The 72,089-nt window shown below is 39.3% G+C and overlaps 4 protein-coding genes across 7 annotated transcripts in view; 1 reads left to right on the forward strand and 3 right to left on the reverse strand.

The window, feature by feature from the left end:
- The window catches only part of LOC135471073 (pleckstrin homology domain-containing family G member 7-like), a 19,976-nt gene extending 15,959 nt beyond the window's left edge, over positions 1-4,017 (reverse strand). The window contains exons 1-2 of the mRNA XM_064750120.1: positions 3,880-4,017; positions 3,447-3,560 (exon numbers count right to left, since the gene is read on the reverse strand). Coding sequence (XP_064606190.1) covers positions 3,447-3,560; positions 3,880-4,017 — 252 coding nt within the window. The remainder of the gene's footprint in view (positions 1-3,446; positions 3,561-3,879) is intronic.
- Positions 4,018-14,226: 10,209 nt separating this feature from the next.
- LOC135469630 (inosine-5'-monophosphate dehydrogenase 1b-like) lies at positions 14,227-32,946 on the reverse strand. Of its 3 annotated transcripts, none has more exons than XM_064748148.1 (17): positions 32,821-32,946; positions 31,741-31,926; positions 29,995-30,093; positions 26,983-27,031; positions 25,735-25,836; positions 24,998-25,072; positions 24,102-24,308; positions 20,994-21,081; positions 20,682-20,784; positions 20,349-20,463; positions 19,852-19,942; positions 19,433-19,528; positions 18,607-18,750; positions 17,960-18,104; positions 17,104-17,247; positions 16,733-16,816; positions 14,227-16,488 (listed from the first exon to the last, which is right to left on the reverse strand). In XM_064748148.1, the coding sequence occupies exons 2-17, from the start codon at positions 31,836-31,838 to the stop codon at positions 16,467-16,469; spliced, it is 1,662 nt and encodes a 553-aa protein (XP_064604218.1). In that variant the 5' UTR covers positions 31,839-31,926; positions 32,821-32,946; the 3' UTR covers positions 14,227-16,466. The 3 variants fall into 3 exon arrangements, with proteins under 3 accessions (XP_064604218.1, XP_064604217.1, XP_064604219.1); XM_064748147.1 differs by lacking the exon at positions 32,821-32,946 and adding an exon at positions 32,210-32,300; XM_064748149.1 differs by lacking the exon at positions 32,821-32,946 and adding an exon at positions 32,210-32,300 and having other exon boundaries at positions 14,228-16,488; positions 20,367-20,463.
- A 3,166-nt stretch (positions 32,947-36,112) lies between these two features.
- Positions 36,113-37,424, reverse strand: LOC135471074 (KRAB-A domain-containing protein 2-like). Its single transcript, XM_064750121.1, has 3 exons — positions 37,255-37,424; positions 36,922-37,027; positions 36,113-36,520 (listed from the first exon to the last, which is right to left on the reverse strand). The coding sequence occupies exons 1-3, from the start codon at positions 37,422-37,424 to the stop codon at positions 36,113-36,115; spliced, it is 684 nt and encodes a 227-aa protein (XP_064606191.1).
- A 21,187-nt stretch (positions 37,425-58,611) lies between these two features.
- LOC135471784 (uncharacterized) overlaps positions 58,612-72,089 on the forward strand; it is a 23,454-nt gene continuing 9,976 nt past the window's right edge. Inside the window, exons 1-2 of one of the 2 annotated variants that reach the window (XM_064751122.1) lie at positions 58,612-58,700; positions 70,921-71,038. In XM_064751122.1, the coding sequence (XP_064607192.1) occupies positions 70,975-71,038 (64 nt within the window). In that variant the 5' untranslated portion in view covers positions 58,612-58,700; positions 70,921-70,974. Of the gene's footprint in view, positions 58,701-69,214; positions 69,268-70,920; positions 71,039-72,089 lie in introns of those variants that run through there. The other variant, XM_064751121.1, reaches the window with a different exon arrangement.

A 72,089-nucleotide genomic window follows, 5' to 3' on the forward strand; every position in this document is an offset into this window, starting at 1 on the left:
ATAAGACAACCTTAACCAACATTTTAGTAGAATCGACTGCGCATGTAGGGACCACAACTGCTAGTAATTCTCGTAAGCATCTCTATCCCTGGAAATCGTTGTCTATACCGAATACATGTAGTTCAGATGAAATGAAGGTACAGCTTCAAAGCACTCTTACAAAAACAGTCAAGAGCTATGAATATTATATTAATAAATTTAAAAGAAGTTCTACGCAGTGATACATAAATTTCCTATTAGTTACTTGGTGATGTTGAACTTATTCCTTGTAGCCACAAAAAGAACACAAACTGTAAGAAGCTGACGTCTCGGGCAGCTTATGCAGTGCTACCTTTTGAGCACTCTCCAAACAAGTACCTATTTATCACGGTGGCATCGGTCGCGATGAATAATGTAAGGTTGATGGAGAGTCATGCAAATTCAGCTGATAAACGAGTTATCATTCTTGTCCTTTGGATTATTGATAAAAATATTTATGACGTTTTATTGTAAATGAATTCGATTCTCCTTCTAAAACTTATTTACGACGCAAGGCAATCATTTCGTCGTCAGCGCGGTAGAATAAGGCTAACAAAATTTCCAAGTCCGAAAGGAGCAATCAGTCACCAGAGCGTCTAAGAATCCTGTGTACTTTTTCTCCAAACACAAATCCAGCACAGCCATATTGATCATTTATGAAGTGACGTTTGTAACGATCAAAGCAGGTGTGTGTCAGTCAAACCTGGCGAGATTAAAACCTACGCTCATATTTATCTGTCGCTGACCATATGAAGGACAAGAGCACGGTTGTCCGAAGAAACCACGCCATAAATATCACACGGTTGACTTGGTCCTCTAACGATCCATCAGGAACTAAGAACAAACACAACAAACTACTGCCTAAAAGACAGCCATGACACGCAAGATCAACTGCTTTTTTTAACACTTTTAAAACAGGATTTTTTTTATTATATATAGATATTGAGGTATAGTGAATGCGACGTCTTTGCTTTTATTAATGTAAACTAAGGGCTTAACTACGAGCTCTAATATGGGGTGGAAAATATAATCAAGGAAACTAATTGAACAGAGTTAAACTAAATCTTCTGAATTATGTTTGCTAGTGGGATTAGGTTGCCAATATTGCAAAAATGTAGTTTTATGTAAGCACGAATACCGCCATGTTAAAAAGTGTAGGCCATAATTATAACCAGCGGTAAAGGGCAATTCACACTGCATGGGATGTCAATATATTGTCTTAATGACGTAACTAAACCAAATTATTGTAGTACAGTGGTAAAAATACATTATATATATAATTATTTCCTTATGAGGAGGGAAGGAGTTATAGGGGGAAGGCGATACATGCAGATTTTAGTTGTTAGCTTCACATATCCACACGATTCCTAGATGCAAAATCCTAGATTTTCGACACTTTCTAGTCCACATCCGATCTGTTATCATGTGTAACCATCTTAAACCGTTTGTGATGGACGAAGTTCGACAGCTAGCACGATCAGCACACGGTATATGGTAAGCCCTACTCAACTAAAATAACAAAATATCGTCAGAGTTGAAGAGACTCCTACTGAAGGCTCACCGAGGTGGCTGCCCCGGTGTCAATTTGTACAGAAGTGTGACTGTTACGTGAGGTTATTTTTTCCGTTCCCGATGAAATGTTATCTGTTCGACGATATCAGGCTAGCCGTGTGGTATTTTTGTTAAAATCGATATTTGTGCCAATTAGTTAGAGAAAATGATATGATCAATTTTCTTCTAAGTAATGCTTTCTTTCTTAACTTGAGTTGCACTTCCTCGCCGTTTCTAGAGATATCCCTGAGCTTGACCATTTCTTTATCTGCTGGGGAATATTTACGGATACATGTTTGTTGTATGACGAAGGAACTGCTCCAACTTTAGATAGAAAAACAAATATCTCCATCGAACCCCAGATCATTTTCCAAACAACGTTCCAACAAGTGCCAGAATTAAAATGTACTTCAATTAGATTTTCAATAACACATATATGTACGAATTCAAGGATTGTTATTCTTCTTATTTCCATTGAAGATAACATTCTTCAAAACAAAAAAAAGCTTCAAAACATTACTCTTATAGCTATTAAACTAACGTTAAGTAAACGGCTTATGTTTGTTCTTTACATTCAATCCATTATATCTTTCTTTGCCATCTATATTTATGGTGAACGAATCGGTATTATTCCGTTTGTTCATGAAATGGAATGTGAATATCCAGTTGCATGGATTGAAACGTGCTAACAGTTATGGCTATATCTTATTGCTGCAAACTAATTGCCACACCATTGTTTGAATAAAAACATCTGAAGATTATGGGACATCGAAATCAGGCTAAACTGATTCTTGTAAGATACCACAAATTTAAAATACACACTAAACAGTTGACAGTTAGGTATGTGGTTAAGTTTTATTAAGCGAATGGCAGTTAGTAATATCCCATCGATTTGCGTAAAGCGCTCTTATCGTGACCAGTATGGTCACATTTCCATTCCTTCCGCAAATGGATTTATCTATATGTGTACAGCACATGTATATGTGGGACAGCATGTAGGCCTATAAATGATTTGACGAAATCATGGACATATTAATGTCGTGGGGATGTTGGCTTTCCTGCAAGAACGATCAACACATGGCAAAAAAGACAAACAGACCGCCTTCAACAGGCCATCAGGCTATACACCATATAAGTGCCAAATGTCTTCCAGGCCCGCTTTCTATCTGGGATTTTATTACGTTTAGTCTTTATTGTATTCTCGTCATTATGGCATACAGACGGTCTGACTCTCCTGCCACTAAATATTCCTAGAGATCTGCCACTGGGAGATTTCTGTCTGGGATATCTGAGATTTCCATTCAAACCCGCTGTAGTAATCCCTTTTCACCAAGCGTCTCAACAAAAAAGCAGTACATTGAAACAAACATATTTCAACGAAAGATCTCCGACCGCTTTGTACCTTTAACTACACTCCCCAATTTACAAAACTGATAATGTATTTAATTTGCATTTAGATAATGGCGTTACTTAACTGGAGCCACCCCGTCTCACATATGCAAAGTTCCGTATGAAACCTTACAAGGAATGGGTATACACTTTGCCATTCGCTGACGAATGTGTAAATACTTATATCCATGGCAGTGCTTTACAATGAGTCTCATAATCTAATACTGTAATTTAGTTGGAGACCCAGGAGATTGTTGGATGTGACGATATGAGCAGAGTGGCAAAAGCACGAAGAACCTTAGGGAATACGGCAGTCATAACACCAGTTACTTTCCCCGATATCGCAATTAAACAGTGTCAGTCTGAACTTCAGAACTGAATACACTTGACCGGTTCGTTAGCCTCAGTGCGCCTATTGTGTTACCCTGCTACCGAGTCAGTTCAAATCAAAGACTGTGTTTATTCCGTACAGCTCATTACTCACCAACCTTTGTCTCATCAATGGCGTATCGCCGTCCTCTTCTTGGAAACGGAGGCGATGGTTCAAACTCACTGTCATCAGATACACTGCTCAAACTCCCCAAGCTCGTTCTTTTGACAGGCTAACAAAAAATATGCCAAGGTTTGAACAAGAATGTGGAAATTACACATTAACGTAAATGAAATATATTCTGTGTATTAGAACGAAATCTAACGTTGATAAAAAAACCAACACTTCAGGAAAACAGCATGAAAAGTGTGAGGTAACATAAACAGTTATTTAACATGAAGTAATAAAGTCACAGTAAAATAATTTAGAGCCAGATTATTACTACAAGTCAAATAATGATGGCTTTCAGAAATGAATTTCAAATGTCAAATTGGCATGAAATAAAAAAATTACACCGCTGAAATGACAGATCCGCCCAAGTAAGACCTTACCTTGAGTAATGGCTGAAGGGAGATTGAGTCCAAAGAAAATCCCCGTGACAGAACTCGCTTCTTGCACAAGCCACGTGGCGATTCCGAGTACATTTGTATCGGTAATCTAACGTCTTGTTGAAGGTGGTCAGACACCATTAAGGCGATTTGGGTCGGTTCAGAACCAGAGGTTACAATCACAGTGTCGCGCTTTGAATGTGCTGCTGATGGGTCTGTTGTCTTCTGGGACACTTCGGGGTTTCACAGGCAACATTATATTGATTCAGGTAAGGATATTCCCCGGGGACAAAGCCATGTGGCTTCGCTTCCTCTAGCGCCGTTTGTTCTCTAATGATATTTCCTAAATTGTTGTTGTCTTCTTTAGAGGCCTGATAGATACCTCCAGTTACAGTGTTCCTTTAACGGAAGCACATGCTTGTGTGAAAAACGAACAAATGAAAGTAGTCCTCCTCAGTACAGTAGGAACCGCCTGATCGGCCCAGCACTCGTGTTGACGAATTTGACAGCAGGGCGTTCCTGAACAGCGCTTGTCAATCAAAAACCATTGATCCCTATGAATTTTCTGGCACCAAGAGAAACAGCGCTTGGTGGGCATGCCCGAATAACTGGTCCACACACAGTCATCTGTCCGCGTAAAACTTGTGGCGATGGAGGAGCTGAAGTGATCGGGGTAAAGGATTGCTGTACCCTTTCACTGGAACCATCGATCAAACAGGGTCGAATTATCAGTCAGACCACAGGCTGAAGCTCCCATTAAATTAGGTTGACATCATAACTTCACTGTTTAATTGATCGGCTCTCGCGATGCCTCAGTCACGTGGTACAGATACAATTACAGAAATTACACACGATTTGGATCCATTGTATCAAAAAATGAACAATTGGCACACAATAAGCGCTGGCATGCGATTATTCCAGAACCGACGAATAATCTGACGTTTATTCAGACTGATATTTCCTGGTGTAGATATGTCTATATCACAGCGGCACAAATTTATCACTTAACGCATGGAGATAACGAAGTTATATCCTTACTCCAATCTTTTAAGAGTAATATCCTCGCGCCATGTACTTACTGCATAGTGCTGGCAACGGTAGGCTCACATTGTAAACTTAGCAGTGTTGATAAGAACCATGCACAATCCCTCCAATTTTGCAGCTAATTTTGACTGACTCCAAGGCATGGTAGTATCACTGACTGTAAAGGGAGAACATGTTAAAACACTTTTCCTGGGCATAAAATAGGCGATAACCGGTAATGCCATCTGTCCACGTCCTGGTTTCTCCTTGCTGGCTGGGCAGGTCACGTCCGCGTAAGAAGTCAAAGGGGTAACAGTTTATGGTCAAGTAAACAGAAAGAATGGCTTTACACAGACCATTAAGTTACTACTGACGTAACACAATGCAGCTGTGTACACTGCCTGAGATGAATAAATTCGAAATCTTCCAGAATGAAAGGCTTTTCCAGTAAGACATATCATAGTCTCACAATTAAAAATTAAAACTTTCGAATCTTGACGTAAGATAATAAATATATATACACATCTATAGATTTCATGAATGATTTCCAAGTTACACAAGCTCGGTTTAACCACAAAGCCTCCAAAGTGAAGTCAACGGGAAAATTAAACAGTTATAGATATTAGAGTTGCTTCTCTTAGGTTTTTGATTCTGCTCCCTTCTAATGAGGGCAATCATTAAGTTACTATACCCACTAACATTAGCATTATCACATACAAAGACATCCTCGAGCAAAATCAGCACGTCACATATTCGACATACACTAAGAAACGTTATCCCCATGAGAATGACGAGCTAGTGTCTTTGGGAGCAACTAATTATCTCCACGAATTCCTTTTATAAAGTTCATGTTTTCTCCTATTAAGAGCGGTGCGTTAGGTTCGCTTACAGAAGACGGTCTCCGAACAGCTTATGACGATAAACTAACGAGACAATAATGCCGTCTGGCTGAAGAGTAAAGCTGTGGCACGGCGCCGAATGCATAACGGTTACATCCAACGTGTAAACGGGTCCAAGCATCGATTTGAAATACGTACATATAACGACATCGTTGGACTAACAGCCAACATCCATCTACATTGGATCAGGGCAAAGGCATTCTCGTGTATTGGTTCCCAGCTACTCGATCGACGAGATCTCGCAGCCTTACAGGCGCTGAAGACCCACGTCCTCGCAAAAGGTTAATTGGTGAAGAGGGAGGCACAACTACCGTAGCCACATTTAGTGGGTTGGGGTATATCTCAGTGGATCACCTGTGACAAGCAATCGTGAATTGGAGGAAGTTTTACCCCAATAATACAGAATCTATAGAATTGTATGGGAAAACATATTATTCCTGTTACGGCCATAGCTTCCACTGCAAATTGCAATATACCACAACAATAACATTTCAACAGCGGACCAGTCCTCTACCTAGAGGACTAATTATTGTAATTTATGGTACGATTTGCTCCTAAGACTCGAATTCACCGGAAAACAGGAGTTTGCGATTGACTAATCTCTCTCTTCCAGAATTCCCCAAAACACAAGAGTTAGGTTCGCTCGGTTATTTTTTTTTTTCGCCTTGTTAAACCAACTTCCATGGTACATGTTGAAATATAAATATGGAACGTCAGATTGTTTAAGGGTTTAACACCTTCGTCTTGGTGTTTGTTGTGTAACCCGACACCGCTGACCCCAGTACGAAACAAGTGTCAGCGGTATCGGATAACACCAAGACGATGGTGTTGAAGTCAATTCTACCCCCAAATGAAGCAAAATGGCATGAAGCAAAATGGCATATTTCATGCTGTCATTCTCTCCCAGTCCCTCCGCAGAGGTCATGCATTTGAGGCTAATCAACGACAAGCCTAGGTTATTTGACTCGGGATTTGACTTGGTACGTAACAAGGGTATATACGGTATCAGCGGTATACGGTTAAGCCATTAACCAAACAACAAAACTTTAATTTAAATGGAAAAGGTTAATTGATGAGAAAAATTAATAATGGCCGACAAATAATTATGTGCATACTCTATAGCCATTACTTATAAAACACAACTGAGGTGCTTTCCGCTTGTATCGTTACACAGAATCGTTGTCATGCGCAAACTATAATATGACATAACTAAGTTTAGAATGGCGATCTATTCGTCATTTGTTTCAGGATTGCTCTCAGACTAGTCGAGCATCAGGTAAAAATTACATTTTGATTTGTAATTTTCCTTGGATACTATTATTTCTAATCGAAGAACACGTCAAAACTATGAATGGACAAACACTTAGCCTTTGAACCATGTTCAAAGCCTACTATTATCAGTCTGAACAGCTTTGCTTGTTACTGGGCTAAAATATGAATGTTAAGGATATTTAAAACCAAGCGAGTGACAACTGTCTCCCTTCTAGAATCCAAGACTTTGCTCTAGAATTCATGCACATGAGTTGTTAGAAAGATCTAAATCGAATGATTTTAGACTCTCTTCTAGAATTCTAAAGACGGGTTGTTCACCCTATCTGAACGAACAATCGGCAAATGTCTCTCTTCTGAATTCACCAGAAGAGTCAGCACTAATTGAACTAAGCGATCGACAACTGTCTTCCATTTAGATTACACACGATCTCTCTGACCAACGACATATCTCTTCTTTCCTAGAATTCATATGAAGACAAAAGTTGTTAGCTGTAACTGAAGAAAGCGATAGGCAACCTTTCCAGAATTCACAAGAAGACTCCACTGACCAGAAGTGTTTCGAACTTACAAGAGTGTTGTTCAGACTATCTGAACCAAACCATCGATGAAAATAATTCAAGTGGGGCCTCCGTAGCCAAATTGTTAGCCTGCTAAGGCAGCACACTGGCTCACGAGCCTCTCAACAATGCGGTTTCTGTGAGTTCAAGCCCAGTTCATGCTGACTTCTTCTCCAGTCGTACGTGGGAAGCGAAGTTATACCAGCAATCCGCGTGTAGTCGTGGGTTTACCTCAAACTCTGCCTGATTTCCACCCACTGCATAATGTAGATCGCCGTCGTATAAACGAAGTACTCTCCAGTATGTCGTAAAACACCAATAAATTCTTCTTGACTAATCCGTATTGGTTAACTCTGTACACTAATCCATGGGAATCAAACTAAGAGAAAAGCCTGCAGGTATAGTTACTTAACTGGAATATGTACATACATTATCTACTTCTTTGTTATTCCTTCTTTTTTTGAAATGTAGCGATCTGCTGCTTACATCTTTAAAACCAGGCTAATGGTCGTATTCTAGTGGGATTATGGTTATAACAGCTTCAAGGCTTTCCGCTGCGCAAAACAATGTTTAATACTTGGAAGAGATGACTAGTAGATACGTTTACCTCACATCCATTTGATTTGCTCTTCTCTTGCCATAAACTAAATTTTTACCAACCTCAAAACGATATGTGAAAAAACGATCTGTGAAACCAGGTGGAATACAAATACCGCAGGAAACGACAGCATAAAACTGGAACGGCCATCAATTATGCGGCTGTTTAAAGTGAAATTTCGCAGTTTGTGTGGGATGAATGGGTTTATTTTTGGTATCGATCTGGGTGATGTTTATTTACAGGCGCCCTTTAGATTCTACCGAGGGATGCCATCGGCCCGATTCCTATCGGGCTGGAATTATTCGATGTGTGTGTCTTTACAGAGAAATTTCACATTTTTTTCTGTGATAAATTGATCATTATGCTAACAGAATCCACATGTCGTGCTGGTGCTATTTTACATCCACTCAATTGCTAGTCACGGGCATGCATAATATATTTGAAAGATTCACCACAGATTTGTGAATGCATGAAATTGTTCTGTGTAATTACTCCGTACAAATTACATCAGCGGTGTTTCCATACTGACTGTAGTTTTTGTTAAGTATTTGTCATCGACCCTGTTTCAGGGCGCTTTAAAGATTGGAGTGCAAGTCCTCTTGAAAGAATTGGGGAAATACTGCAGAACACTTCAGTACCTTACAGAAGAAGAATACTTTAAAACATGACACTATAGGCTAAAAAGAGCACATTTTTTCTATCTGGTGGTGCATACTGGATAATTTTGCGATTTTTCCTCGCCATACACGTAAAGCCTGAAAACGTCAAAGCCGGCGTAAATGGCCATCGCGTTCTCCATCTTTAACACCCTGTAATTTATGTTGGAGGTGTATTGCCTCTCAGGCAATGCGAGTCGTTAAAACTGCCGGCTTGTTCGTGTAAACTCGGAATCTACGTCCAACATTCCGGTTTGCCGATCGTCAAGCGGAAAACGAACTGTACTGTTCGCTACCTTCTGGGAAGAAGAGTTCTACCGGAAATGTACGAACTGCACTTCGGCGGTTTCCGACGGCAATTCTCCTCCTAACACAGAAGACTTCAGGACCAGTTCTTAGGAAAAATGGAGACGCCCACAGCGGATTTTGGCGCTGATTTTATTTATAATTTATCAACTTGAGGTACATAGTAGAATTTTTTTATGGCATGCACAATGGTATTTGATTGATATCTAAATTTTCTTCTCCTTTAAACACTCCACAAGAAATCAAGACATATGCGACATTTGGAAAGAACTCGTCAACCGGAGCTAAACACTCCGATTTAACTATTTCATACAGCTCCTTGTAATCTTGTTTCATGTAAAAATATCTCAGGAAGCTGTATATGGTATAAGTGTGCTATTGTGATGATTTCTGCACTACATAAGGGTTTGAAAATGGTGCAGAATGAGGGGCTAGCCCAGTCTCCTTTCTGAGTCACTGAAGACAAGGTATTAGTATTAGAGGCCATCGACAATTGTATAATTTCTAGAAATCACATAAGGCAGTTGTTCGCTCTATCTGGAACAAGTCGTCGATAGTAGTCTCCTTCCAAGAATTCATATATGAACCAGGAGGTGTAAGTTCTATCACGAACGAGAAATCAACCGTTGTCTCCTTTCCAGAATTCAAACGAATTAGGACGTGTAAGGGCTATCGCGAACAAAACATTGACAGTTGTCTCCTTTCTAGAATTCAAATGAACCAGGAGGTGTAAGTTCTATCAGGAACGAGAAATCGACCGTTGTCTCCTTTCCAGAATTCAAACAAATTAGGACATGTAATGTCTATTACGAACAAACCCTTGACAGCTGTCTCCTTTCTAGAGTTTAAATGAACCAGGAAGTGTGCGGTCTATCACGGACAAGCCATCGACAGTTGTCTCCTTTCTAGAGATCAAAAGAATTAAGGGGTGTAAGTTCTATCAAGAACAAGCCATCGACAGCCGTCTCCTTTCTAGAGTACCTGTGGATTAGGAGTTGTAAGCTCTATCTGGAACAAGCCACTGACAAAGGTCTCCCGAGAATTACACATAAATATATCTTCACAAGACGGCCCTCGCATACACGGATTCGGTCGTACAAAGCTATGGGCTGAATGTTCTTTATTTTTAAATATATCTTAATATACACAAATTAACTGCAGTTAAAGAATTCTGTGTTACACTATTAACCACTTTGCGGGAATATATTCTATATAAGCATTGTTAAAGAGAATATTGTTTTAAACAGATCACCATGTAAAATTTCTAATTTTCTCTGCCGATAATTTCTTAGAATGTCAGTCACCAGGGGAATATTCCCCAAAACTCAACTTAGCAAAAGGACTTAATTAGGTCAATCCTGATATTGCTCAGTCAGATTTACATACATTCAAAAATACTCGTCAGAAAATATGCGTTCCATAAAAAGCAACAAGGTAACACTGATAAGAATACCTATCGCAGTACCAGAACAAGAGCAAACCATCACTAAGAATACAACATGGATTCAAACAAAAATGGCAATTTTTATGGCATATTATCGTGACAAAGATGGAAGTTGTCTTCTTTTGGGATATGTATCTCCAAAATTGGTACTAGGATCCTTTATAGTAAAAGAACTGAAAACAAAGTCAAACTTCACCCATCATATCATTTACTACACTCGAAATATCAATATCGCATTCGGGAAGAGTTTTCAAAACCATTGCGTCACTTCAATCATTCAACTTGAATTAAAAAACTTTTATATGCGTGATGTGTACTTTTAAGTAGACAAACATGGATGGAAGGCTCACTTGGTATGCTAAATATCGGTATATCAGGAAGAGCCATCAAGAATTCTCCAGTTAAAATAATATACTCCTGTTGAGGTATCGTATCAAGTTTCCATCTGGAACATCCAATACTTCCTCAATTAATAGACTTGAGAAGTCAGGAGACCTGGGTTCAAACCCGGGTCGGGTCATACCAAAGACTTTTAAAATGGTAGGCCTACTTGTTGGTGCCTCCAACGTCGCTCAACACTGAAGGTTAAAGCAAGGAAACAGGACTGGTATAATGCAACTGGTCATTGGAGGTAGGACTTTGGGGACATTTATCCAACCTGCTATAAGAAGTCACAGCGTATGAAGAGAGTACTCGTCGCCATAGGGCTGAAAATTGCGAAGCACACGACGTGAAAATCAACAAAATACATACATATGCATCATGCAAATTAATGGACTAATCTACATAGAATCTATACTCTAAATTCTAAAATATTAAAGAATTTTACTCGAGCATAATAACAACGTCCTTATTCTACTTTTATTTGCCGTGCAATATACCACGAAATTGTGTAAAATCCACTCATCTCCTAAACTGATATTGACAGAACAGATTTCGGGAAATTCATCACTCTGCTCGCAGTATTGAAACTCCAGTCATGCCAAATTGACGTCAGTGTTTAGACAGCCGTCTAACATGCATTTTCAAACACTTTGGCCTGAACAACGTACATGGATTCCAGCGCTTTCAACGTACATAAGGGTCATGGTGACAGTAGGCAGTCGATCACACGAGTGTGGCCGTTAGCAGAGTCTACCCTCATCACTGAAGGCCACTTCCGTAAGACATGCAATATGGTCTAAAAGGCTGTAGGTCACACGCGGCAAAGTGCATTTGAAACCTACCAAAGGCCGGTGGTTTACCGCGACTGCGGTTTCCTTCACCCATATAAATCACCGTCACCGTATAATTGATACATTCTTTATTTTGGTGTTAAACACCGAGGAATCAGTAATTTTTGTGAATGGCAATAACCTATATCAATATTAGTCATTCATTATTCACCTATCGGTATCCTTGCTCAAGGGCAAGATGGAATAAACAGCAGTAGATGGTGGACAGTGTATGGAAAGAGCGTTACATTGCGAACATTATGTACATGTAGATCAACTTTTATTAGACGTGATGACGGGAAATGTACTAAGCATAGATAACGTTCCAAAAGTCAACTACGCTCGCCGAATGAACATGACAGCAGGTAAGAATCTGGCTCGCGGCTTTAACGCACAGCTAGTTTAATCCGGGCTCTTCTGTTTCTTCCACCCGTAAACCGGACTCACATTTAGTGTAATTGGAAAATTAAAGTACTGCGTTAAAACACCAATAAAATAAACAATAAAGTGCCGCTGTGATTTGCAGATGGAAGTAGTTGTCGAATCTGATAATGGGAACTGGGTTTTAATCAACTCGCTTGTACTACAAGCAGGCCGCAATATGCTTCTCTTTCATAGGCGTCTCTGACAACTGTCCAGATGCGTAGAATAATCTCGCTTTATCCATTGTATTCACCGTTTTCCTTCTACATACGAATGCGAATCTAAAATGGTTCATTCGAAAAGGCTGTAACGATAATGGGCTAACAACGCGCACAAGCTGTTCAACACGCCAGATAGCATCTTAGGGGTCACACGGCGTCAGTGGTCAACAAAGTCACCCACATGGACACACCAGTAATATAAGCAATCCAGAAACATAAGATATGACATGCCATCTGCTTTCCTGATTCCTGATTACCACAAACGTCCCCATAAATCATAAAAATGGAGGGAGCAACAAATCGATTTAGCCATTACGATTACTCGATCTGCAGTGCTTAGTTATGATGGTCGGGTTAACACTCTGCATGGGCGTACCAAGAGATATTATAGCCAATTGTCGTCGAAGAACGCAGAAATTTTAACTAGAGTTCTATAATATATCGTATTTGGTAGATATGATCGGCACAGTCTTTCCTTTTTTATTTGTGGAAAAAGCGCTGTGTTGCAGGACTTCATCTAAGCTAACGTGCATAGAACATTAAAGCACGCGGAAAAAATGAACAAATTTTACAATAAGATAACACCTCTTTCTCGCCAAAGCACATCAATTATATATAAACATATATACTGACTTCCATAAATGAGATACAGTGTAGACAAGTATATACTTAATTCTCAATAGACAGTATGAGAGTGCAGACGGCGATTATCATTTTGAATAGAATACAATCCAGAATGGAACTAAATGGTGTGGAAATTCAGACGTATGGAAAGATGATGGTACAGAATACTTTGAGAAGCGTGAAAAAACTAAGACAGTGCGCAAAGTGAATGTGTAAGCTAAACCAAGTTCCATGTTAATGCGCCAAGCCGGCCAGGACGTAAAGCTCGGAATTACATTAGAGGTATGAACTTAGATTTGATATAGCAAGGCTACCAAAGAGCCCGCCTCTAGGATACATACGCATGAATGCAAAACAGCTCAATACATAAAGTACTTTTACTTCAACACTGATTCTAATCCACAATACACTACGTCGTGAATTCTGTAATTTAAGGCCATTGATATGCCACCCTTAAGGTTTTGTTTAACATTGATTCCAATAAACAATACAATAAGTCATTGGTGTTGCAATTTAGGGTATTACCACAAACAGCAAATCCCCCTCGTGTGACATTGCTCTACATGTGTATTACATGTGTGCAAACCTGAGCTCAATACATGAAGTACTTTTTCAGATACTGCCCATAACATTTTGTTTAACATCGATTCTACCATACATTGATAATATGCTAAGTTTTGAATTTTGTAATTTACGGTATTTACCACCCCTACAATAATGTTCAACACTGCCGTTACTGGACGCCGACGCTCAGTGTATGACACTGGCTAGGCAAAGTAAGTAGGAAATGGACGAACGTTTAGACAAATCTGGTGAAATAAGAGAACGAAAGAGGTTAACCCTATATGCACCAGAACCAAGGGTGGAAATGGACAAATGTGAGGAGTGACACATCTATCTTTCCACCAAAAATTAGAACTGCACATGCGAAACCTTTTCTATATAGCCTGGTCTGTTGAAGGGCGTATAGAAAGTAGACTATGGCTGTGAACAATGACCACGTATGAAGTTAAAGAAACAATTTCCAGCTTCATATGGAAACAGTTCTTGGTGCAGACAGAGTGAGACGTATGGCAACCATTTTCATATATTAGGCGGGGTAAAAAATATAAACGTGAATTATCAAATTAATGGGAACAACTGATCAGTTTGTTTTCAGTCTGAAGATTTCTCATGGCACTGGGAGAAATAATACATATGCACGTATATGCATGATCTACAGAGAAGCACTGAAAGACATGTCACAAAAGCGGTTTTTCACATGTATATGTGTAATTCTGTACCTTAACCATTTGCGTTTGTTTGGTTAATAACGATTTAATCTTACGATAAGAAACATATTACTGCTGGTAGAGGGACAGTTTTGGTACAGGGTACAGAGTGCCTGACTGTTCTCGGAAACTTCCATGTAGACTTGATAGGGAAGTGCGTGTCCATGAACCGGCTGTTATCTAAACACTAAGTACACAATATTGTGTCCATGAACCGGCTGTTATCTAAACACTAAGTACACAATATTTACTTGATCCACAGTAGAGTATAGATAATTCACGAGCGCCAACATTTAATTCGCTGCACCTTATATAAGACTTTCCTATTTTTTTTACCAATTCACCCATCACTTGCATTCACCGGTGGGTATTTACAACACTTTCTTTTCTTTAAGTATTCACAAAATGTATAATGAATGATGTAACACTTCCAATTTACTACTGAGACTTCACATAAAAACAAAAATAAAAGCATTCTTATACACAAATTTTAATTTCATTTATTGTCATACAATCATTTTAATACCCATATCAAAGGGTCATGACTCTACATTCAAGTAATACCTGTACTTGAGCAGGAAAATGCGATGTGGCATAGTTGCCATTTTTGTACATGTGGATGTGGATGTGGACTGTTTATAAATTGTGATCTCATAACAGATTAAAAGACTCCCGTCTTCTAGTTTGAACTTGAACAGCATCAATAAATTTGTACATAACAGCACAAAAACAAACCAAAAAACAACACAAGAAATGTATGATGAGTTCATCATGACATATTTTCGTTTTCATTAGTAACGAGAGCTAAACATCCACAATTTAACTGCAGGTCTGTTTCTGGTCTTAACAAAAACCTGAGAGAAATTCAATACGTGAAAAAGACCCTGCCTATATTTAACATTTACACAACAAATAACAAGAAAATAAATGAAACTGTTTCAGACTTTAAACATTGAAAAACAGGAAAATGTGTAAAGTGGTACTTAATAAAATGGTCATGTATAAGAAAGACGTACATTGTACCATTTGTTAAAAGTGTGTCGACTGGATCCATTAAAGCAATTTGCCAAAGCCAAACCTAATAATTAAGAAGCTGTTAATATGTACTCCACTACACATAGGACATGCACGGCTCATGTCCTGATGAAAAACATTCACCACATACCACCACTGTAGCGTACTGTATGTTTGAAGCTATAATCATGTAGTGTACCAAAGGCCCTAGACTGATACCCTAATGTGTTCAGTGTATATGATACAACAAAGTTCAGATAAACCCACAAGGTGTCCCCCAATGGCCACCAGGTGTAAGTTTCTATATAGACACAACAAGCACAGCCATTTTCATTATAGGTAACAGTTTTCTCACACATCAAAGAGAGGGCCCATGTTAAGTGCATCTCTTCCGACAGGAGTAAGTTTCAAGTAAATTAGTCTGCTTTCATCAAATTAACAGTGATTATTAAATAAAGACCACTGACTGCTCACCTGCCTGCTGTAAATTGCAGTCCCACATAAAGGCACTCCTTGACATCTCTACATTCCCTAATATCAAATTGATAAACAATTAAATTCAGTCAATCCCTAGTACATCTAAAACTTCCCACTTCACAACCACTGCTGACTAGAAAGCCTAGAAGGGCTACTGCCATAACCTCTAACCATACAACAGAGATATGTGGAGGCAAATAGTGTAGGTAAAAGCTTGTTTTTTTAACACACAGCACTGAAGTGAAGGAGAATTACAGCGTGAGGGGCTAGGTCAGGTGAAAATAATGTGAAATTTGCATACAAAGTAACACAGGTACACCCACGCATCACGACAGAAGCTTTCAAAAAGTCAGAAATTGTTTCTGAGCTGACCACATCTTCCAGCCTTATAATGAGTTAATATGTTCCCTAGGTATGTCCCTGATTATTCAGTATGAGCCCCATAAAGATGCCTCCCTCCATCATTCTGCTCTGCCATCCATAGCAAGTCTTTCCATGGTGTGGAATGGCTGCCTAAATAACTTAAATGGGATTGCATGTTAACAGGTTCTTCTGCTTCACATCAACCTCAAGTGTGATCTTTGTTCGTTGTTAATATAGTCTTTTCTCAAACCTAAAAAAAAAAAAAAAAAGAAAGTCGCATTAAAATATGATTACCGTTATAGCATGCTATAAGATCATAATTCAAAATCCTTTAAGTCCTAATGTATAAGCTGAGCCAAAACGACCGCAAGGTAGATATTTTCTGCTCAAGTATGTGTACAAGAATGAAGAAGGATCATGGTATTTGTCATTCCAGAAAAAAAAGAAACAGGAGCAAAGGGAGATAACTTGCATGTTCATAAGCAGGTACTTACGAATGAAGACTATGCACTCCCCCTTCCATCTGAGCCGACACTGTGCGACGTTCAAACTTCAGCTCTCCAGAGTACATCATTGATCTGTCACATGTTTAATCAGTAGAGTTATCACTGCATGCAGCCTTAATTAAGGCATTATGAGAATCTGATATCAATAGTTTTAAATGTGGATGCTAGCTAATAGTTAATATTATTCGTGAGTATATAAATATATACATATACATGTAAATACATGAGGCACTGAAAGATTTTAAGAGCAACTATAATCTAAGGTTATGAGTTGTAATTTAAGCCTCCCTAATGTTAGAGCGAGGGAAGAAACTAAATGTTAAGGTATGTTAACAAAACGTCAAGAAAGAATGGTTTACCTGAGAATTGACAGGCTCTTTGCACCGATATCTTGGCAGCCATGTTGAATTCCAGCTATCAGGTAGGGAACAAACTTATGTATGGAGCCTTTATCAACAATAGACCCGGACACCCCCTGAGCAACTTTTATCTTGTCACTTTCTCTGTGAATAGAAAACAAGAGTTTTGTAGAGTCAGGTTAACAATGACACAGGTACAAGCAGTAAGGATCTTACAAATAACAATAAAAAATACAGATGATTTTATTTGATTAGTGTTTTCGGTGTACTCAAGACATATATGACTTATACTACGGCAGCCAGCATTATGGTGGGACAAAAACACAGATGAAAATTTGACATCAACTTCGTGTAGCTTATTGTCAATTAATTATTTCCTTGATTTTATTTCTAAGTAATCAATGCATTGTCTGTCAACTGGAAATGTGATTTTATAGAAAGAAAAATAACAAATTTTGAATATTATTAAAAAAGACATGAATTTCAAAGGGGCTAAATTCTAAATTTTCAATCATTTAAAAGAAATGCCCATAATGCATTACAACCTGATAAAATCTAACCATTTTATCATATTACGCTGACCAACAATAAGTGAAAAAATTGAAAAGTGCCCAATAGCTGAGGAAATACGGCTGTTGACTTATTTTCTGATGCAGTAGTATTACCGATGTTATTAAAATCGCCCATATGTATATATGCACAAGAATCACCTTTATACGTTGTGCATCAAACACTTGAATCGCCACAGGACTGATTGGGCAAGTTGTGACTTCCTTTATCCTACTTCCATGTCTAAACTAAACTCAAGCACAAAAGCCTGAAAAATGCAGACGGTAGACATGTAGCTGCTACTCACGTAAAATACCGACTTTGACTGCCTTTGTGTGCTTCCATAGCATCCAGTGATCCCATACCCCTGTACTTTTTCAATCTCACTCCATCAGCAAAGAAATACTCGCCTGGGGCCTCTGTCGTACCTGCCAGCAACGAACCCATCATCACTGAAACACAGCAAACAGGTAGCATTAGACACAGATGTTCCCCTTATACAAACATTTCATTTACACAGGTAACTTTAGTAGAATATGTCACTTTATACAATAATATAAAATGTGCAACTCCAAAATGGTCATTAACTGCCACAAGCGATTTGTCAAGCCTTGTCTCCTGCTGTACTACACCGAAATAACAAAGCCCATATCTGAATTTACAAAGTATATGTACATGTAGGTTCCCAGGTAATTGTATTTCACACTTTCGCAATAATTTACATGAAACTTCAATATGTCCCATTATTCTGAGGCCCGTTTCACAAAAATCATCTACAGCTACATACTGGTTACTCCCATGGCAACGTAATGCCTACAGTACAAAACCTGTGCCTAACCTGTGCTAGTATCACAGAGCCTGCATAGAACCGCAGGACACGACTTTTATCACACTATGCATTAACATGGCCATCCAAAGCAGTAGCATTAATCTGCAAACTACAGAAGGGCTTACCAGTTGAGGCACCAAGGGACAAGGCTTTAATTGTATGCCCCACAGAAGAGATTCCCCCATCTGCTATCACAGGAACACCAAATCTTCGAGCATATTCGGCCACTTTGTACACAGCCGTCCCCTGCGGCCGACCCACGGCCATCACTGCAACAACAGCATGAGCAAGTTAAAGCAAGTTGCAATGCTATCTACTCTCCAAAAAGAGAGCTGTATATTGAGGGCCACATTTCAGCTGATATCTAATTTTGAGTCAAATTTCCCGGATTCCTATCCTTCTGTAAGATAGAGCTAAGTCCCTTCCTTTGAGTACGTCAGTCTAGCCCACTAGATTTTCTCACAGGATGATAAAGTAGAGGCAATTCCCACAATGGCTTCTCCTATAATTTTCCAAGGATTAGAATTATTCCATGCTTATTTGGATCAAGATATGAATATACTTGGGGCTGTAAATGTATTTTATGTCATTTCTTTAAAACACAGCTTCTTTAAAATAAGATTTCAAGCTGTCCCAAAAACATTTTTTTCACTCCTTTTTAATAAAGAAAAAACACTTGTCCCATTATCAGAAATATAGAACTAAACTTTACGAAAGCACCTTTCCCAGGACAGCAATTTACAGTGGCTGTGGCTGTCAGAGTCAAGCAAAGTGTTACTGTCTGGGTCAGGTGGACAGGTGTAAATTTCAAACCCTGTTATTAAAAAGGAAAACATCAATTCACAGAAGTCTGCTCCTCCAATGTTGATATAAAGGTCATAACCACTGAAGCTACAAGGATTAACATAAATTTACGACAGCTTTGCGTCCTGGGTCAGAGGGATGACTCACCTTCCTGTGTGATACAAATAGAGCCCGAGCCCATCCCTACCCTCAGTGCATCAGCTCCAGCATCAATGAGATTCTTGGCTTGAGCGGCTGTAACAACTGCAATGACACAGGGAAATTCAAGACTCCATGTTCTGTCCAACTACACCCTAGTACCTAAACATCAGCATATCGTGTATCAATAATCAGTCAAGGTAAATGTTTACATACTACACTACACATCACAGCCAACCTCCCACAAGAAGGCTGAAAGCATCACCCCAACTTTCCATCATATTATGGTTATGAATTACATGTCTGAATTTACCAAGCAAAATAGTTTGAGGCTGACATAAGTGTTTTAGTTTAAATTTATAGTTTATGTAAGTTCACTATAGTTTATGTAAGTTTATATATGTATGCAATCTGGTCTTCAGGCTTACCATTGCCTCCTACAACTTGAAGATCTGGATATTTTTGGCGAATATAGCGGATTAAATCTATCTGAAACACTGAATTGCCTTGGGATGAGTCCTGAAAGAGTCAAAGTGTAAGACATGTGAATACTAACACTTGATTTATCAGTATCCAGCTAACATTACAATTTAATGGCAAAAATAGTGTGCTTCTGCACTCAAAACTTTACCCTTCGTATTTAGAGGCCGAGAACTCGACTGTTTCAGATTTAGGGATCAACAGCGTCTATCGAAATAAAATCAGATTAGTTAATATTAAGAATCAACCACTGTTTTGCCAGACCTGTAAAATATCCACATGAAAATTTAATAAAGTCTTTATCGATAATGATTACACCATAAAATAATAAGTTTACTGGCAAATTCCAATAATAAGTAGTGATTTAAAACCTTTCAACCAAGGTTCACTGACAATTATTTTCTTACTTAACCATATATAATGAATTTTGTTTGTGATAACGCACTGCAAAGTTTTCACGAACCAGAACAACAACATCAACCCCAGCACTGTACAGCAAATCTAATCTCCTTTTGTCTTCCTCGTGTGTTCCAATGGCTGCACCCACTAGCAGCTGCTTCCTACAATGGAGACATCACTGTCAGTATCATCTCCCATAATTTTACAACAATAATAGCATACATAACCACATATGTGCATGTGCAATGTTCTAGGTAAACACAAGTACTGCCTAATATATTAAAATCATGTCCCTTAAGACTTGTTGGAATAACAGTTTTTGACTGAAAGCCAAGTATCAAAATTTAATAAATTTGCTGTAATGATCCCATTTGAATACCTTTCATCTTTTGATGCCAATGGAAATTCTCTGCCCTTCTTGATATCAGTCCTGGCTATCAATGCTTCTAGCTCTCCATTGTCATTAATTATAGGTAGTTTACCTGCAACAGACAAGCATACATTATAAACGAGGCATTCAGGCCAACACAATGTTCAACAGCTGTGATAATCAGATACATTTTATAGCTGTAAAAAAAATGTTACGATAATAAGGACACATTTAGACTGCACCATGTTGGGAAAACTGCTTCAAGAAGTACTATATGTACCTCATGGATTAGCCATTGAAGAATTAAAATGTACACCTTACCCTTTTTACTTTTCTGTAGGATTTGTTGAGCTTCTTTTAAATCTACTTTATGGTGAGCCACAACCAGATCTTCTCTCTTCGTCATTACCTGTAGATTTAATCATACACTGAGCTTTAAACAGCTATTCTATGAACATGTCTCGTATCATTTAAAAGTGACACATACAGGGGAATCATATAAGAATACTATATCTCAATGTCACATATACAATACCCAAGCCATGTTAGTTTAGTGAACCAAAATTGCAGCTAAATTTTGGTTTCTGAAATAAATTGTATATAATCTCGTAATCATGTATTATATTGATGGCAATGACTATTCTGATGAACACTGCTTTCACACATTCCCTATTCAAAATAAAAAGATGCAATGTGTAAGCATACACCAGAGGAAAATCTGTCGCCCCTTCAAATGAGATTAGTTTTTAGTTCCCAAAAGATGATCACACCACAGGACAAATGAACGAAAAGATTCCGCAAAATCTGATCAGCTACCATTTAACATCCAATGTAAAAGCTTGAAACTAAAATTTCTTAAGTTCATGCAAGCAGATTCCTAGAGGTATGACCATACAGGGACAAACAAGTGAACAGACAAACCTCAAAGGTTTTTCAGCCATTAATGTCCATTTCATCAAATTTCTAGCACAATTTGATAAAATCTGTCCCATTAGTTCTAGAAATGTCATGGATCACAGGATGTGATCACAGGATAGATCCTGGGAATCATTTTGCACATCTGTTTTTCTCATTTTGTCACAAAACCTTTCGTCACTTATTCTCACAGCAAGTGAAATACCCAATACAAGCATTAAAGTTACTTTAATGCTTGTCATATACAATGTATTTATAAACATTTAAAAAGGGAAAATACATACTTAATGCTCAATTTGTCAAAGATGCTCAAAGTAAAGGTGAAAGACATCACAAAATTTTCTGACTGAATTTCATTTTTGATTAAATTTCATTTCTGACAGAAGCACCGTGAGATATGGCAGAGATGAAGTTTCCGCATGATGAAATGTCAAAATAATGATCAAAACAAACATGTTGAAGATGGCTCCTGCAGTTCTGGAAAGGTTGTTCACAGAAGTACAACGCATTAAACAGAGCAATCAGCACAACTTTTTAAAACATTACCATATAAAGTTTGGAAGGAACTGTTAAAGAAACAAAATCACACTCACTCACAAACAGTAGCACAGCAATTTCATGTTTCACAAGTATAAAATTGTTTTACATTAAAATGGTGTAATATTTCATGTGAAACTTGATGACATTTCACTCCACACCAATGAAGCTATCAGGTAAGCATAGTTTGGTTGATACAAAACTATGGGATACGAAACCGCCATTATTCAAGATGTTAAACACTTTTCTTGGATAGCACATTACTGTAAGACCACATTCGTTGGTAAACAGAAAGCATTACTCTTCACTTGACACCTCAGCACACATTACAATATACTGTTGTATATTATTTTGAAATTTTGAATAATTGTTCTGAAATTGTGAGAGAAAAACAGATGCTTCAGTAGGTGTTTATGAAATATAAAAGAACCCCTTAACCCACCTTCCTTTATAACTAAGTTATGGATACTATTAATACACCTCAATATTAGGGTTAGTTCAGACCCCTTGACACAGTAATACTCACAGCTAATTTATCAAATACATGTTACAAACTTCACTGCTGTAAGTTAGTTTGTAACGGTGAAAACACATGTTAACAGTGATCACACAGAAATTCTCCAACTTTCTGTAAAATCCAGTGAAAATACAAAGAAGAATGTGGGTTCAAAATTTAATCAGGTCACAATCATGGTAATAAAAATGTGTGTGTTTGATTTCAATAAGATCAGTTAATAAATGTTTGTAGAACCCTGCTCACTAGACTGACACACACTGTTGGACAGGTTCAATTCAATATGTTCCCAAAAGCTTCCTCTCATGTGGGTACTGTATGCAGGAAGGTCTGCAGCAACCTGTGGATGGTCATGGGTATCTCCCAAGCCCTGCTTGGTTTCTTCCCATCATAATGCTGGCTGCCATCATATAAGTGAAATACTCTTAAGTACTGTGTAAAACACCACTCAAATAAATAATTAAAAATGACACATGGTTACACTGTCTGGGAATATATTTATATCATGTAAAATATTTTAACACCAATGATGTGAATAGGTGGGCCTATCCTACATTGGTGCAAAACATCAAGCTCAAACGGCAAAGCATTGCAATTACAATTTAGCTTGCACCATTTGTTTCTCTGTTTGTCTCTCTCTCCCACACTGTTCAGTTTTCAATCTTTTCACCAAAGTAAATAACATTTGGCTCTTCACAACACACCTGCATGAACATTACGACGTAATCCACATTGACTTTCTTACATCATATTACTTTTACCAATGTTGAGCCTATAAACTCTACTAATCAGCTTTAACACAACATGACAAAAGTGGCTCTAATGATTGCTTCCATCTTGGTATAGTTAGCAACTTCTGACACTATAAATATTTAACATCTCCCTCGACAATAGGATTTTATAGCAACTTGTAGCAATCTATACCAAGCTTTCTTTTAAACAAATAAAATCTTACCATTAAAAAGGCAAAATACATTTAATTCTGACTTTATTATTATTTTTATTTTTTTGCCAAATAATCAGTTTGGTTTATGTAAAGAGTAGGCCAAATGCTTTGTGATGAAAAGCAGTTTTCCTTCTTAGGCTGAAAACTGCTCACTGGGAAAGAGAGGTTGTTGTTTACCTGACTACAATGGATCTTCAGCTGGAGAAAACAACACATAAAGCTCATGACAGGTCAGACAAATCAGTTCATCCATTTCTAATTAAAGAATAACAAATAACCAACAATCAACAGTTAATTTAGGTCTGACGTTAAACCATGGCTTCAAATTAGCCTCAAATAAAGGGAGGTAACTTGCCAACCCTGAACAGAACTTGCGTAACACCATTTGTGATCCTTTGGCCTAGTACATCTGATGAAGTAATTTTGTAATTTAACCTTTGACCTATAAAGAGCTTTAAACTCCAAAGAAATGTGCTATTTACAATGACATTAAATACTTTTGGAAACTTTTTCTTACCTCTGCCAATGGTGTGCCATATTGGTCCCTCGTAAGGAAGTCGATGTCTCTTTGGGTAACAAGGCCGACCAGACGGCCACCTAATTTGCCATTTTCAGTTACAGGGATCCCAGAAAAACCATAGCGTTTTTTTGATTCAAACACGTCATGGACTGTGTGCTGTGGTGACATAACTACTGGATCCACAATAAACCCTTGCTCATATTTCTGCAAAGTTAAAGACATAAAAAATTATTTAGTTGTCAATTTGTAAGAAATTACAAAAATATGATAATAAAAGAGTTATCTTCCCCTTTCAAATCAGTTTAATCAGTGCAGGAAATCCTAATATTTCACCTTTACATAAATAAAAAGAAATATTTTGTTTTATGCCGTTCCAATCTGAGCTCACCAGAATGACACAGAATGTGTACACGTAATTCTAGTGCAGATCATGCTGTGGTCAAATTGCAATTAATGCATAGAATATCGCAGACTGTAGGATGAATACCAAAAATATTGTTCTCATCAAAGGTGGAAATGGTTAAACCCACTTGACTCTTCACATCTATTAGATCATCATTTCCATATCTCACACCAACATCTACATTATTCAACCTTCACTGTGAAGTATTTCCTAAATGTATGAGCAGTGTACATTCTGAAATATGGATTGACTGAAATAAAAAAAAAAAACAATTTGAATTTTCTTACCTCTAAAAAATCTAAATACAAAGAAATTAGTTCAATTCAATATATTCATTTATATATTACCCATTTGCACTTCATAAGCAAGTTTACATATGTACCTGGTAGACAGTAAAGCTTGTCATTAAGCTTGCATGGAAAGTCTAACCTATGAGACAGCAAGATTTCCCAGATTGTGACACTCTTGTTGTTTGGTCTACAAATCTCACCTTTACTTTCCTCACTTCATTTGCCTGAAACTCTGGTGTACAATTATGGTGAATAATCCCAATGCCCCCACACAACTGAAAAACAAACAGGAAATTGTGCAGCTAACAGGTGTGTGAAAACCAACATAATACACAGCTGTATTTACAAACTAGCCATCAACACTGAAGATGTTTGAAAAACAAATGTCAAATGCAATAGAATATCCACAAATTTTTAGAGACAAGATTACAGGACATGCATTAAATAACGTCAACTAGCAGCTATTATTTTGTAACTACTGAGTTTGACAAACAATGATTTTCATGATACTCTTGTGGGACAGAATATGTCTTTCTGGTGGGAAACAGATGGAACAATGACTTGCGTGCATACATGTGTACTTGTACTTGACATACACCACCAGTTAATACATGCACGTAGACATATTTAAGCTACAGATGTTGCAATATCTGTAGCCACAATATTCATATCTCTAGGGCTTGTAAAATAAACATTTAATGTATTTCAGGTATTGAATGCCACAATTGTAAAATGGCACTTTTGTCATTGCAATCTGGTGTATGAGTAGCCAAAATAGAAGAATGCCAATAATAACCTGCAACCTGACAAAACTGCTTGACTTAAAGCCACAGTCGAAGCTGCAATAAGTGGGTCTGAACATGCAAGGCCAGATCTCCTAGGGCTAGCACTCTTACCACTGAAAAATAACTCCTATCTGTATTTATAGAATACTGACCGCCATTCCTATGGCCATTTGGGACTCTGTCACTGTGTCCATTGGTGACGATACCACTGGTCCTTTTAATGTTATCTTCTTTGTTAATGCCGATGTGAGATCCTAAAACAATAGCCTTGTTATTGTAAGAAAACCATTTTACAACCATCCCAACCAGCAACTAAAGAACAGTGTCTGGTGCTTTCAAACATCTCAGTTTTCTGGATTGAAGCGAACCGCACATCCTCTTAATATTGAAGCCAAAGTTATACACAGGGTCAGGTCATTTGCCAGATGAAATTCTTCCTTTAGGCATTAAGGTTTGACCATTTTTTACCTCATGAATCTGACTTCAACAAAAATCCAAGCTGATATAAATTTTACAATTTAGTCTTTGAAATAATTCCAATACTCTCGATAGAATTTGAACATCTGACTACATTTTATTTAGAGAAAAAAAAACCTACCAAAATAAAAGGCATTTTTTAAAGACAGTTTTCAGTTGTGTTTCCACAGATGTGAAATAGTTACTTAATCTGCTGTTTTCTGTCACACTAAAAACCATCTTTAGTGACCTTCTGAAGGTCTATTAACTTAAAAATGTGAAGGCTTCACATTTTTAAGTTAATAATATGAAACAAATGTCAACCTACATGTACCCATCAGATCCAGTATTTCCCGTGTGGTTTACATGACCTTACAGTAGTCCATACTCAGTAAATCCATACACTTCCATCCTAGTTATTTATTTATCAATAATGTGGAAGCAAACCATATAGATTTTATAATAATCAAGTCTTCCCTACACGGGATTTTGCCTTCCACGAGATGGCGGAATAGATTGTAACCATGACAACACAGCAAGCTAAGACATGTTTTGATTAGTCGGAAAATTAAAAGGATGAGTCAATTGGGAAGAAATACCAGGAAGATCCACAGCCAGCCACATTTCACCTGCAACTGGACAGTGGATTATTGTGTGCATGTGAACAATCTCACTGTGACGTGCTCAGACTTGACATGATTGAGTAGAAATAAGTGTCAATTTGTGGAACCTCATCCAGGGCACAATACACATGTAGGTACATGTATATTGAAACAATGTACTCCATTACAGTATGCTATTACCAGGTTTACTTCTGTCAACTTTTGTGAGGAGTACATTTGTACAGTATTAAACAGAATTAACCGAATAGATACTAAAAGATTTACTTCTGTAGCAATATTTGAATTTAATGAGAAAAAAAAATTTTAAACTCTTGAACTTACCACTTCCTCTGCAGTGAAGTCTATAAACCCTGGTAATATCAAGAAATCACTGAAAATGAAGAAATGTACACATGACACTTCTTTGATTAAACTCAAAGGTTTAACATGTTCCCAATCTATATTATAAAAAAAAGCTATACTGAAAACTAATGCAATGAAATTCCGGTACTAAGAGTTTCTCAATAGAATTACAATGTACTTTTGGTTTTACATTTACATGTAGTGTTTATACCATGAGGAAAATTTAAAATCAACCAGAAGCACTGTGATTCTTTTTTGAACATTTCAAAATATGTCTACCAGCATTCACTGTAAATGGTTTGTAGAAGAACTGTACCCTTGGGGTAAAATGTATGAGGCATCGATCTGACACACACTGTGGTTGTTCAAGCTTTCTATATAGTGTGTAGTCATGGCTAAACAAGGTGTCCATCCATTTCATAACTGATGCCCTGTAGGCTAGGCTTTGGATATATCAGAAATGTAGATACTTAAGTCTCTACAACATGAATGCTTCCCTCATTAAGCACTTTTATACAAAAGCCATATATAAACAACTAAACCATATGCAGAGATTACCAGATTAAGATCATTTTACACTGATTATCATGTACCAAACCATGTAGATAATCTGAACTGCAGTCTATAACACTACCTACACATGTAGCGTATAAAGCCATAGCCAAAACAACCAGCCTGTAGACTGTTGTTTGCTTACAGACTTACGGACAAAGTTCACCATATATAACCAGGGTGACTTGTGTGTACTAAAAGCCCTACACAAACATGTCACCTATCATCCGAATTTCACACAATAGCAACAACATTTTAAATAATTATTGCTTGAATTATTGCTGAGAAAAGCTCTGATGTAAATATGTCAAACGCCCAATTAAAAATTTCAAAGGTAGGAATGTATGCTCCCAAGCATTGTTGTTCTTGATGGGCTCAGTCCAGTTTCTGACTGATTACAAATGGCAGCTATTTTTGGCAAAAATTCCCTAGTCTTCCGTAAGCAAACACAGATGTAAAGTATAAATTCCAGTTTGTAAACTTTAAACTTCTATGAATCCCAGATTGTTATCCACCCTTACTCGTTCCATACCTAAATAGATCTTGCTTCCCAAAACTGTAACTTTATGAGAGAAAAAGCAGAGCGAGAGCAACATTGTCTCTTGGGTTCCTTCTCAGCATGCAAAGGAATGGTTGAGGGTTCAAAGTCAGGTTTGATGAGTTGTGACCTTATTTCTATCTAAATAACCACAAAAATCCAAGTCACCTAATTACAAATTTGCTTAAAGAAGTTTCTACCCCAATTTAAATGATTTTCTTCAAGATTCTTGCCACTGCACACCTATCAGAAAGCTCCAATTGGCCTTGAGACAATTGTAAAGACTAGGGTGACCTTACTGTTAGTCAATGAGCTCCTTCCCAGATGTTCACAGTGAAAAGCTGCTTCTTCAATGAACTGATGTCACTTTACCACATGACACGACCCTCAAGTTTAAAATTCCTGGGTTTGACTGTAGCTTAACATGTATCAGGTTCATCACATATCACAAAAATTGATAGCTTTGCAGTGATGTCAAAGCTGTTCTACACTAACCATCGATACACTCTGGTCACATGACTAAAGCACTGGAGGTGAGAACAAAGCAAATATAATCTAGGTGAGATAGGCCTTGGATAAAAAAAATACAGCTTTTAAGTAAGAAATTCTTTCTTGAAATGTATAAGATAGTTTCTCTGTCTTGTAGTAGGAATCGCCAAAAATTAGCATTTTGCCAATTTAGCCTCACATTATTTATCACCTACTAATCCTTGTGAGTAACCTAGATGCTTGAAAATATGAACTGATCTTTAGATCTAATTTAAGTGTCTTGGAAAATTTCTATTCATCTAAAATTTTGGTTTGAATTTACAACTAATACTTTACCTATTAACAAATAGAAGCTATAGTGTTGCGATGAAGTTTTAAAAACTAGGGCTTGTAGCTTTCTACACCACTACTTAAGTCAATTCATTCATGCTTCCCAGGAATGAGGCTGGCCAAATGTGGAGGAGACTCTTTTCAGACGTAGTTCACGTGACAATAGCACACGCACATGCGCATTCAACCCTTACCATGTTCACCAGTCTTAAAGGCATCTAAAAAAAACATGTATTAGCTCGGGAGGTGTAGCTGTATAAGCAACCAGCTATAGACCAGACAGGCTGTCTGATGAAAATTCAAATCCAGAGCATTTTCAAACAAACTACTGAAATCCTTTCAAAAATGCATGAACCACGAGCAATACAATGCAGAAATCTCATATATAACAGTCATACGTGACAAAAACTAGAATGATAAACTTCTTATTTACGCTGTATTTCTTTGTATGCAAACTGAACATCTCCCCATACAATGAAAAATCAGTTTAATCAGGGGACCGTGGGGAAAAAAATAATGTCAGAATGCACGTTGAACTGAACATGTAAATAATACCTTTGTTTTTACAACTCCACACCCCGGTATAGCAATAAGTGTGTAACATGTAACTATGTATTTTTTGGAATATTACCTTTTAGCTAACAACAACAACACCAACATGCAATCTTAAACTTGAAGAAAGTTTACAACGGTACACTACAGCTATGTAGACCATTACCACAGACACACAATTTATCACCCTAAACTTTTCAACACCCTACACGTGTTTAGGCCTACATGTGGCTTCATCAACTTGTTAAGGCTGCCCATGCAACAATGTATTTTCAGCACGTGCCCCCCTAAAATCTACCCTACCTTACGTTAACACTTTGATAAGATTTTATTTTTCTTTCAAGAACATACTTGTCCGCATATGAACAAAGAATCACATCACACCAGTCTGGAATAGGAACTGATACAGGAATTCCTGAGTATTAAAACTACCTGTAAAAATTATAAATCGCCTTAAGACTAAAGAATTATCTACACAGGCATGAAACTCCAAAATCAACAACAACAGAGAACGCGTACATATTACTCACTCATAAGTTAGTCCATCCCCGTAGCCAAAGAGTTGTGCACCAGTCTGTCCATCGTCCGGCACGTAACCTGTCCCTCCTGATATCAAATAGTCCGCCATGCTGTTAACAGATGTGAATAATAACAAAATAAGTCAACTTTCGGACACCGAAAGCCACGTTTTCCCGCGAGGGTATAAGGTCAAGGATGAATGACGTCACCTGCTCGTACCTTGCTAAGCACTGGCAAGACAAAAACTCAAACCTTTCGACCAGGCGAATGTTCAATGAGTATGCATACACGTGAGTGAAGATCTAGATCTCTCCTCTTACTCGCTTGGAGGAAAGTGTTTGAGCTTAGTCAAGTGTTACATGCCGAAATATGACAAGCCCTGGCACTTCAGTACGTCACAATTGAAAGAAGTGCATTTACATTTAAGAGAGCATGAATTAGTTAGTTAAGGAAGCTCACTGACGTCGGATCGAGTGGGCCTAACGTTGTTAATCTTATATGCGAAAGTCCAGGCCGTGGCCAACACGGCCTTGGGGCTTTTCCTCGTACTCGTGTATCGTGACTATCTCATATATATGTAGGCTATAAGTGTAGTATGGCAATTCATCGAACTCTCGAAATTGATATAATAAGCACATAAACCCTTGACGTAAAATGGGAAATATGTTAGTTGTAATTTGGCGCCAGATATGCCCTATCACTCGCCGAATTCCAGAGATCTGCATGTGCAATCGTCGCGGTGTCGAGCCACGCGTAACTGGCGGGCCTTTATCGGGGATGTAATACGGTTCCTAAAAAGGCATCTATAGGCCTATGTCTGAAACCATGTGATCTAATCAATAGTTTTCTGTCTGTCCTTGATTATCAGTAATGTACTTTCAAAGGAGGTCAATATTCACGTACTAAAATTTCCTTTAGGCCTATAGGTATTAAAATGCATTGTTCATTAAAGCGCTTGATGACCACTGATGATGACCGCTGATGATGAACATTCATTGTGATAACCACTGATGACGACCGCTTATGATGACCATAGGCGATAACCGCTTAAGATGACCACATGCGATAACCACTGATGATGACCATTCACTTTGATGACCTTGATTCTAGGGTTAATAAGTTACAGAATATGGTCTAAACAAAATTTGGTTCTGAGCGTTGCTTCAAATTTGTAATCAAACTAGGCCTTCCTATTACTTTGACGTCTTCGAACACAGACCTATAGAATCCATCATAATGCAATATTGACAATTCAATAAATTATAGCCTTGTCCGCAATATAGCTAGTCAAAATATTAACCAGGCTCTACATGTAGGCCCCATACACCGTCTTATCTTATTCAGGCCTGAACATCTTTATTATTACAAGTACCGGTACTGGATGTCAGTGTCTAATATTGTACTGCCAGAAACATACAGACTTTGTTTTATTTATAACTTGGTAATAATAATTCTTTTCACAGAAAGATGCGGTGCTTTTATCGTTGAAAAGCACTCGTCTGGCACCTGAATATGGCGTTCAATGCTGTGCTTCATACGTATACGTCAAAAAGATCGTCAGTAACTTCCCAAAGGTCAATGGTTTACCCGTTCCTCTCCGAAATCTTCGACCCTTCGTATAAATGAAGAATTAATCAATCAACGAATCAACCAATCGTTAGCAAGACTAGAGCTTTGTTTAAAATAATTTTAGTATAAGGTATATAAAGGTGTGTACAGGTGTATACCTATGCGTATAACATCGGTGTGGAGCTCACCTGGGGCCTTCGGCTCCGAGATGAAGTAACTTGGTGGTGCAGCGTCTAGCCAAGGTTTCGTGGCCAGGGGATGGACGGCCTTGCATCATAGACGACATGTGCTTGTAGCCGTACGTGGGCTAGTCTGTCTCCAGTCTGCCAGGACGGATTACCTATCTCACAAGCTCTCGTCACGCTTTACTGCACCTGTACATATATACAAAAATAATAATGAAGCTTTTGCTATTGAATGTATGCTCTAGTACATGTATGATCTCATACAGAAGGAGCAAAACATAAATCTGTCCTAAAGCCGATATAGAAGATCAGGAAAACTAGCCCTATTAGGTATATGGTTACATCTTCATATGGCATGTCTGCATATTGATCGCTAGCGCAGTCTCAGAATTCGAGCTGTTAATTGACATTCCTACTACTGAACGCGTCAGATTCCATCTTAGCATCATCCCTGTTATTCCCTGTCGCTTACCAATAATTCGCCCGTGCCACCAAAAATACAGACTTTCCAGGACAAACACTTTCCTATACGGCAGCGTACAGTGATGACAAATACACTTTAGACCTAGCCTGTATATACGTGGTCCGACCGGAGTTCGGTCACGCAGTGGTACATCCAGGTTACGTTGTCCCGCACGCTTTAAAGATGTCACTATAGATCATATAACAGGTCTCAGCGTATATATTGTATATGTGTGGAATATGGTCTTCGTACTGCTTGCACAGTGCATGTATACTCGTATACCTCATGACACGCTTCCTGCAATCCTGTATAGTACAGAACTGACGAGCAGGGCTATCGATGAGGCTGACATATCAGATCGCACTGACCTATTCATAACGTAACTGAGCATTTGTATGCAACACATATTGGCTTTCATTTACTCCACAACAGCTCTGTCTATTGCTTATGCCGTAAATCAGATAATCCCACCAGTCACATATACCACTTCTCTAACGTCGCTGCCAATCACTACACATCGTGCGTACACAGCTTAATAATATTACAGAATGATTGTCTGGGGTACACCAGCAGACACACTTGTTATCACATTATGGAGATATAAATAGTGTCACACTTACACATTCTACGGGGTGCTGTGCACAATCAGCCCGTGCAACATTGATGTCCGTCCGCCGAACACACTGTACCCCCAAGCAATAAGCTAAAGCAGTATCTGTCAACCACTGCCTGTAAACCACTCGACGTTCTCGCTCTCCACACTCGTATGTTCATGTATGTGGCCTATATATGACAGCACTGTCGTCTTCCATCGACTGCTTACTCCATACGCATGCGTCTCCCTGGCAGCCAGGCCACCGGATGGATACGTAACTAGGCAACAGAATAAATTGTACTGAGCCTACATTGATTTTAGTCTGCAGCTTGGTCGCTTTGCTAGGTTGACAGCCACACATATACATGTAGCTTTGTTATAATCTGTTACTGAGAACGTGGAATGGTCATCGTTAAGATGTGGGCATGAGTTCGAGCAGTATATATACATCGGTCACGTTGGTTTCTCTCATATGTAGGGCTGAGTTTATCGCATTCTAAGCTATGTATTTTAATGCAACAACAAATTGGTTTGACATTAAGTTCTTTTGTACACGGGTGTTTCTACCACTGCATACAATGAAAATTCTCATCATGAAATTTAAAACATACAATCTTCCTATAGAAGGACAATTGCTCATCCATACTTTGCGCCCCACTTCGTTCGTATAAATTAAGGCTATCTACACTTCGGGAGTTCGGGAGTTCACAATTCTTGGTTTTGTTGGCGTGTGTTTAATGTCGTTTGAGCTTCATTTCACTGATTACATAAAGGTTTCTCCGATTTTTATCTCCGATTTCAATTTCAATTCATATCTGTTGTAAATCCATTAAATCTAGGCGTCACTCTCCGTTTATAACAAACAATTGCTTCGTACACGCCTTGTGACTACACCAGTATATGGGGTGTAATAAGTCTCTGAAGAAAGGTATTGGCTAGCAGCTCTCCTAACATTCTGCCATGTACACAGTAGCATGCACGGTATGTAAACGAGAGAATAAAAGCTACCGTGTAATACGAGTAAAATGAAAGCATTGGTTATCGGCATTGTTAGCACATTCGTTCTCGTGCTAAATGACGTACAGGTGACAGTTCTTTGAAAGGATAGAAATTAATGGCTAAAAATATACAAAGCAGACCTCCTTTCAGAAATATTTTCTGAGAAAATTTGGAAACAATTTGGAGTTCCCAGAACACTACAAACACGCGACAGTAAAAAGAAAACAGATTTGACAGGACGCCCTAGTATTCAATGTCCCTGTCACGAAGTTATATTATATATATATATATATATATATATATATATATATATATATATATATATATATATATATATATATATATCGCTTCCTGAATGTCATAAAAGGCATTCGACTGAATTCTTACCATGAATATATGTTATCTTTCATTTGAAGAACTATCATATTATGAGTGCGTAAGGGGCAACAAGGATAATTTTAAGCCGGATGGGTGACTGGACGCGTCGGATGGATAACCATGGCTTGATTTTGTTATGGCTAATCCAGCCAATACACAATATCCGGTGAGGAGAAAATGTTAGGTTCATTTTTATATGATAGTTGTTTCTTTATTGGATTGGTGTCTAACGCTGTTCACAAGAACGTTTCACCTTCGATAGCTAGGTACCTGACAAAATTCCTGACTAAAAGCCCCAGCCGAGGCAGCAGAGAAAAGAGATTGGTTTGAACATGCGATATCATTTGCCAAGGGCGTAATAGCCATTGCTATAACCATATGAGTGAAACGGATGTTGTTCAAAACAAGTACCGGTATATATGTTACAGTCAATCTGTGTAATCAGTCATTACGCGTAATGACTACACAAATCAGTCATTTCGTGAAGTGCCTGTGAGCACCAGGCAATACGCGTAATGACTACACAAATTAGTCATTTCGTGATGTGCCTGTGAGCACCAGGCAATAGGCGTAATGACTACACAAATTAGTCATTTCGTGAAGTGCCTGTGAGCACCAGGCAATACGCGTAATGACTACACAAATTAGTCATTTCGTGAAGTGCCTGTGAGCACCAGGCAATACGTGTAATGACTAAAAATTCCAGTCATTACGCGAAATGACTAAAAATCATGGTCAGGCATTACGTGAAATGACTAAATGCTATAAAACATCAGTTGAATATAAAGATATTATTGACGATTGATCATGATGAAGTAAATCATGAGTTAAAGTCAAAAGTACAAAATGAAGTCATACATCACCGTTAAAATCATACACAATGAAAGTCTTGCAGTCACTTCACTTTAAAAAATACTACATGTAGTTGGTTAGTATTACGAGTCATTTATTTTTGCACATTAGGCTGCTGTGACACCAGTTAGGGCATTTTTTTTTAAACACTTGCACCTATTGGTTCCACATCTCTTGGAGCCTGCACAATTGCACCGTGCATATCCCTGACCACCACAGCTTGATTCCATATGTACAGCCTGGCGTTGTGTTACCCTCTTTGTACAGATTACATCAGAGTCAGTAAGTAAATGCTGGGGACACAAATCAAACTGATTGCGTGAAAACTTGCCTTTCAGAATCCCAGCTTTAACACAAATGGTGTACATGTCATTCTCATCACGGTCCATTATCATTCCCAGAATATTACGTGAATCACCACGTCCCCTCTCCACAGAAGAATAGGTACAGCCACATTGTCTCCCACCTTACCACTGGCTAGTTCCACACGACTCCTCTTGACCATACGCTGAGCTTGTGTCATCTGGGCAGAGCTGGCACCCTTTCTCTCACTTGAAATGTTTTGTAAGCGGCCACTCAATAAATCTGAGGATACTACAGTTGGATCATTGTCACTGCTCATTTGATCAACTGGCAGACTAGCTGCAGGTGCAAAGCCCATATCAGTAGTTTGTGTCGGTTCCTGAGTGGTGGTTTGTGTTGGTTCCTGGGTGATAGCTGGTGTCGGTTCCTGGATGGTTGTTGGTGTTGACTCAAGATTAGAATATGCTAACACTAGATCATCTTCACTTTGCATTCGTTCAACAACCTCAGTCGGCAAAGATGATGATGTTAGGCCAACTTTAGCTTCACACCCAAACATAGCGGCATATGGTGATCGCTGGATTCCAGAATGCAAACTGGAATTTTCCTGAAACTGCACAACTTTGATGCCTACAGATCAATCATTTGTGTTATTATCTCCCATCCAAGCAACAAGCATATCCTTAATGTCACCATTTGCTCTTTCAACAGAGCCTTGACTTTGAGGATGTCGAGGTTTACCGTGTACCATAATAAGTCTTGGCCAACTAATTTCAGTTCAGAGATTACTTCAGCAGTAAATTCACTTCCATTTCAACAGAGCCTTGACCTTGAGGGTGTCGAGGTTTACCGTGTACCATGATAAGTCTTGGCCAAACTAGTTTCAGTTCAGAGATTACTTCAGCAGTAAATTCACTCCCATAGTCGCTCTGAAGGAAGGATGGAGCACCAATAAGAAGAAAGATATACAGCAGCTGATGGGCAACCTCGGCAGCACGTTTTAAAGTTAATGCTCTCAGTATAACAAACTTGGCCAAGTGGTCCTGATAGACCATGATCCACTTGAATGAATTTTGGGCCACAGACTGCATATCAATAAGGTCAAACTGTGCACGCGAGCCGAATTCCTTCGTGAGAATGGGACGTACTACTACACCCTTGGTACTTGAGCGCTTGCGCTTCTTCTGGCATTCCTGGCAGTAAGACTTAAAATTTCAAGAGCCTCTCGAGTGATGTTGGCACACTTTTTGTTGACCTCTCTGACCATCCGATCACGTCCCCCAAGGCCTGTGGCTATGTGAGCTCGCTTCACCACGTCGTGTGTATCTTTTATACTAGCATAGTATACTGGATCCTCATCTTGGGTGGCTCGCTTTTTGATCCCTGGCTATGTGAGCTCGCTTAACCACGTCGTGTGTATCTTCTATACTAGCATAGTATACTGGATCCTCATCTTGGGTGGCTCGCTTTTTGATCCCTGGCTATGTGAGTTCGCTTAACCACGTCGTATGTATCTTCTATACTAGCATAGTATACTGGATTCTCATCTTGGGTGGCTCGCGTTTTGATCCCTGGCTATGTGAGCTCGCTTAACCACGTCGTAGGTATCTTCTGTACTAGCATAGTATACTGGATCCTCATCTTGGGTGGCTCGCGTTTTGATCAGTTTCTCGACATCACCACACTGCAGTATCTCAAACCTGAAATAATACAAGAAATTTATTTAACAAGAGATTTATATAACAAACATAAATAGATCATGCATGCATGGTTTACTTGATGTAAACTGCCAAAATATCCATAGTATATCAAAATGACCGCTAAGCTCTCTTAAATCTTAAATCAATTATACGGCTGTTAACAGCTCTGTAATTTGGCACCATATGCCTGATGTTTTTAAATTGAATAAATATAAACATAAATTTACTTTGATAAAAGGTAGTATCCATGTCTGTTCTTTGTTCCAACAGCTCTCGCTGCCCCTTTTAAATCCTCTATCATTGTGAAATACGTCTTCTTCGGAATCAAAACTTTCTCGCAAACTTCATATTTCTTATAAAGCGCCTCTGTAAACTGGTTTTCATAAGATTCTGCCATTGTGATATCTTGTAATGGCTGTAACAGAATGATTTATGGCAAAATTCTGTTACAATGCAGGTTATATGGGAAAATTTTCAAAGTCATAGGTTTGGAGGATTAAGAAGTCACTTTGGGTATAAAGCCCCTGGAGGGAAGACACCGTTTCGGGGCTTAATTGTCATGTGCTAAGGGATTAAGAAGTCACTTGGGGAAGACACTCACTATGGGAAGCCACTCTCACTCTTAAGAACTTTTCATTGGGCGTGTTTAAAAAGGCCATATTACCTCCGTAACCACTGTGCTACTTGTTGTATGATAATAAAATCATACTGGTATCGAGATCAAAGTAATCAGATAATAACAACATTGTCGTTTTATGTGTTACACACATTGCCTGGTTTGCAGAATTTGTATTCAGACATTTTAAGTCATTACTTGTATTGCCTGGTGTTCACAGGCACTTTACGAAATGACTGATTTGTTTAGTCATTACGTGTAATGACTGATTACACAGATTGACTGTAACATATACATGTAGATATGGTATCAGTTGACAAAGTTGACAGAGCACGTGAGCTTATGGGATCAGTGTCTTACTTACATTTTCCCTCTATGTAGATTATAGCCTGCACTGTAATTCAGTCGAACGTTCTCGAGGCGTTGTTGTGTCATTGTAATATGAGTGTAGATTCTGGAAATATGTATCGGTGTTGTAAACATATTTAAGATCAAACCATCAAGAATTGTCTTTTCGTTAGTTTATAGATATGAGCGACGGAGCTGTGAAACTCTCAGTCATTTACTCGAGGCCATTGGAGAGAAGTCATATTTGACTCTGGGAATGATTTTGCTGGGTCTGGAGATATAGGCTTTCACGCCATTCCACAATCGTCGTTTGTACTCCATTTTCTGTAGAGACCACTTTGTGAGCTTGTGTTTTGCAACTTGCTATTTTTGAGACGTTATTTTGGAGCTTATATCGCCCATTATCTCTTTGTGCAATTTGGTAGATTTCATCCCAGTTTACCCTGAAAGTGGCTTTGTGTATGTTTCCAAGGAGTGAAACATACATCGACAGCTCGGCATCACGGACGATACTGTCAACCCGTCCGCCTTGGGAAGTTACACATTCACCGGCACTTGGTGAATAGTTATCGGACTATCCTCCTCTTAACTATAGTTACGTGGACTGACTCGTCTTTGGAAGATCGGCCCTGATAGCACATTTGGTAGAGCGTCCGCTTCGGGATCGGTAGATCCAGGGTCGATCTTGGGTCGAGTGACACCTAAGATCTTAAAAGAGAAAGTTGTAACTTCCTCGCTTGCCGGTCAGCATGAAGTGGACAGTGCATTGACCCGTTGACACGTATCAGTATAATGGCACGATCGGGGCAGCTTACTTATATGCGGGGGGCCTCCGTGGATCAGTTGGTTAGCGCTGCTAGCGCAGCGTAATGACCCAGAAGTCTCTCACCAATGCGGTCGCTGTGAGTTCAAGTCCAGCTCATGATGGCTTCCTCTCCGGCCGTACGTGGGAAGGTCTTCCAGCAACCTGCGGATGGTCGTGGGTTTCCCCCGGGCTCCGCCCGGTTTCCACCCACCATAATGCTGGCCGCCGTCGTATAAGTGAAATATTCTTGAATACGGCGTAAAACACCAATCAAATAAATAAATAGATAAATAAATAAATACTTATATTCGGTAAAATATAAGAGAGTTGAACAAGTCTCAGTGAAGCAGTACTAGATAAAAGAGCGGCGGAAATCCGTCCCACAACAAGGAACAAAGTACGACGTACTTGGAAGCCGGAATATTCCCCATTTGGACGCTGTCATCAGTAAGAGACTATACATTTTTGTGATTACTTTTATTGTTTTGTATATTACTATCAGTTGTATTATTTGTCCATTTTTGTTCAAATATATGTATTGAACTTATTCAAGCGTCTTCGTGTTCTTTTGATCTTGTGTAAGGCCTTTCGCTGAACCGGAATAGTTGAACAAGTCAGTTGTTTCCCATTTTTACCCTCCGATAGTGGCACCCTTACATACTGGGGTCTTGTCTGGGAACTAAAACTGTTTGTGCTAAACTGTTGTCAGCTTTGTTTAGCGGGGTTTTGGCTCCTGTTTTGGATCAAACAGAGATTCCCATTTTGTACGTCTATTTATAAAGTTTCTTTGTAACTAAGGGCTGAGGAATTTAATGTAGGGTCAGGATTTGTCAGTTGTTAAGCTGCCTGAAGGTAGATTTAAGGAAAATATCTGACAAGTTTGAATTAGACTTAAGCCAAAGTGAAATGGTGTATGCTGTTAGCAAACACTTGGGCTTAGGTAATACTTTACCTATTATGGACCAAAGTGGTGATATTGAGTTAGTTAAGATTCAGTTAGAGAAGAAAAGGTTTAAGTTTGAAAAGAAAGAAAGAGAAAGAGAGCAATAGAAGAAAGGGAAAGAGAGAGGGAAAGACAGCAAGAGAAGAAAGAGAGAGACAAAGAGAAGAAAGAGAGATTGAGTTAGAGAAGTTGAAATTAGAACAGGAGTTCAAACTGAAGAAACTCTTGGTAATGTAATGACAATGATATGGTAAGTCGTAGTCGCCAATGATTTGGTTTGGTTCGAAACATTCGATTAGTGCCCAGTTTTAACGATAAGAATGTAGCAAGGTTTTTTCTGTCTTTTGAGAAAGTGGCTGTTAGCTTGGAGTGATATGAAAGATAAGTATCAGCTGAGGATTAAGCAGTTTAAATTCATAGGTTATCAACCTCAGTCCCTAGAGGCTTTGGAACGATACCACCAAACCATGAAGGGTGGTCTACGAGCATATTGTATGGAATATCCTGAAGACTGGGACAAAGGGATTCCATTTGTATTCTTTGCCACTCGGGCTACTTCTAATGAGTCCACTGTGTTTAGTCCATTTGATTTGGTGTATGGTTATGAGGTTAGAGGTCCTTTAGCTTTGATGAAGGACCGTATCTTGGCCTGGGAAGCAGAAGAAACTTATTAGAGTACGTTTCCCAGTCAATCAGTAGCTTTTGCCAGCACAGTAGTAAATCATGTAGAGGAGAGCGGTGACTTATCTACTACATCTACTCAGTCCAAAGAGCCAGCTAGCCTTCAAGTTGATTTGTTAGATCCTAAGTTGAATAACTCAGGTGTATTGAGCAATTTAGATGAAGTGTTGTCATCTTTCTAAACGTCAGAGACAGGACTTACACTTGACAGTTCGATACTGGAGATTGGCATTTCATAATGAATTGCCAATTTGATATCTGTGATTGACACTGAGCTGTAATTATTGATCTCCTATGCGTGGAAAATGTCTTAATCTGGATTGTGGTATTTTTTTGCCCCGAGGCTAGGACATATATACCTTCTATGTCTGGTTTATGTAATACGGCAAAACAAGGGATTAACACAGAAAATTGCAGAAGTAACATATAGTTCCCAAAGTTCCTAATTTACTGTTCCTAAGTCTGAACATAAGACCTATGCAACATGTCCATATGTACTCTTCAACCTCTCTAATAATTTTAATTCATCTCTGACTGGTAAATCATACAGTATTTATGATTTTGTTTAATTCACTAAGTGTTGTCATCAGTATGTTGGAAAGACCACTCAAAATCACATCTAAAGCTAAACAGAAAATCAGTCAGGCAAAAACAAGTGCTGACAGAAAACATTTTTCTGCCCCCGATCATGGTTGGGAGGACTTCAGCATTCAAATAATAGACATGATTTATCCTTCTTCAAGGGATACTGGCGGATGATCCTGGATTTCCTCTGAGCTTTGCCCGGTTACCTCCTATCATAATGCCGATCGCCGTCGTATAAGTGGAAATATTCTTGAGTACGACGTAAAACACCGATCGAATAAATAATTCAAGGGATACTGTTTCCGATGTAGAGCGGAAAATGTCTGATGAGGAACTATTGTGGATACTGGAACTTAAATGACAATATCATATGCTCATTTGCATGTAACATCCAGTCAGCGACACGACTCTAATATGACACAACTGTTATAATGCTATCAAGTCAACGCAATAATGGTTGAAATTTAACGTGTCAGTTCATAGCAACATAACCATCAGCTTAGGTTTGTTTAAAGCAGCAAACATCATCATGCACTTTCTCTTAAAATATGAAGTAAAGTGGTACTGAATTATTTCACACGCGGAAGCTGTTAAAGACTTCAAGAGTCTGAATACATCTTTACTTACCTTACCTTTACATACCATCCATGTAAACATGTCATGACTGATAACCTTAATAGTCTAAAAAATGATATTATGCCTCTGAGGGGTCCGAAGTATAGAACGCCCAGAGGAATAAATAAGAGAGTTAATAAGAAAACTATTCTTTCCGCGCATGAAAACATAGCTATTAAATGGTCAAAAACGGAAGAAAGTAGAACTTTCAGTCCATGGTAATTGGCTTGAGATAGTAAAAAAAAACGTCATATATGCAATCCATCATATAAACACTAATGCCCACACCAACAAGTTTTAGTTCTAAAGGGCCCTATCGTGTAAAAGATGCTTGTTTAACTTCAAAGAAAATACGTTAACGCCCGCTGTCAAACGTCTTAATAATTTTATACTTTTCTGCACGAATTATTACTATCAGTGTCTTAAAGACGAGTTAGATAAAGATATTATACATTCCTTACGCCTTCTCAACATCATGGAAAACTGTTGACTGCTTCCCTTTGTATGAATCCGTCGTAATTTACACGTCTTTACACACTTTCTTATGTGATTTATTGCTTTGTGTTGAACGATGTGTCAGGAATTAGTCTTACGATTATTGACCTGGACCGTCCATTTTGGTTGACGGCTGACATACGAATGTCTGTATTGATGACTATATTTGAAGTCGGCATCTGAGGTTTACAAAGCAAAGTGTGTGCAACAGTCGAATTTGGAATCAAGGACTGATACACCGTTTATGTACTTTCTTAATAAATGGGCACATTTGTTAGTTATAAAAAAAAGACTCAAGATACCCGAGTTTCCTTGCACTGAGTGAACTGCTTTAAATTTGGTTGTATTTTCTTCTTCTGACATGTGCTGGTTCACACCGTATGCGATGCATGGTGGTGTTTTTGCAACGTCTTACTAAAATGCAATTATCACGTCAACATATTCACCCAATAATTTAGGAAATTGAGTGATTTGCGAGTAACAAGCCAGTTTTTGACGTCATCAGCGAAGTGAAGAAATGAAAGGTAATCTCGTTCGTTTTCATGTACAACTATAGCGAATAGTTAATCTGTAAAAGATCTGTATCAACGATCATCATCGGATAAAAAATCAGTGTAAGGCATTAAACACCAATTAAATGATTTCGGATGATTACTGACGACGGCTTCATTCTTACATTGAACGCGTCTTGTTCCACATGATTTTCGGATGATTTAGAGAATCCGTCTTGAAGGTATCATTACGATTGAATTTGACATGGACCTTGAGATTATAACTACAGCTTATTTGTTCTTGATCTTCTGATCATCATTACCTTTAATTTCCGATTATTATCAAAGTTTATTTGAGAATGGACGTTGGGATTATGTGTACGGTTGAACTGGTCATCGATTAACGATAATCATCATGAATGATTCTGATGGGGATCTTGGTGTTATTATGGAACTTTGTATTATTAAGGAAATTGATCAATATAGTTGATTTTGTCTGGATCTTTCTATTTCATCAGTGATGATTTGATCATGGATGCTGTGATCTGACAACATGGATTTGATCACGGATATTGCGAGTATGGTTACGTTTGGTTTGGTCATTGCTCGGTTTGTGATTACCATTACAGATGATTCCGAAACTGATATGTTTAAACTGGACATGGATCTTCTGATTTTCGTTACGGCTGATTTAGACACTGATAATGAGACTAGTTTTGCTGTTGGTTGAGTCACAAATCATGCAATCATTGTTAGACTTTATTTGATTATGGATTTACCTTTATGGCTGATTTGGACATGGGTCTAGTGATTATCATTGCAAAGCATTTATTTTGGATTTTGCTTATATACTTACGGTTGAGTGGGATATAAATATTTGTATTATGAGAGCGTTTGATTATGATGTGGATGTTGTCACAACCATTGCCATTGATTTACACTTGGATATTGCTATTATCAATGCAGTGGTTTTGGGCATTATCGTGAGATTATTAGATGTATTACGGTTAATTTGGACATGTATCTGGCGATTATCATTACTGCTCAAGTTGATTTTGATGTGAATATTGAGATTTTTATTACGATTGACATGGATATGAATTTTTCAATTATCATTATCATTATTATTAATGACTATGATTGGGGTTGGCTGGACATGTATCTGGCGATTATCATTACTGCTCAAGTTGATTTTGATGTGAATATTGAGATTTTTATTACGATTGACATGGATATGAATTTTTCAATTATCATTATCATTATTATTAATGACTATGATTGGGGTTGGCTGGACATGTATTAGTGATCATCATTAGGCTTGATTTCAATGTGCAGTTGGCTTCTATCGTGACCTTTGGGAAATGGACTTGTTACCCTGGACATTAATATTATGGATATAATGATGATTGAATTGGTCGAAGATCTTGCGATTATCGTGCGGGTAATACAGACTTGTGTCTTTCGATAATCATTACAGCGTATTTGAAGGTGGACTTTGTTACTATCATAATGTTGGATTTGTATCAGAATCTTGCGATCATCACTACAGTCTTATTGAATATAGACCTTGCGATTTGTATTACTGTTGATTTGTTATGGATCTTGCTATGATTATGTCTGGTTATTTGGACACGAATTTTGTAATTATCATTACATGCGGCATAATGGGTCGATTGGTTCTTATGAATACGACTATACTTATCTGGACAATGAACAAAACGGTCCCCTGTCACACCGACTTCAGCTGATTTCAATTTTCCCCTCAAAATGAACCTTACCTGGATGGCAATATACTGAAGGGCCCTGCATATAATTATTGCAAAACTGGTGTGTCTAGGTTATTCCATCAAACGCCTTCAATCTAAACGTCTTAAGGACAAGAATGGTTATAATTCGCTTGAAACCAAATATGAACAGAACGTCCAGAATCTCTGAATTCGGTATAATTGTGTCTTATCCTGTTTAACTCGGGGCACACGTATTAATCGTTTTTTATTTACATGACGGTCACCATGTTGGATATATGAACAGTTGCAATCAAAACGCACCTGAGAGACAAATTTTGATTATCGACTACGTATATACAATCATGGTATACGAGTTGGATACTGATTTCATTCATTCACCTAGAACATTCCATGCGTGTTTCCATTATCATTTAAAAACGCTGGCTGCTTCCTATGCATCATTCCATGCTAGTTTCGTATTTTATTCACTTTCTTAGTCATTTGTGATTTGTCATAATATCGTCATTGGTGTTGATTTGTAAATGTTTCTTGCTATTGTAATGGTGGTTTTTATTTGGACATGAACCTCCTTCTTTATTACTGATTTGGACATGGTTCTTGTGATTATCGTTACAATTGATTTGGACATGGTTCTTGTGATTATCGTTACAGTTGATTTGGACATGCGTGTTTTTGATTTGGGCATGGACCTTGTGATTATCACTACGGTTGATTTGGACATGGGTCTTGGATTATCATCACAATTTTTTGGACATGGATCTTGTGATTATTATTACAGTTGATTTGGACATGGGTGTTTTGATTATCACTACAGTTGATTTGGACATGGGTGTTTTGATTATCACTACAGTTGATTTGGACATGGGTGTTTTGATTATCACTACAGTTGATTTGGGCATGGATCTTGTGATTATCATCACAGTTAATTTGAACATGGACCTTGTGATTATCATCTCGGTTAATTATGACATGGATCTTGTGATTATACATCATTACAGTTGATTTGGGCATGGATCTCGTGATTATCACTGTAGTTGATTTGGACAAGGATCTTGACATTATCATAACAGTTGATTTCGGTATAAAGAATCCTATTTTTTTTATTTTGTTAACTGACTCACTGTTATATGTCTTGTGAGTAAATCCATGCATAATGACAGACATTGTCAATATTTCACGTCAATTATTACTAGATCAATTTTTAAAACAAGCATCGACACAAACCACGTAAGAACGTATATGAAGTAAGAAATCAGGACGGACTCGAGTAGAATGAAGCGGTCAACTATTCTTTGTGATGCCAGGACGACACAAGAGCTGTTCAAGAGGATTTTAATTTTCATCCAAATTGTGTAGCATGGTTATCAACAAATGTATCAGTTGCTTTTTTGATTTCAACTGTTCATATATCTAATGTGCCAATCTAAACTCTTCACAAATCCAGTGTGACAATATGAGTCAACAAAATGAATGTATAGCCTCTAGCCTGGGTTAAGCGGAATTAGACAGTTATGAAACAGAGTGCCAGATTCTGGACATTTTCCATGTTTATGTACAGAATAATTATACTCATTGTAAAGTATAATTATATTTTTAATTCAGGCCCAGATAACAAGTAACAAAACAAAATACTACTGACTGACGCACAATGAAGAATGAAGCAGAACCGTAAGCTTATTCCATCACGGTACATGGCGCGCCATGGGCACAAAGGTACTATATTACACAAAATACAAGACATCCTTATTTTTGTTTACCATCAGTACGCCTACCATCAGAACAGTTGAGGAAATGGCGCAGATAATTCAATTATTGCCGTAGAAGGGGCATGTATAGATTTACGGGGAGATGGCAAATCGTCAAACGTAATCGTTGAAACAAGGCCTCTTGTGGGTTTACCTGATGCATTTAGGGTTTCATCTAACTAATTTAATGCTTAAATACTAGCAACCAACACACCCCCTTGCTCCGAGACTTACAATGCATTAAAGGCCGTCGGTCTAGAATTATTCGAATGCTGAGTGGTCATCACATTCGATAGTGCATCCGAGGTTCTTGGTCCATCAGCATTAATTATTCAAAAGTCGGTGGTTTCTCCGGTAACTCCGGCTTCCTCCGACACACTCACCAGATCGGAATGAGATCTCTTTCATTATTCTTCCCCAGCTTATAATTAGCTTTGAGAAATACAAAGCTGTACTCTTTCCATTTATTAACCTGGAACTCGGTCTTTTAGGTCGTGCTGTCGTCAACACGTAAAAGATGAATACGCTACAAAACCCAGTGTCCTTTAAACCCGAACGAAGTAATTCTGTCTTCGTATTTCCTATTTTTTTATTAGTGACAGACTTAATCCTGTGTAACAAAAGCAACAAACATTGCTGGTTTCCTAGGGACTAACGTTGGAAATATTACAGGACAATTTATCATTGGTAATGTATGTCAGACTAATTAGGTGTAGGGAAATGGAATGTGTTTTTATTTCTAAACTTTGGTATAGATAGACTAATACGGCTACTGGCCAAATCAGACAGTTCCGATGACACATTGTAAGTAAAAATATTCTCGATTTTTTTTATACATTTGCCATAATGTAATCAGTTTCGTCACCCCCATTCACCCCTTAAAATTATCAGTAAGTTTTTTTATGGCAGCTACATGTACGTCTTCTGTAACTGCAGATGATTACAATCTATGCGTCAAAACAGACATTCGTGTACCAGCCGTCGACCAATAAGGATGTTCCAGGTAATCCCAGATAGGATATTTAGATGGGTACCATATGGACGTGATCTGGATATCTTGGCAGGGGTTTGCCCAGGTGTATGAAATATTCAGCATACAGCATATCTATCTTTATGGTAGATTAATGAAATCAGAGAAACGGGTTTAAATACATGTATATCTGACACCCGTATACTCTGTATTCCGTTTGAGACATTTTTCTGTCGTGGTCAAGTATGGAACTTCAGGCAGAGTTGTGTGCTGTTAGCCGATTGGAGTGCCCCTGCCACATTATAGGTGAGTAACACGGTGCAAATGGATACAATTAAACTCTAGTAATATTAAATTCATCAACCAAATCAGAGGATTCTTTTATTAGGGCCTACAGAAATATCCTGTAGTTTTAATATGGTACAAATATACTATCCAAAATGCTGTGGAACCTTAACTTTAATACTATTTTGACGTGAAACAAATTCTGGGGTGTAACACTAAGAGACACATACCCCCTCCCCTTCCCCACCCCCTCTTCCCCCGCCAGGAGTCCTTAGATGCCTGGACTTAATTGGTGTCAAGTGACCAACAGGAGATCCTGTGGTGCCCAGTGGACCTCTGTCTCTCTCTGTCTTTCCCGCTGGACTTAGAACTGTTAACATTTGAGGGAAAACTATAGGACACATTTACAAGTTATCTTAATTTGGATCAACAGGTAAGAGTTTAACAATTCTTATAATTGATAGAAAAGAAAATAAGAAAAGTATTAATAGTTAAAGTTTTCAATCTTTTAATTATTGGCAAACCTGGAATTTGATTAATCTAAGCTAATTTCATTGAAATGCTCTATAAATTATTGTAAAACTCATTGTTTAGAAAGTAAACATGTAGATTCGTTAATTTATATTTTAATTCAAATAATGACAACATTTTTAATAAACAGACATTTCTTCAGTTTGATACAAATAGTTAAGGTTTATAAACCTTAATAAGTTTAGTAAATAGGGATTTAATAGTAGTTTTTTGTCTTCCCTACAAGTGATATTTCCTCAGACTAACATTGTCATCATGCATACATGGTGACGGTATAGGGAACTTTGCGCGGGGGTTTTGACCAGTGTAAAACAGGCTCCATAGTTAGCTATAGGGAGGTAAGGTTTCCCCTCCTTCGACTCTTCGACCTTTCCGTGCCGGCAGCTGGGAGGCGTGCCTAGCAACGCCAAGGGTACGTCACTCGCAGCCTCATCACTACCTCACACCTTGTGTCCTCTCGCCCAGAATTTCAAACTTTCATCAATAAAGCTCATACCTCCTCAAAGTTTAGACAGTTTCCAGCATTTTAATACCAAGCATGCACCTGTACACCAAACATGGCCGCCTGAGTGTAAAAAAAGACTTCATACCCTAAAATACACAGAACTACAATCGAAAAACGGAAATTGTAATGGGGGTCTGTGTCCATAAATGTAAACACTGCCACATGTAGCTACATTATAACTACTTACAACTTGTAAATTTTAGTTATTATTTTTAAATAAATACAAGAAAAGGAAAGAAATCAAATGCAGGCTATTTCTGTCTTGAAAAAGTTAAACTTGTTCTCATAACAAACTACATGTAGTCGCAATTGTGAATTAAAATTGTCATTCTATTGTATTCGCACACAAGTTTCACGCAGGCTATAAATTTTACTTACATTCACACAATCACGATGTCAACAATGTGGTTGGTGATTCATTAGCCTATACATTTACATGTTATGAAACGATATCATTGTGTAATATGGGCTGAACTGATTTATTGTATAGTACAATACTCAACAACCCGTTCAGTCTGTTGATGTTGATTAACGTGTATTTTGAATAAGTGGCATTTCCTCTAATGTTTGACTATTCTGTTAGTGAACATTTCATCACTTCAAATGAATGTATCAAAACACAAGGGTGCAAGTGTGGAGTCATGGATGTAAGATTTTTCTTTGTTGAGCATACACCATCAATGACAGATCTTTTGTATACATATCACATGTATTTAAAATATATTTATTTTTCATAATTGTGGCTGTCAGTTGAATATACACAGAGATTGTCGAGACACTATATGATCCGCTACAATGTATCAGTTGGAGTTATCAGAAGTATGCCTGTCGTATCAGCCGAGCACGAAGAGCTCATTTGAGAGGATACATATGCGAACTGTATGGAAAAACGTAGGATGCCTCTGTATCACATGGTTAAGGACCCTTTCATCATCATATGGCTGAAAAAATTGTTAAGTACGACGTTTAACCCCAAACAGTCACTCACTATGCATCACGCAGACAACCTGTCAGAGATGTATCTTGGATATATAAATTTCAATGTCCGGTGTAGTATGTAAGTGTTTGATAAAATACAGTCATGAATAGATTTATCAAATACACTTTTTATTTTCAGAGGCTGTACAGTGGAATGCAGAACTGTGTTCAGTTCCCTGCCAATGACTGATATAATGAGGATGGGAGGCTCGTTAGCTACCTTTGCTGGGCCAGCCAGACTTACAGGCCTATCAGCGATGGAGACTGGAAGGGCTCGTCAGCTACCTTTACTAGGCCAGCCAGACTTACAGGCCTGTCAGTGATGGAGACTGGAAAGGCTCGTCAGCTACCTTTGCTAGGCCAGCCAGACTTACAGGCCTATCAGCGATGGAGACTGGAAGGGCTCGTCATCTACCTTTGCTAGGCCAGCCAGACTTACAGGCCTGTCAGCGATGGAGACTGGAAGGGCTCGTCAGCTACCTTTGCTAGGCCAGCCAGACTTACAGGCCTGTCAGCGATGGAGACTGGAAGGGCTCGTCAGCTACCTTTGCTAGGCCAGCCAGACTTACAGGCCTGTCAGCGATGGAAACTGGAAGGGCTCGTCAGCTACCTTTGCTAGGCCAGCCAGACTTACAGGCCTATCAGTGATGGAGACTGGAAGGGCTCGTCAGCTACCTTTGCTAGGCCAGCCAGACTTACAGGCCTTTCAGCGATGGAGACTGGAAGGGCTCGTCAGCTACCTTTGCTAGGCCAGCCAGACTTACAGGCCTTTCAGCGATGGAGACTGGAAAGGCTCGTCAGCTACCTTTGCTAGGCCAGCCAGACTTACAGGCCTGTCAGCGATGGAGACTGGAAGGGCTCGTCAGCTACCTTTGCTAGGCCAGCCAGACTTACAGGCCTGTCAGCGATGGAGACTGGAAGGGCTCGTCAGCTACCTTTGCTAGGCCAGCCAGACTTACAGGCCTGTCAGCGATGGAGACTGGAAGGGCTCGTCAGCTACCTTTGCTAGGCCAGCCAGACTTACAGGCCTGTCAGCGATGGAGACTGGAAGGGCTCGTCAGCTACCTTTGCTAGGCCAGCCAGACTTACAGGCCTGTCAGCGATAGAGACTGGAAGGGCTCGTCAGCTACCTTTGCTAGGCCAGCCAGACTTACAGGCCTGTCAGCGATGGAAACTGGAAGGGCTCGTCAGCTACCTTTACTAGGCCAGCCAGACTTACAGGCCTATCAGCGATGGAGACTGGAAGGGCTCGTCAGCTACCTTTGCTAGGCCAGCCAGACTTACAGGCCTTTCAGCGATGGAGACTGGAAGGGCTCGTCAGCTACCTTTGCTAGGCCAGCCAGACTTACAGGCCTTTCAGCGATGGAGACTGGAAAGGCTCGTCAGCTACCTTTGCTAGGCCAGCCAGACTTACAGGCCTGTCAGCGATGGAGACTGGAAGGGCTCGTCAGCTACCTTTGCTAGGCCAGCCAGACTTACAGGCCTGTCAGCGATGGAGACTGGAAGGGCTCGTCAGCTACCTTTGCTAGGCCAGCCAGACTTACAGGCCTGTCAGCGATGGAGACTGGAAGGGCTCGTCAGCTACCTTTGCTAGGCCAGCCAGACTTACAGGCCTGTCAGCGATGGAGACTGGAAGGGCTCGTCAGCTACCTTTGCTAGGCCAGCCAGACTTACAGGCCTGTCAGCGATGGAGACTGGAAGGGCTCGTCAGCTACCTTTGCTAGGCCAGCCAGACTTACAGGCCTGTCAGCGATGGAGACTGGAAGGGCTCGTCAGCTACCTTTGCTAGGCCAGCCAGACTTACAGGCCTGTCAGCGATGGAAACTGGAAGGGCTCGTCAGCTACCTTTACTAGGCCAGCCAGACTTACAGGCCTATCAGCGATGGAGACTGGAAGGGCTCGTCAGCTACCTTTGCTAGGCCAGCCAGACTTACAGGCCTTTCAGCGATGGAGACTGGAAGGGCTCGTCAGCTACCTTTGCTAGGCCAGCCAGACTTACAGGCCTTTCAGCGATGGAGACTGGAAAGGCTCGTCAGCTACCTTTGCTAGGCCAGCCAGACTTACAGGCCTGTCAGCGATGGAGACTGGAAGGGCTCGTCAGCTACCTTTGCTAGGCCAGCCAGACTTACAGGCCTGTCAGCGATGGAGACTGGAAGGGCTCGTCAGCTACCTTTGCTAGGCCAGCCAGACTTACAGGCCTGTCAGCGATGGAGACTGGAAGGGGCTCGTCAGCTACCTTTGCTAGGCCAGCCAGACTTACAGGCCTGTCAGCGATGGAGACTGGAAGGGCTCGTCAGCTACCTTTGCTAGGCCAGCCAGACTTACAGGCCTGTCAGCGATGGAGACTGGAAGGGCTCGTCAGCTACCTTTGCTAGGCCAGCCAGACTTACAGGCCTGTCAGCGATGGAGACTGGAAGGGCTCGTCAGCTACCTTTGCTAGGCCAGCCAGACTTACAGGCCTGTCAGCGATGGAGACTGGAAGGGCTCGTCAGCTACCTTTGCTAGGCCAGCCAGACTTACAGGCCTGTCAGCGATGGAGACTGGAAGGGCTCGTCAGCTACCTTTGCTAGGCCAGCCAGACTTACAGGCCTGTCAGCGATGGAAACTGGAAAGGCTCGTCAGCTACCTTTGCTAGGCCAGCCAGACTTACAGGCCTGTCAGCGATGGAGACTGGAAGGGCTCGTCAGCTACCTTTGCTAGGCCAGCCAGACTTACAGGCCTGTCAGCGATGGAGACTGGAAGGGCTCGTCAGCTACCTTTGCTAGGCCAGCCAGACTTACAGGCCTGTCAGCGATGGAGACTGGAAGGGCTCGTCAGCTACCTTTGCTAGGCCAGCCAGACTTACAGGCCTGTCAGCGATGGAGACTGGAAGGGCTCGTCAGCTACCTTTGCTAGGCCAGCCAGACTTACAGGCCTGTCAGCGATGGAGACTGGAAGGGCTCGTCAGCTACCTTTGCTAGGCCAGCCAGACTTACAGGCCTGTCAGCGATGGAGACTGGAAGGGCTCGTCAGCTACCTTTGCTAGGCCAGCCAGACTTACAGGCCTATCAGCGATGGAGACTGGAAGGGCTCGTCAGCTACCTTTGCTAGGCCAGCCAGACTTACAGGCCTATCAGCGATGGAGACTGGAAGGGCTCTTCAGCTACCTTTGCTAGGCCAGCCAGACTTACAGGCCTGTCAGTGATGGAGACTGGAAGGGCTCGTCAGCTACCTTTGCTAGGCCAGCCAGACTTACAGGCCTGTCAGCGATGGAGGCTGGAAGGGCTCGTCAGCTACTTTTGCTAGGCCAGCCAGACTTACAGGCCTGTCAGCGATGGAGACTGGAAGGGCTTGTCAGCTACCTTTGCTGGGCCAGCCAGACTTACAGGCCTGTCAGCGATGGAGACTGGAAGGGCTCGTCAGCTACCTTTGCTAGGCCAGCCAGACTTACAGGCCTGTCAATGATGGATTATCCCTTAATGTGTGTGTGACTGCAAATTAAGATTCTACTAATTCATATCTTAAGTGAATTAACACTCAAAACCAGATTGTTTTGTGATTCTATCTACGTTAAAAAGTTCCAACATTGGTGAACAGTTTACAACATGTTGAACGTCAATGACAAGAGCTTACCAAATGAAAATCATCATAGCCGGATTTCGAATATCATGGATTATTTATTTTATTTATTTGTTTATTTATGTATTTATTTATTTATTTATTTCACTGGTGCTTTACGCCGTACTTAGGAACATTTCAATTATACGATGACGACCAGCATTATACTGAGAGCAATCCAGGCAGAGACCGGTGAAAGAGTAAATATTTAGATTTCATTTGTTATCACTCCCATATAGGACCCATATCTGAATGCTCATATGGGTCCCCCATATATCCAATCATACATATAATGCTCCCCAGCTTATACACAAGGTTTCCTGAAGGGTCCCATATTCAGCATGAATTGGTAAGGATCAGAGTTTATGGGCTCCATATATGTCCCGCGTGGAACCAATATGGTATTCCCATATGCTGCCTAGATGGAGCCCAGGTGCAAATATTCATGGATCCCATCTGTGCATCCCAGATGGGGCCCATATTCGTTGTCATATGGGAACCATATGGGAATGTTGGAATGCTGTCTGGGCAAAAATCGCAAGGACAATTCCCAAAAGAACTAAGAAAGCATACAAAGTACGAAAATAGGACGTAATTATACAAAGAGAAACACTCAGCATATATTCAATGTGGCGGTCTTACTCAACACGATAAATATACGCCCCTAGTCGGGCCAGAGATTCTGGACGCTCTGTCCACATTTACCTACCACAGAATTACAAGTCTCAGAATGTGTACATATCTTGTAAAGGGAGGTAATACCGAAGAGACAGTGTGATTTCGCTCCCTTGTATTTGGCTACTCGACATAAAGAGTTTGTGAAGAAACCCCTGCTTTCATGAAATAAAGCACTCTTTAAAAGCATTAATTTGTCACAACATATTTTCAAAAAATTCTTTACGTTATAAGGAGAAAATCATCTTCTAATTACAAGATAATGTCATGGTATGTCAAAAAGAAACGCGAAATTGGACTACAACTACTCAAATTTTATGTTGTCACATTAAAATGGCTGATCGCATTCCTGAAGCTGTACGTGTCTCCAAGAGTTTAGCACGTAAAAGTACATCTTGTCGTATAACTGTTGATTTAATGTTATAACCAGCCACAATTTGAGTAGGCTATATTCTAAATCAATGGCGTCTTCTAGATTGTAATGAATATCACCTAATTTTACCTCAATCTGCAAAGTGGTGCTAGAGGATGTTTAAGTTTTCACTATTTACGGAATTACATAAACAGTTGGAAAATCTGTATATGGAATGACCCTGCCCTAAGTGAAAACAAAACTGTCTCAACAAAACACATATAAAAAGCCGACCAATATTAAGTTAATGGAATAGTGTCTAATTTGCCTAAATCCAATTTGGCCCCGAAAGAGTTAGCAATTTATTAATACTCTTATAGGTATATTAACACTTCACGTGTTTAAAAGTCTATCTCAGCACAGGTGAGGTTCCAGTGACCGTTTCGGCCACGGACGCTCTGCGACCTCAGATTGCCGTATGGACGAGTTTTAGATCATTCAGAGTTGACTGGTGCTCCGAGACGTGGGGTCTAAAGAGAACGAAGTCGTAAAAGTGATAAGACATTTGAAAAGATTAAAAGTCAGTGCCCGGAGTCATGCGTCGTAATAGAGCTTTATCTGATCGACAGAAATACAATATAATATTAATATTATGGCGATCTTTGTGAAAAGGAAGGAGAATATACCTCTAAATTGTATAGTCAAAGTTGTCTATTTGGTCAGATACTATTATAAATAAATGAGAATCATTCACGTAGGTACTTAATCTGTTTGATTAAGAAATAATGATTTATATCTGGTCTTTGTTGTTCATTTTAGTACAGATTGTGAAAGAAGGGAAATTTTCAAACGAGGCCCTGCAATACACTTTGCATCTATGCAGGGTCAAATTTTCCTGCCACGTAAAAAGTGGGGCTCCCAACTCCTCCGGTTCGGACGCCATTGTGCTTTAAGACGATACTAGGGTTTCATTTCAATAGGATGCATCCAAAATAATGAATTCCGTTACACTTTTAAATAATGCAATAACCTGTACAAGAATTTGATTAGTTGAAAGATATCATTTCAAAGCATGTGAAATGTACAGGTGTATATATACAGCAGGACATTATGTAAATTACTAATGCGATGACAAAGTTAACTATACTAGGAACAACACAAGGCAGAATCACGATGCCCAAGTTTACCCGTAGTCCACTGAGAAACAAGGGGGGTAACTGCATGCGACACCGCTGGAAAAACACTGCTTGAAGGGAGCAAAGTTGACTTGATGGCATTCAGTTTATAAGCTGTCTTCGGAATGCTGTGACTTACGGGGGATGTCATGCCTTCTACCACAAGGAGTGAGTGAGTGAGTGTTTGGGGTTTAACGTCGTCCTAAATAATTTTTCAGTCATATGACGACGAAGGAATCCTTAGAGTGCACGTAATGTGCCTCCTCGTCACAGGACAGATTTCCACCACTCTTTTATCTAGTGGTGCTTCTACTGAGACGACCTACCGAAGGCAAGCAAAACGCCCCACCCGAGCCATTATACTGATACAGGTCAACCAGTCGTTCCACTATCCCCTTCATGCTGAACCTCTAATGTCTTAGGTGTGACTCTACCCAGAGTTGACCAGCTCCCGAAGCGGACGCTCTACCAACCGTGCTATCGGGACTGGTAACATCGTAATAGTTCTACTACATATAGACATTGTGACTATTCTGCTACAAGGAAACATCGTGACAGTTCTGCTTCAAGGAGACAACGTGACAGTTCTGCTACAAGGAAACATCGTGACCGTTCTGCTACATGAAGACAACGTGACAGTTCTGCTACAGGGAAACAGCATGACAGCTGTACTACATGAAGACATCATGACAGTTCTACAACAAGCAGACAGCGTGACAGTTCCACTACACGGAGACATCGTGACATTTCCACTACACGGAGACATCGTGACAGTTCCACTACTAGGAGACATCGTGACAGTTCCACTACTAGGAGACATCGTGACAGTTCCACTACTAGGAGACATCGTGACAGTTCCACTACTAGGAGACATCGTGACAGTTCCACTACTAGGAGACATGGTTTAGCCTGAACCTTATGATATTGAGTAATTTCACATCAGTCATTTCTACAGTGTTGTAATTAACATCACTGCATTCATATATTTTACCTTATTCTACTCAAGTCATGGGACTATAGGCCGTGTAAACAAAAATTCGAACAACGTAGTGATAACCCAAATCTATTTTACATGGGTCAATACTTCCGCAATATGAAATAAAATCTCAAGTTATTTAATTGTGTACACTGTGGTGATTGATAGGTTGTGGTTGTGGTGTTCTTAGGGGAAGACTTCAGCTCCCAAAACAGGAGTTAGTCATATAAATTAATCGAGCACTCTTACTACGTACTAGAGTGATGTTCAGTATACGAGATTATGTCAAACCCTGCTGGGTGTTAATGCTGTGTGGTGGAATGAGTACTGTACTGATTGACCCAGTGTCGGTATATTGTGACTGAGTGTGACATCACATCTGGTGTCAGAATACAGTGCCTGGGTGGGATGTCATGCCTGGTGTCTGCTACATGGTGATTCATTGAGACAGAACTGTAAGCAATATCGGTACTGAGACCATGAAGTCTTCTTAAAGAACACAGAGAGAGTAGTTTTGAAAATGACGTTAAACCCAGCGTAAACAAAGAACCAAATGCAAAGGACGACTAACTGACAGTGGACAATAATTTTATTTTGCATAATTAATATAGTATGGATTACATTAGATACAAAGAATCCTAAACGTTTGTTTGAATACATCAACATCTTCTGCAAACTGACGATATCCAGCGACGCTACTTGTTGGAAAGACATCCGATAGACCTTCAATCGCAATTAATGCTCCAAACTCCCAATACGTTTTTTAAATGTTTTACTCCTTCTACCTCCGCGGCCTAGTGGTTGGCGTGCTAGCGCAGCACAATAACCCAGGAGCCTTTGGTCGCCGTCGTATTAGTGAATATTCTTGAGTACGGCGTAAAAAACCAGTGAAATAAATAAATACTCTTTCTACCATGTAGATTCATCCATTTGAAGCAACAAACGAGGTACACAAACTGCAATACAAAAATCCCCATAACACCCCATTTAGCTGATTGCTTTCTTGCATGGTGCTAACCTGGGTTTCCTATAGCTGGACATATCTGAGTGTAGTTGATTATTGCATAATTCATTGGGGAGGCTGCAAATCGTTATATTGAAAATGAGTTGGCTGATGATTTATGCTTAGAAGTGTGATTTAGAATTTCTCAACTCACTCGTTGTTTTACGTCGTTCTTAACTTCATGTGTCTATACACGACATGAGAACCAGGATGCATGCAACGTTAGTGTGTATATCGGAATTTTAGGGGTTACGATGAAAGTGAACAGCAGCGAGAGTTAGAGTTAAACCAAACGAGTGAACGAGAGCTGATAATTGGTGAGTTATCTGGTGTTAGGATTAGGTTAATAGTGTAATGCTGTACAGCCGACATTCCGTAGCTCTGAACCATCTTGTCGTCACTTCTTCTAGATGTAACCGCAGATAGCTCCGGCTTAGCTTTTCTCCCCATGGCAGCAATTTGCAATACATAATAGGCAAGTGTAAACGCCTCGTGTAATTAGTGAAAGTAATTAGCTCTACCTTACAAAGTGACACCCCTGTTACACATGGATGATTTATATGTCTCTGTGCTTTGTTCGAGTCTGGTGAATCAGGTAAATGACAGTTTGGTCATAGTTCAACAGGAAATAGCAACTTATTTCTTAATACGGTTTAACTATACAATGTAGCATGTGAATAGTGAAAGTGTCAGACATACAGACAACGTATCTCAGTGGAGTCTATCGTGTGCTACTTGTAAGTAGCCTGTATTACAAATATCATAGCAATTAAATAAGACTATATATTTCATAGCCTATACATCATGTCAACCATATATAGGGCCAATATAGCATTGCCATATTATCTTAACCTTTCGTACATTACTAACACACCAATTTCAATTTTTTCAAGGGATAAGCATACTGTAAATTTGAACAGATTACTTGACAACAATTATCTAGTGCAGAGGTCTTTATTAGCAGTGGTTGTCGTGTTAGAACCATAGTTCTCTTTCGTCTACAGGATTCTCATCCGTGACAACTCGCTTGTCTCTCAACAAGTTCACTCCATCCCCTCCGTGACGTCTTCTAATGCCATCACTCGGCATCCCTAGAACAGTCTGGTGGATAAAAGGTCTATTTTATTACCGATAGCTATTTGATATTCAGTCTTACTGATAGGCGCACAGAGCCTTCGTTAGTGAACTTCTGTGGAGAATTGCGAGTTTACGGAATCGATTGTGACGCTAACACACAGAGATTTACAGATTCATTGGCAGTTTAAGACGTGGACAAGTGGCCCGTGATTAGGAAAATCCACGGTGTGTTCCCAGTGACACTCCCCCCGACCCCCAACCCCTTTGCTCCATCTCCCAAGATCACCAGCCGGCGCGAAAGGCTGTGGCATTTAACTCATGCTGTCCGTTAACCAAAGGTGAAGGAGAGAGCTTTATGACAAGAGGAGCCAGGTGTGAAAGTTACTCCCCATTCCGCAACCGGATATATTAATTTTACCGTATGGTGGTCAGTATGCACGTGCAAGGTTGTGACCAGGAAGTACATCACTGTTAAAGGTATGGCAATGGTGCGTGGTGTGTATGCATGCCACTACCGAAAGTAGTTTGCTCCAGACGATTTCTTGCAGCTAGCGACGTAATATGTTTTGTTCATTCAAACTGTTCATTACTGTTTTTGATTATCTTGCACTTCATAATAATGATAAAATAGAAAAGCATCGAAGATGAGGATGATTGCCTTAAGAACTACATCGATACTTCCATTGCCCATAACTGTGCTTGCATGATTAACCATGGCATCAATCTACAAAACGTTTTAGGTCATATCTCTACTTTTCTGGAATGGCCCTACGATGTCTATGAGGGCGGCTGGTGCAGGGCCTATTCCAGTGACAGTCCTCACATACGATTGGTGACCAGAATGGGGGTATATATATATATATATATATATATATATATATATATATATATATATATATATATATATATATATATATCTCCACTTGATATTTCGCTACGAAATTTTAATTGCGCGGGCAAAGTTGTGTGTGGCTAGCCATATCAGATACGCCCATTGATAACCTATAGCCGAAAGTCATTTCACTCAAATGTGTGGGAATGTTCCACAACGCCAGCATGATATAGTGATGTGTTTGTATACATATAGTGCTTAAACAGCATTTTTTTCTTTTTTTTCTCTAGTATTTTTTTCTTTGGAAACATTCACTGTGATGAGGGACAATGTCATTTATCCAGCTATTTGTAAGACTGTAATTAATGTCCTAAAATTACAATGTACACCAAGTAATCGCTGACAAAATGGAATAATTGGAGAGGTGATTATCACATAATGTTTATACAGTTACAGTGTAATTGTCGTGAAATGACCCGTTCTAATTGATGAGCTGGTGTAATGTTTAGGGAAAACACCGCAAAACATATGACTTAATGGTGGTGTATGTGGATATATACGCTGTCTATCACAATACATTTTCACATCAGTCACCAGTGTCTTTCAAATTGCATAACGCATGTGGCCCTGTACCTGTACGTTTACCTTAATATAAAAAATATCTTAATATAATATCACCTAAAGACATTGAACGTTTTAGTGGTACTTAATTAATATCAACATATCGATTCTATACGAATTTTTGACATCCGACCCCCTTTATCAAAATGCATTTAGGCAACATTGACAGCCAATTATTAATACAGAGGTTTTCAATTCTGGTGTTCATTTAAATACGTAGATTTTGTGATTCATTATATCGGTTGTCTATCTATGAGCAGGGATGTGTAAATTTGGATATTTGTCGGCCTAGGCCTCTGTAACACAGAAGCAAACATGTAAGCAAATGTATAATGCATGACATTTAAGTAAGTGTAACATGTAATACACAACATGTAGAGTATGTGATGGTTGGCAAAACTGACACACATCATCAGTGAAATCCAGTTTGGGTTTTATTGTAAAGGCTTAAAAAGTAGCGACGCCTCCAAGATCATGGCTTAAGCAGATTTAATTTAAAAAGTTTGCATTGATGTTAAATGCCATCTATCAGACGTCACCAGTCTACAGTTACTCAAAATGCTGGGTCATCGCACGTGATAAACATTTTACATCAAACAGTCATTTTTTTATAGATCATTTCCAAATTATATAAATACCAAATAAGGCAACTGAAATGCAAAAATAACAACAAATCGACCAATTCATGGAGAATCTATATCTGTGAATAAAGCAGATCGTTTTTTGTAAGGGCACTCTTTTTGGGCTGTATTCTGTAAATGTTTAAATAGCAGCAACTTGTACTCCCCCTAGCACCATAGCTTAAGCAATATTAGGTTAAAAATGTGCAGTGATGTTAATTGCAATTCATTAGACGCCACTAGTCTAGGATAACTCAAGACGTTGTGTCACAGACATAGCACTAAATACGATGTTTAAATAGTAGCAACTTGTACTCCCTCTAGCACCATAGCTTAAGCAAATTAAGGTACGTAAAGGTACAATGATGTTAACTGCAATTCACTAGACGCCACTAGTCTAGGATAACTCAAGACGCTGTGTGAAGAAAATATTTTTACTATATGAAGAGTCGCTCGTGGATGACAGCCTAAATACATCTTAACCTGAACGAGGAAAATGTGTAGCTTACAATACATTAAATATTTAATTATAAAATTTCAAATTTACAAACAATATGGAAACTATGTGAAGAAAAAAAAGGATTACACATAGTGAAGAAAAATGATTTTTCACAAGGGTTATCTTTAACCAATTTAGAATTTAGCCCATTTATTTTTTTGTAACTTGACAAGTACATTTGTTCATAATAATATTCACAACGTTGATACTATGTATAATATTTTCCTTGTTTGTCCAGTGGATGGAGTTAGTACTTAGAAGGTATCACGCACTTGTGCGTTACTGTAATGTGGCTGCGAATGTTGTATTTGTTTTGTATTATTTTACTTTGGAGGGTGGTTGGCCTTTTGGTAAACTAGTCCTGGTAAAAAGAGAAAGGCTACATTATGAACTATGCGTAGATTAATCGGAAGAGGGGTGTTATAAAATAAAATAGGCCAATAAAATTGTAATCAACGTTTTGAACAACTGCAAAGAGAGCGATTCCCTAAGGGAGAAGAAAGCTGCATCCTTGCTCTGAGAAGGATATCCTTCGCAAATAGCAAGTAATCGCGCTGTCAAATACTTCAGCTGTAAAAAACGTCATAGTCAATGATATTTATTACGAATAGATCTATCTGAGATCCCTGTCGAGACGAGGGATTGAGGAACTGATGGAAACTATAATTGACCGCGGCAATAGCGGTGTGCTCCTTAGAAGCGTCTTCTGTATGGAAGGATCGCCTATAGGATGCTGGCCAAGGACGCGTGTAGGAACGCTGGCTGCTTTAGCTACATTCCAGTTCATAGGACGCCGCACTCGGCTCCACCACCACACACCACGTTGCCGCAGAGAATCGAGGAGGCAAGAAAAAAAACAACCAACAAATGCGATAATGGATTATTATTTTCATTCGATACTTTCGCTTTTTCGCGTGACCTGGAGGCGAATGTCGTAAAGATATCCAGCGTGTGTATTTGTCATTAACTGTATTAGCTCCACCATATGCCCGTACATTGCATCGTGTAGCATAGCCTATAACAGTTTTCTGTCACCTAGGTGACAAAGCATAGGTGAAAGCTTAACAAATAAATGTAATGGCAAGTGCCTTCAACCCAAAAAGTCCAATAAACGGAATTGCCATGGCTGATTAATTCTGTCGTATATGGCGACTCTAACACCTTCACTTGTAAGCGAAATGAACTGCCCGCTAAGCGGAAAACAGAATACTTCTAGTAAAAATAAGGTTCTTTTGTTTCTGTAAAGGAAAAGTCATTTAAAAATTTTGACTCTATGTAGAAACATTTAATTACATTAATTATTTCATTATCTTCAGCAAGGAAAATCTGTTACGTATCGATGTACTGATTATCTGACCTAAAACCAACCGTTGTCCTATAGAAATGACGGAAATGTTTTCAAGGTGTCGTAATGATGTTAGAAAGTATATATTTTTTCTTCTGACTTGTTTATCACAAATCCAGATCCTACATCCCCATGTATTATTTATTTAATAACTCTTGACTTCCCCCCATACTAGGGTATGATCAGAATGTTATGTGCTAACCGAGACACTTGATTACCCTGCTTGTATCTATCCTGGAGTGGTCTTAGCCTCGTACCTGTCCTGCATCCTGAGGGCCAATATATATCCTACACGCACATACTTGAAGGCCAGAGTATATAGATCGAGTAGATAAAACTTATTTAGGCTGCAAAAATTTGATAGTTGAAGGTTAACAATACGCGTACTTGAATGTCCAACTCACATTCATCATGGATACTTCAAGGCAAATATGTATACAGCTTGGTAACTGGAAAGCCAAGATGTATGCATATTGTATAACTGAAAGTCCACGAATACATTAAAACGATAACTGAGGACCACCATGTGTATCTCGGATACATATAACTCTAGTTGTCGAAATAGGCCTTCGTATACCAGCCGTCAACCAGTGAGTACGTTGCGGGTCAATAATCGCAAGGCCAAAAACGAAAATTAACGCAAACTACCACAGAACTAAGAAAGCATATAAAGTACGAAAATAGGAAGGAATCATACAAAGAGAAGCAATCAACAGTTTTCAATGATGTGGTAAAGACGCACGGTATGTTCTTGTAGACTGAGTGAAATCAGTATTCAAACCGTGTATCATGTTAGTATGTAAGTCATCGATAATAGAAATATATTTATCTCATCTGCGCTTTGATTGCAGCTGTTCATATATCCAAAGTGGCGATAGCCAACGTGTATACTTAATACCAAACGCGCATGTAAATTAGTTACTGAAATACCAAATTGGATACTTGAAGGTCAACGTGTATACAACAGTGGATAGATAAGTATCATAGCTGCCATATGCATGACCCATCGGTACATTACTTTCCGAGTAAGGGTGATTAACAATCACTGAACTTAAGCTATCACTGTTGTCATAAAGTCATGTGACAGGAACTCTTTGTGGAGTGTTACTGATGAGACGCCTATACAATATGTACAGCGGAACTGCAGAAGGCTTTGTTGTCATTGACAGTAATGTAGCCGTGACTGGTTTTAGTAAATGCGGAAACAATTACGTTAGGCTGGTCACAATTTATCAGCGCAATGTTAGAAACTTTTTAAAGCAACATGGGAACCAATACTGGAATTTAAGGGTGAAATAACTTCAAGAAATCGTTATCTATAATGAAATGTTGCCATCTGTGTTGTAAGCAGACATCTGTCAGTTGGATCCCAAAACGAACAAACTGATATGTAGCCAGAATACGTGGGTCTTCCATTATTCGGTTGTGCATGCTGGTGCCAAGTAACCGTACATAAAGGATTGTCTTTAACTAGGTGCCAATTATCGCCCCGTAACAATTGCTTTAGTACATGACTTACTTTGCTGAACGTTGGTCTGAACTTTATCTTATACATACTTTACCTTTTAAATGTTATGTTATTTCTGAAAATGATTTATATACAGTAAAACTGGAAAAGAGATTATTGCATGAGAACGTTTGCATTGCATTAGAATCTGTAAAAATGATCTCCGTAAAATAGTGTTATGTCATCCACTCTTGATGGTTAGAAGACTTCGTTCCCAAAGTAGAAATGCATGTACCGCTTAAAGTGTGTCTTACTTGTATGACTGGTTCGATGCTGCTTTATCTGTTCATAAGTATAACGTGCTATATAATCGATTGTCATCACATTTTCTATAAACGCACAAAAGGTAAGCAACAAACTTAAAGGAGTTAATGGAGAACCTCAATGCCTTTATTTTCACAGTAAATGTTCCCTAGACATAGTATTTTGCTATGTCAGTATGTAGCCTGCATTTTAAAAAGTATTATCTTAACTAGTTCCACTTTAAAAAAACCATTAAAGTTGGACCGTCTGCCTATGTTGTCGACGGCGGAGCCCTGGTCGGGTGACATCATTCTGTGGAAGCCTGTCTGGATTACATAATGAAAAGTTCTGCAAAGCATTCACAAATCCGTGCATTAGGCCCACCCACTTTGTGCTATTCCTGATGCTATCGTGTGACTTAATCTATAATTACCTCTACATGTACACCTCTTCATTAGCACCCTGAAAATCATATAAGTGAAACAGTTTTACAAGAAATATTTTGAAAGATACGGGTGTTATGTTTGATCCTTGAAAAGCGTGTACAGCATAGCTTTTCGCTGACATACTGGTCATCGCAGATGAAGCAAAAGCGCTCCCGTCTGGTTTGTCTGACACGAATTGGACGTCCATGGAATTATGGTAAAACCGGAGAAGAATCTGGTGCGGTTTCGCAATCCACAAATTATATTTTTTACAGCCAAGTCGCGAGTTAGGCCTACGGAGTGCGACAGGCAGTCGGGCCAGCTGACTGAGTCCGTAATCCGTAATCAAAGTAGCACGTAATCAAAGGGTGTTTTTTATGAGATCTGGTCCATATTTTCTTAATCTGTGACATTTTTATTCTATGTACGTAACATTACAATAGCCTACGTTTGTTACTGCAGTCGCAAAGACACTTTAGCATATTATAGTTTCGAAATTAGTTGTGAAAGTATAGGGATTTTCTCCTGCTGTCTGTGTTGTACCTGGGATGACGGACCTTATTTTAAGCCAGGTTGTAGGCCTACAGATAGAGAAGCTTCACATTCCTGCAGGGAATGCACCGCTGTGATGTCATAAGGTCCAATGGGCCGAGATCGCATTGGAGTAGATTTTCTGATGTTTGGCCACCAAATTTCTACCATTTTTCTTCCCTATTCGACGTTTTGAGCGATCAGACTCGATACAGGGAATATAAAGCATTTATATGCAGTTTGGATGGTTCATTGATGGGGTTATATTTTAACTACTCAGTATAAACTATACTCCACACTCGCCTGAGGGCATCTGTCAAGGCCACGTTGTCAGGTGTAGGGTGTGAGGGCGTGATTATAGAGATTACTGACATGTGCCTCATGTGCAAGGTGCGGATGATACTTCGGCACACGTCTTCGTGTGATCTAATCAGGAGCACTATAATTACCTTTCAGTGGGCAGGTAAACAAATATAGCCATTACCTGTAATTGTTAAGCTGTTGCATACTGCTTAATTACATGCAGTAAGGATATTATACTGACTGAGACGAAATTATCTCTAATTAACTTTCTATTGATATTGCTTTACCCAAGTTTCAGAAATAAGTAGTATTAACGGTACTCTTTAAGTACAAAACGTTGTTATAGTGTCGTGACTTTATGGCTATACATGATGAAGTCAACATTATGTATTGCTATGTGATTTAAAAAATTGACATCTAAACCAGAAATTTGTATATTTTCTTGCTTAGCTATAGTGACTGATAGGTCAAAGAACAACGGTACCATGGAACCCTTCACATGGGTAGCTAGGAGATTAAATGGAAAGTAGGCAGCAAAACTGCTCGAAAGTCATGAAGTATTTCATTTATCTGCCACTTACACACAATATTAAAAGGCGCATATTTAGAAAATTGCTATGCCACTGAAATAACTATATTTCCCCTGCGAAAGTAATGACTTGGTGCACAGTATAAAATTACACCTCAATGTGTTTAACAAGGGTGGGACTCGCAAATAACATTCGCTAGAATATTTACCTATAATATACAGATGATCTGGAAAAGGCTTATTCTTCACAGAGGCTAGTATCAATATTTAGGGAATATGTGTACAACAATTTGACAGTTCCTTTTTCATCTTAAATTCAAAGGTTTGAATAAACCAAAGGTTTATATGAAGCATCAATAAAAACCAGTACCGATTAAATGACTAAAACACATGATATTTTAAAGTAAACTGATACATTTCGAGATGAATCCCTTGCAGCACGGGATTCATCAGACCCTGGGCCTACGATATGATTGTAGATATATAGCTAGCATAAGGTGAGCTTGAAAAATACTGTGAAATTCCACGGCTTTAGTTTTCTCTCTATCGATGAGCGAATGTACAAAACACTTTGCTTAACTCAGGGCTTGTCCGTTGTAATATGATTTGAAATAATATAAGTGGATTTATTAGGCTCTTGTTCAATTATGTGGAGGCCAGGAAAATGAGTGAGTGGCAAATTGATTGCGGATGTAATATTGGAGCTTATGGGGTGAATCGGGTGTCTGCCAGAAGGGTACTTGGACTAAATGAGGTACTATAGTTTGGGCGACAAGGAGCGCGCCAGTATGTCAATAGCGGGCTCTTTGATGAGGAAGAATACATGCGTCTATAGACATCTCATCAACAACTGTTCCCGCTCTCACACCACAAAATACCCTTCTTCAACTCAACTAGCTGCTGGCTTTTTATTAATTCTGTAATCGAATTTATCACATTGGTTCCTCCAAATAGACATCGGTGAGGAACTAAAACCTGCTTTAGTGTTAGCCAGTTAACCAACCAGATAAAGGTACGACGGTGCTTACGGCCAAACAAAATATTTTCTCTACCATGAGCGAATCCTTTACATCGGAAAAGCCATGAATAACCGAACTTGAAGCTCCTTTCTTTTCCGAACGCCATTGTTATCCTCACGATTTTCATTAGGCCATAAGGGTTGGCCCAGTGCTGCACGTCCTGGACCGGGTCGATCGGTTTGCCTTAACACATGAATAATACGAGATGTAAACCAAACTACCCCAACATGGTACCATTGTTAATTTCGATGGTCAGTCCGGTACAGAATGCCAAAAAATACAGTCTTGTGTTTACTTGACCCCATATTTTCCAAACCAATCTCTTCGGATATGTGTGTTTGATTGTCTGGTGGATTGATTGATTGTGTGGGTGAAGAATTTATTCGTTCACTAATGTAAGCGTTAAATGTCCGAATAAGAATATCCAATACCGTCATGATTGACATGCGACGCCAAATGGTTAAGGCAACATAACCCCTTTGATTGACAATATTTGCAGATACCATGTTCTTGTCGTGTGATTAATTATCAGTTTTTCAACATCTAAGCCAAGAACACCACCTCAATTCTCCGCGTTATGTACTGAGGGTCATTTGTTAGACTCCCGGGCAACCTTCACATTTATCTGTCATCTATTTTCTACAGCCAACACCATTTCATCAGAAAGTCTCGTTACCTCTAAATTTAGCCTATCATACCGGAAGTGATATCGCCTTGGGGATGGTGCGAAATTTGGACAATATTTCGTGTTTTCTTCGGTTCCCGTCGACAGGAAGCAAGCTCGAGCAAAAGTTATTAATTCATGGCAGAGCCTCTGGATACCACACGTGTGCGCTCGATATCACAATGTGTGTTGGTTTGTATGGCGTAAATCCAACCGTAACAAGTGTTAGGGTGACCATTGGGTTATGTTAATACGAGCAAATGGTCTGTCTGCTCCGGAAAAAATCAAGGGAGTACAAGGACATGTCTACAAATCATGCGATCATTCCAATGTTCAGAGCTTCTTGTAGCCTCCCGAGCGCAATACATAATGAGTGGTTATGACTGAACCAGCTGATACACGAGGACCTTTTTCTGTGGTGAATATGAGAAGGGAAAACCGTGTCTAAATTTTTCGGTGACGAAAAAATGCAAGTTAGCTGATGAAGATAAGAAACACATAATGACGTGAAGATATTGTGGATTTTTTTTTATTTCAGAGGCACAAATATTTTGGGTGTTTGCCAGTTTTCTCTATTTTATGATGAGATGTGTGTGATACCAAACAGCTTCATGATGAATGTTTAGGGACCAAATGTGTACAACGGTGTCTTGGTCATTATCCCAGGGAATCGAAGAATGTATTACACGAATTCAAGGAAAATCTCCACTAATATGACACTCATCCTCTTAAAGTAAATAGAATAACCATATTATGAAAGTGAACTTGAGAACGGGATGTGGTAGCTTACCTACACCCTCCACAACAGGATTATTTGCAAATTAGTGGTGCGGAACTTGTTAGCACTGTTGTCGTTTGAAGGCAATCATTTAGCGCGTATACGTGCTGTGTAAGGCTTTCACAAGAGAGAAACAATGTACCGCCCTGTCATATCGTTATCCCCTCGAGAACATGAATTTATCTGAAAAGTGACGAACTGCTTATTTGTTCGTTGATGCATAGTTACCCCCGTCCATTTGTTACAATTGTCATCTCGCTTGTTATTTCCAAATTCACTTAAAATTCCTTATTTCACTTAGGAAACCTGCAAAAGTTATATACTGGTGCGTCTTAAAATGACAGGTATGCAGTTTTACGTTTTACCATTGGCATGCAAGCGATTCATGAGTGGTATCAGCAAGCAAGAGGCAGTTCGATCTAGCTCTTCATTGGATAATGACGGCGTCGGACGAGCGGCCTGGATGGCGACTGCGAGTGGAGCGGGCGAGATGCATGGATTTCCTGTCGCCCCCTGTGACATGGTTCCGACGTAGCTAATCGCTCTACAAGCCAAACTATTGATTCGGGGATATTAATGAACTGTATTTACAGCATGGGGAAATAATTCCTCGGCACACTTTATGAAGAGTCTTTGAAGAGCAGACGATTGCACTCCAGTCTACTAATTAGCAGCAGTCGGATCTCTGTCAGATCGCTGTGCTGTCGCCCAGGAGTGTATGTGGGAACTTTAGACCTACCTGTGTGGCTCAAGTGGTTAGTTTCTGCAAGGAAAATCCGTTTTGCTTCCATCTCATCGCCAGCTCAGGAAGTTTTCCAACCTCTCACTGCGTTCATCGTAACTCGCACCGGACGTACGCTCGTGTTTAGAGAGATTATTTCATGGGTGCATTTTCTTAACCGAGGATGCATGGGATTGTACTCCCTCTATAGGTAACCGAGGAAGTTTAAAAAGCTGCTCAGTGGACGTACTGTGTGAGTAGCAGGAGTAATAGCGATTCCCTGACTTTCCTCCAAATATAAGTCCTCAGTGCTAGCTAATACTAGATCGTATAGATTTTGTGGTGTCGTGAACAGACCAAGCGTGAATGACAAAAATGCTTAAGGATATTGGAAATTTCGCCTAAAGGTATGTCTAACAATAGAAATGTATTTATGAAGACAGTTTATTTGAACGTGTAAATAGTGAGTGTACAGGCCCAACTAATGTCAGTTCATGGTTATCTTCCAAAAACCGAGAATATGTATCGGTTAAGTTGCCTCTCTTTGTGCTATTCTGTAGTTGTCAGCTTTTCTGGTGTCTCAAATCATATTCGGTCGTCAATTCCATGAAATCTTTCGCATTGTCTGGACAGAAGACCCTACAAGCATTGAAAAGAGAGAAAAGTAGTCTTATCGGAAAGCCCTTCAGCAGGTATCGACTCGTGCCATTCAAATTAAATATCTGCTTGGATTTAGGTGACATGTAACCACTTATCAGTAGAAATCGCATAATGGAGGCTTTCTGGGACATAATTGTAACACAATATTCGCAAAGCAGCCATCAAGCCGCATGATGCAAATCCCATTAGCGTAATGGAAAAACGCTTAGTGAGCTAGAGCTATCACGCCAATGTAGTATTAGAGCAAAGCGGTCTATAACTAACACTAGCCCTCTCTTACCGATCCTGTAGAAATGACGTTGACTGGATGACAGAAGTGAATTTCCAATCGGAAAGCGTCTTTTTGCTCGGGACACATCTTAAGCCATCACTCATGGCGTAGAATTAAGTGACTTCCGGTTTAAGCGAGCCTGCATTAAAGCCGACTTGCCACCGTTTGATCACACTAGCCAAGTATGCCGGAAAGTGGTTCGGCATTACAGAATGCACGCACGCACTTCCAAATGTACATCGTAAAAAAACGGCGAAGTCTCGAGGAAGCCGTGGAGGCTAAGTGAACACTGACTCCACACGAAGTGGCTGGACGTCTTGAGCGCACCCATTGATTGTCTGTGTAAAATCAAACATGAGCCTTTAGGACTTACTCTCACGAACGTATCGATTCTCGATAAGACATTTTAATTCTAAGAGGTCGTAAAATCTATAGCCGACGGATCGGCGGAGGCTGCTATTTGGCAAATTACGGTCATTTTGTAAATATTGAACCAAGTCGATAATACGGTTACACCCGCGCTTAAATGTGGTTAGACTATTCGAGCAATGTACTAGGCCAAACACAAGCGTATTATGGATTCTATGTAGCCGGAGACTAGACTTGTAAATGTTTGATGAATAGGGTCAGACAAACTTCTTAGAGTATCCTCTCCTCCACATCACAAGATGTGAACGTACACATGACGAGAGACACTAAGCAAGACAATAGGCATCGCCTGCCTGCAGAATCCAAGTAAGCTGAGGTTCTTCCCTGAGACAACCCGAGCCGCGAATAATATGCTAGGACAACTATATGATCAAATCGCGCAGCCCCAAGATCTTCAGAAATGGCACGTGGGGACTTTGCCAGCTCAGAATGATATAGGCTTGTACGTGTTACAACGACATTCAGTTACCAGAAAGGAGAAGTTAGTCAGTCGAACGGACTCCTCCATGAGAAGGAACCACATTTGTGTTCTTTCTACCAGATGAACAAGAGATTAACAAACCCTGTCACTAGGGGCTACAGTACTGTACAATACGTCGTCAAATATCGTCACGGAGGTATGCTCCACTATATGTGTTACCTCTCTTGAATCCCCCAATCACGATGCTCATGTCTTACGTTTGACTTTTTTTTATTTGAGATTGTTCTGGCCAATAAGAGTGTCGGTCGACATGCTTTCGAGTGAGGTATTCGTATGAGCACAATGGCGATGAAGTGGATTATCTGTCTCTGGACAATAATATGTTTGAAAGTTACAGGTAAGTTGACTTAATTTTTATTTTGGAGTAATAAATTTTGATGTCTTGTTATGTTTTATGTTGTCTTCTATTAACTAGAAGTTTTGGATGATGTAAATTCATGTAAGGGTGATATATATAACGCACAGGGTGTATATTTTCAATGTACCCTAAGATCGTCAGATCCATTATTATAAGAATGACTCGCAAAATGACTATTTGTCTGAATCTTCGAAAGGTATTTAATAAAAAGAAACTCAAATAGTATGATATGTGATGTTATGAGTACCGTGCACATATGCTAACCACGACTTATTCTAATGTATATTGTGGAAGTTATAAAAACGGTTTTACTGACAGACGGTTGGAGAAATTGATAAACTCTGGTTTAATCAACTGTACAATGACAAATAGAAATGCCAATTGCATAAGGCTGTGGATCAGCTAGAATTATTGATTCTCGGAAATCAATGAAATGTTGTGCCTACAGTAAGTTACCGACTAAAACAGACATGAGATGGAGGTTAGCAAAGCACAAGAAATCTGCCTATTAGGCGAGAGATTTAAACCAACGAGTACTTCGGAGCGTGATGACGTGACACTGGGACAGACGGTTGAAGAACTTTCAGCATAGATTAGTGGACAAATCTAAGCTTATCAGCTACATGCTCGATGAGGGCGGAAGTGTTATTTGGAGTAAAGCACCTTACGACATTTATTATTGCTTCTTGATAAATAACTTCGTTTTCGCGTCTTTGTTAGGTTTTCCACATGCAAACATTTAACAGTTTTAGCTCTTGAAAAAAGACCAAGATTACTCAGCGCCATTCTTTGCTCTGCCATTGTATTTCAGCTTTTTCAAGAAAATCATATCAGCGTTGAGTAGGATCCCTTCCACTTGTTTTGTAATGCAGTAAAGCCACGTTGTCTTTAAAAACCAAATAGGTTTATAATTCAAACTAGACATATGAAAACATCAAGAAATGTTCAGACAGGGTAATCGATTTTTTTCTTTGTGTTCGTGTTACGCTTATACTGGCAACATCCGGTTGTCACTCCTCTTTTACAAAAC

This window comes from Liolophura sinensis, chromosome 7 (genome assembly GCF_032854445.1).
Source record: "Liolophura sinensis isolate JHLJ2023 chromosome 7, CUHK_Ljap_v2, whole genome shotgun sequence".
NCBI lineage: Eukaryota > Metazoa > Mollusca > Polyplacophora > Chitonida > Chitonidae > Liolophura > Liolophura sinensis.

Bases quoted from the DNA above. Each gene is read 5' to 3' on its own strand.
- LOC135471074 (XM_064750121.1), bottom strand. From the start codon at position 37,424: ATGGCAGAATCTTATGAAAACCAGTTTACAGAGGCGCTTTATAAGAAA. The intron at 37,028-37,254 runs GTAAATTTATGT...GTATTATTTCAG, and splicing joins GGATACTACCTTTTATCAAA to GTTTGAGATACTGCAGTGTG. The intron at 36,521-36,921 runs GTTAAGCGAGCT...TCTTACTGCCAG, and splicing joins CAGAAGATACCTACGACGTG to GAATGCCAGAAGAAGCGCAA.
- LOC135469630 (XM_064748148.1), bottom strand. From the start codon at position 31,838: ATGTCGTCTATGATGCAAGGCCGTCCATCCCCTGGCCACGAAACCTTG. The intron at 20,464-20,681 runs GTATTCAAATGG...TCTCCATTGTAG, and splicing joins TTGGCATCAAAAGATGAAAG to GAAGCAGCTGCTAGTGGGTG. The intron at 18,105-18,606 runs GTAAGCCCTTCT...GCTGTGTTTCAG, and splicing joins GTCCCTTGGTGCCTCAACTG to TGATGATGGGTTCGTTGCTG.